The 72,089-nt window shown below is 37.2% G+C and overlaps 1 protein-coding gene, 1 non-coding gene and 1 pseudogene across 2 annotated transcripts; all 3 read right to left on the bottom strand.

Annotated features, from left to right (window-relative positions):
• Positions 1-31,254: 31,254 nt before the first annotated feature.
• Positions 31,255-35,144, bottom strand: LOC145572353 (zinc finger BED domain-containing protein RICESLEEPER 2-like). The gene is made up of 2 exons (XM_081631331.1): positions 34,864-35,144; positions 31,255-33,836 (listed from the first exon to the last, which is right to left on the bottom strand). Exon 2 carries the CDS (start codon positions 33,064-33,066, stop codon positions 32,158-32,160), a length of 909 nt encoding a protein of 302 aa, XP_081487457.1. The 5' UTR covers positions 33,067-33,836; positions 34,864-35,144; the 3' UTR covers positions 31,255-32,157.
• A 3,115-nt stretch (positions 35,145-38,259) lies between these two features.
• Positions 38,260-40,967, bottom strand: LOC145572352 (L-type lectin-domain containing receptor kinase VIII.1 pseudogene; annotated as a pseudogene).
• A 13,678-nt stretch (positions 40,968-54,645) lies between these two features.
• On the bottom strand, positions 54,646-54,751 carry LOC145573307 (small nucleolar RNA R71). The gene has a single exon (XR_014097356.1). It is a non-coding gene; the product is annotated as a small nucleolar RNA R71 (small nucleolar RNA).
• Positions 54,752-72,089: the final 17,338 nt, after the last annotated feature.

The following is a 72,089-nucleotide window of genomic DNA, read 5'->3' as shown; positions in this document are numbered from 1 at the left end:
CCTTATTCGCCGCTCAGATTTGTTTCCTAAAAACTTTGAATCTTCACAAAAAAATCCCTAATTTCTTGATTTCAATTAGCATATATTCATCTCAGCCCACTTCTTACTTTACCTCTTCAATTTTTTTTTTCAATATATTTGAAGCGTATAGCATGATGTGAATTGCAGATTGCTTTAATACTCTTCATAATTTGCCAAAAAAGTTCTCTTAATTTAGTTTTGGGGTTAATTTGTATTGTGAGTTTTGATTCATCGTTTCTATTGTTTGTTGGAGAAAATTTATCAAGATTCAGCCCAAAGATCTCGTAAGTTTTTTTTTTCCAATTTTTTTCTTTAATTATTTTGTATGTTGAGAGCTGCATGCATGATTATTACTATAATCTCCGATTATAGTTGAAGAATGGGTTGAATTAACGAATTAATTAAGTTATTGAATTGGTTAATTATATTCTAACTTTTTTATTGGTAAAGAATTGGATACCCATTAGCAATTGTTACTCAAAGTCTCGAATTATGCATATTTTTATTAAAAATTGTAACTTTTTGATAATTTTCAGATGTATACATATTCAATCAGTTGTTTAATTAAATGTTTACATATACATTGCTTTCAAACTTTAGATTCTTTTTTAAATTGAAACAAAATGCACAACTACAATTAGCCAGCAGATTTTTGACCATAATTATGCACAGGTCATCTTAGGAGAAGCTGTGGTATTTGAAGTGCAAAGAAGTGGAAAATCAGAAGCTAAACAGGAGGAGAAACGGCTTCAAGAATTTGAGGTAATGTACAAACGCACTACCTAAATATAATATCGTTCTGGATGAAAATTTCTGTTTTGTATCTTTGAATGTCTATAGTTGGCTGTGAGTTTTGAGCTTAAGCTTTAACTAAATCCATAGTTAATGAATAATTATTTGATGATTCATAATAGGCGATGGTCTGTTACCTTCTTCGGCTAAATGGGATAACTATAAAAATAGAGATGTATGCTGACTTTGGTGACACTGATTACAAAATATATCTCATATTCTTTTCTGATGTAATTAGATATATTTAATAGTTTTCTTAAAGGTGATCAATTTCTGAGAACAGAGATGTATGTAGCAGTTAGTGACTGCTTGAATTCAGAGTTTTGAGCATGTTGGTAATATGTCTTAGAAATTATGCCATCAAATGTAGTCTCCATTGGCTGCAGGAATTAAGAGAAGAACAACATATATATCCTACCCAAACCATGGGTCTTACCCCCATAGAGTCCTGATAAGTGAAAATAAAGACTAGATTCGGTTTTTTTTTTTTTAAATCACGGAATGCTTAATTACCATTTCTGTGATTATTTCTTTGAGTATAAAAGTCATTACGCTAAACAATATCTGAGAAAAGATTCAATTAACTATTAAGAATCGAATCATGTTGTTCGTATAGTCGATCTTAAGGAGTTAAGATATGGCAGATTCTTACTCATTTATATTCTACTTAACTACTTAAATTTGTTCCTGTAAACTCCAAATTTAACTGATCATAGTTTCGAGTAATGATCACAAGGAAGGTGTCTTTTTGTTTGCCTTTCATTGTTATGGATTACTGAATAAACTGGATTATTGTTGTTCTATGCTTTTGTATCATTGCTTGTAGTTTGTAGCATGAAACATATTTCGTATTTGGGGATAAGCTGCTTTTGCAAGATGTAGTTCAGGATGGACCTTGTGATGTCTTCTATCTCTTTGTTTTATTAAAATTTCTGGCATGATAAGTATTTGTTTTCCCTACAAATTTTTTTTGAAAGATGGGAATGGGAGCATAATATTAACCACAAATCAGATTACATCAGGCTCCGCCATGGACAGGACCCTTTGCGAAAGGAATTTACAAACAATTGCTCCACCTCATTTGAAGGAGTAAGTCTATCATAAGTGTGCTGCTGTAGTTACCCTTCCTTTTCACATGATGGCAAGAAAAACAATCAATATTGTCCCCCAAGCTACATATATCTTCCACCAGTAGATCAAAAACAGACCTCACAAAATACTTCAAATTAATTGCACCTGATAAATTAGTAGCATTTTCATTCTAGTTCCACCTTTTGATAACCAAGACTCAAGGCAACCTGTAACCCCAATCTAGCAGCGAGAACTTCAGCCACCTCAACTGAACTTCTGCAGACTTCCCTACGCACCACCACTATATTAGCACAACCTGCAGCATCCCTAAAAATCGCCCCTAACCCCATGCCATTCTCCTCCAACATTGCAGCGTCATAAGCTAATGTTAATATCTTCCTTTCCTTCATAAGATTCATAAGCACCATTTTGATTTTTCGAAAATCTGTTGATTCTTCGAGGAACCCTCATTTTCTAGATGTTCTTTTGTGAAGTCAAATTCTGTGTTTCTACTCATACTATCCTCTGACACTCAATTTTGAAATTCTGACATATTAAAACTGAACTACTGATTACCAGTGAACCAGTGAACCTTACATTTTGGTAATTATACTCATTAGAAGGTGGTGGTGGTGGTGGACCGGTGGTAGAGTTCCCTTATTACATTGCGTAGGAATGTAGGATGGTATTATTCATTTTTCAGAGCAACAATCCTAGTCCTAGCACAACATATTCCGTATCAGTTATCACTAGCAGGAAGCCAGAGCAAACTCTCAAATTATATTTTTTAAAATCGAGAACAAGTTTCACAAAACCCATAACTCCTACTAATTCACTTCTCCAAGTCTCACCAAACACCACTGAATTGCGAAAAACCCACGCAGCCCACACAAAAGCCACCAAAACCAGCATCTCATGTTTTTCAAATTTATCAAATGCCTAGTAAATTTGTTCAATGAGTATTTTTCTAACAACTTCAAACTCTCCCAATTTGATTCCACTACTGATGTGTATTTTTCTATGTTATCTCCCATGTCAACTTTGCATTTGAGTATTGAATTACTGTATTTGTTTTTGTTATCACTGTTTTGAATTGAAGTGTCTTCTGAGTCCCCCCCCCCCTATTTTTTTTCACTCGAACATAATTCTTTATATTATATAATATATCATCTAATGTGTGGAACTGCAGATATGGGCTGCTGTTGGCGTGCAGGTTGGGGTACAACAGAGTGATTATTGAAAGTGATGCCCAGCTTGTTGTGCGTGGTCAAGCAGCGAATGCAGGGGTTTGATCCCTTTAGTTTGCTGTTGGATGATATTTTATCTATTGCTAGTTCTTTTTTTGATTTGTCGTTTTCTCATATTGCTAGCAATGGGTTAATTACTTGTGTTGTGGAAAAAAGTGACTATTTAGTACAAAAATTCTTGTTAGCTAGGCGTATCACTGGACAATTATGTGCTTGGTTTACGTTCCTCCATGGTTAATATTTTCTGTTTAACTTCTCTAAATTTGCAATACTACTACCATACTACAGTAATTGTTCACATATGAAATTTTCTTCGCAGGTTGTTGATGATGTAGGCAGCAATGATAAAAAGTAAATGAAGAGCGTGATTTGGCTTCAAGCACTTATTATATATGTGTGGGTTTTTAATTAGTAGCTTTGATAGCGTTGTGTGTAATTAGTTTGAACATCTTTTTTAGGAAAATATCTATATATCTTTGTATTCAAATACTAAACTTGTTTAGTTGAATTGGATGTATAACGTTATTATGTTAACGGATTTATATATATATATGTGTGTGTGTGTGTTTTTTCTATATATAATTTACTTTTTTATGTAAATACATTTTCATCAATTATGATTTTATATATTATTATTATTTTGTTTATTCAAAGTTTTATGTAAGTACTTCATTAACATAATTTTATCAATTTCGTCCAAAAAAAAGGGGGGGTGACATAGTGACGCTTTTATGAATCAAAGTTATTGGTGGTATTTGAATTGGTGAAATAATATATCATCATTATGACACAAAAAAGTGTCACAATTTTTTTAATAATGACTAACAAAAGCGTCACAATTTTTTGGGTATTAATAATGGTGGGAAATTCAGCCCCAATTTGACACACAAAAGTGTCATAATTTGATAGTTATGACTCAAAAAAGTGTCATAATTTTTTAGTAAGGACACAAAAAAGTGTCATAATAATTTAGCAATGACACACAAAAGCGACATATTATACTTTCAAATTGACACAAAAAAGCGTCAAAATATTTTGGCTTCAAAAATTTTGACGCTTTTTAAAGCGTCAAAATAGAAAGTTATGACGCTTTTTAAGGTCAATATATGTACAAAAAAGTGTCAAAATGTGCCTTGTTTTTTTGTAGTGCAGCCCTCGTCAAAGCTGCGATGATGACAGGAGAGTCGGAGTCCCAACAGGAAGTCGGCATAGGCCAAGCTTGCCTAGTCAAAGGTCCCAACCGCTCGAAAGTCACGAAGAGTAGGCAAGTAGTAAAGCAACACTCGGCTACCCTTGTCAAGAGAGAAACACCATGACAGAAGAATCAAAACGAAGATGCGCACTCGCTACTCCGAGGTGGTCGCACCATCTCGAAAAGCCTCTACTAGCACAGACCGACTAATGGATCAGCTGCTCATCTGTAGCGGTCGAGACTCACCGCGGACCCGAATAAGAATGGGGCCTATTAGCTCCTTTACCTCAGAAAAGAAAAGGGTAGTATCACTACCAAGAGGAACTGCAGCTGACCGAAATTCTAATCCAGTGATGACAGAGAAGTTAAGGGGAGTGATAGTCATCTTACCCCAAGGGAAGTGGAACGTGTTGGTGGTATCCCAAAAGAACTCCACCAAAGCACGAACTAAGAAACGTCTCGACTTCAAAGAATAGAGAGCCTGAGTAGTCTGCAAAATGGAGTCAGACCACAAGACTCCCACATCGAAAGCAACTCCCCGTTATAGCAGAAGTAAGAATCGTATAACTGTGCAATAGTGTCATTGCCCGAGCCATGGCAACGAACTCCCTCGCCAGTCATCCTGAGCCGAACGCGCTCCGAGATATGAAATCGGGTTGCGAAATACAAAGTACGCCCATCCCACTCAGGGAACTCCCCGAGGCTAGAAGAATTCCCCTCGCCGGCGTGAGCTAGAACCGCGTCATCGAGAAATGCTAATTATGTAAGCAAACAGTTACATAGTACCAAAACATAGCATTTTTTTATTCAAGCAAAAATAGCATTCTCAAGCAATCAAACAATTTCTTACAATACTATGAATAGCTAGCAATAACACGAAGAACAAGTCACATTGTTCTCACGAAATCAAAGTGCCCAACAATAGCAAACCATTCATTTCTTCACCAAATTGAGTCGAACAAGTCTCAAAACACTCCAAAGGTGATATACAAGCATGAACAAGCAATTTCATGACAAGAAATTTGATAAACAAAGAAAAATAAGGAAGATAAGTTTCGGATTTTTCGAAAATCTGCAGACAAACACGCATGAAGTTCTTCTAAATTAAGAGGAGTTTGAATAAAACTTATATAGATTAGCAAACAAGGGATCGAGAGCTTTGATTTGCAATAAATTTTAGCGAATTTGGTTGAGAAATGAGCAAGAACGAGTGACTTGAAGTTTCGAGCGAAACCGAGCAAGAAATACAGCAGCCGAAATGAGGAGAAGAAGAGGTTTTATTCCGGAAAACGCGACTTAGTCGCGCCCAACAAGCCTGGCGCACCGCGATGACACGTGGCAGCTTGCGCTAGTTATTCTTTTCTCGGCGATGCAATTCCTAGGCCCCATAATGCTTATGTGGACCTTATTCAGCAAATTGGGTTCCTTGGTACGCCAGTTAGCCCCTATAAGCAAATTGACATGCTTAGTAGTCAGCTCGATTACAATCGCGTAAGTGATCGGCTTGACGACGATCATCTCACTTAGCTTAAGCGCCTAAGTATTGGCTCAGCACAAGCAGTGAAGTATTGGTTCACAAGAAAGCTCAAGAGCCAAAGTACCAGCTCATTACAAAATGCGCTGAGGTACTGGCATAGCAAGAAATCACAGCAAAAATATATCAGCGAAGCACTAGCAAACGGAGGATCAACAAGAGATGGTCTTCTACAATCTTCCCTTGGAAGATTGTCACAACAAAACTGAAGATGGCTATAAGTAGCGGTCTTCGACGATGTCCCGAAGTAGAGAGTAGATTGTCTGTAGCGGCGAGGTACTGTCATGGCGAGGTACTACCACAACTCTTGAGATGACGAGGTACAGTCACTTTCGACGATGTTCCCGAGGCACTGTGGAGGATTGTCACAAACAAATGAAGATAACAAGGCACTGTTACCTTCATATGGCGTTCACAAGGCACTATAGAAGTCGTCACCACAAATATAACAACAAAATTCGGTTACTCCAGAGACATGTGCTCGACGGTGCAAGATACGCATTTCTTAACTCTTTTATCTGTTTGACTAACGCTAGTTTGCAGGTATCGGCGTTACAAGAATAATTTAGGATCGCAAAACGTTCTGAATCATTCTCCGTCCCTATCGCTACTTTGACTTTTGTTTTTGAAACTTATGTTTCTCCAAACTCAGTAAAAGTGGGGGCTTCTGTAGACACCTGATTGTGTCCCCCCAAAACCAAACCAAGTAATGAATATCTTTCACGTCATTTGATTATCGAACAAGGTGAAATGTGAGAAGTCTTGTGATGTGGTCGTTTTAATAAAAATACTTCTTTCTGTTTTCGAAAATATTTCTTTTCTTATTCTATTTTATGGAAAATGTCCAGTCCATTTTATTTTGGTCCATGATAATGGTCCAATAATAATGTAGTTGGATTGAGCTCAAAAAGAGCTTTCCAACGATATATTATAAGCCCAATTCCAATGAATAATGAGGAAGTTATGGCCAAAATACTAAATTGGGCCTGAAATGAGTTTTATATACGGCCCAATGATCAAGTGGAGGGCCCATTAATTATCATTCCTAAGGTCATTAGGATTTATTTTAATCTTCTAGAATAATCTAGAAGGTTATTTTAAGTTCTAGTGGATTAGGATTAATAATTATATCCTTTAGAAAATAAAGAATTTTATTTTGAAATAAAACAAGTGTTTTAAAGAAGATTAAAATCTGATTTTAAAAGATAAGTATGGACTTTAATTATTCTAAGTTAAGGATTCCGTACGGATTTTAGATAACATGTTCTCCATCGCGAAACGACAAGAGCCATCGCGTCGCGATGGAGCCTGTCGCGCCGCGATGGAAGTAGTTTTACTCTGAATCGAATTCAATCAGTTTTTGATCATTTTGAGACTATTTTCTCTATAAATAGGGTCATATTTCCTCGTTTTCAATCATCAACAATCATCTAATTCTATTCTCTTCTCTCTTTTGAGCAATAACTTATTCTTTCTCCCTCTTTCTAATCTTAGCCTTTTTACAAACACAATACCGCATTCAAGAGTTCTAGGCACTCCTAGCCAAGTTCAAAGTTGCCTTTTCCCTAGACGTGAAAGGTTGATAATTTCTGAGGGCTTGGTCCCAAAACCCCATTTCAATTATTTAAATTAATTATTTGATTTAATATTATCCTTGAAGTTACTAACGTGTGTATTGTTTTGATAGAAAGAGATATGAGGCCACAAAGTAAGTTCTTTTTATTTCTATATATCTTTAGAAAGTATGTTTAGATTATTTTAATTCCTAGTATCATGTTAGGATGTCTCAATGATTCCTAGTATTATGTTTAGCGTGTTAACTAATATTTCTAATATCATGTATGTTTCTAGTATCATGCTAGGATTTGTTATTAATCTAGTTAGTATCATGCCTAGGATCTTGCTAATATTAGACTTTGATGAGATTGAGATTATTATTGTGATGATGATTGTTATTGTTATGTTTCTTGACATATATTATTGTTATTGCTTGATCACGCCCTCTCTTGCAGGATTAAAGGGAATTTGTACTTGTAATCATGCTTAATAATATAATTAATAATTTTATTTAGGCTAATGTGATTTTAATTCAAGTGATCGCCAATAATAGATTTGTTTGTGCATTAATATTCAACCAACATAGATTAAACAGGTTATGGATTAATATATTGATTGTATGTTAGTCAGAAAGCGTATATAAATATGAGAAGAATAAACTAAAGGCCTATTTTTAGGGCAGGTACATTCTCTTTTAGGTTGGATTTGAACCTTTATCCCCGAATATCCAGTCATGGTTCCGGACCACTATGGAGTTAGTGATCTCATGGATCATGAAGGGGTGTAACCTTCACCCTGTGAACGATTTACAAGTTTGTAAAACTTGTTGGTGACTCTTTAGTTTTCTTCCCTTTGGACGCCACCATGATTAAGTGCATGATCACATTAGGGCTCAAGTGTGGGATGCTTTAAATATTCCCTACACTCGCTTTGGCGTAGCCCATCACTACTCTCAATAGGTCGGTAAGTGTTGTTTAGGAATGGCAAATTTTACTCTATATTTTAGGGACCTAGGGTTTATATGTTGGTTGATTTAATTGAACTTAATTAATCAACACAACATTCGAAATCCTAAACATGCATCTAACATATTATTCATATATATGTATAATCATAAATATATATCGAAAACATAAATAAATGACACATTTGGCAACTAGCATGACCCCTTGAGTCTTCAAGGGTCTTCATTTGCAACTTCATGGCTTCGTATTCCAAGAACCTCCGTTTTTATGACATGACCAAAATGATGCAAATAATAGTATCTACGATTAGGACTAATCTAAGTATTAAGGTACAAAAATACTCAACGGTTCGCAGACCGTATTTAGATTTACAAAAATACATGGCGGAACGCAGTCCGTATTTTTTATCCTAATCGGGCCCCACTAGTTGTCATTTTTATAAAACCTGTGGGAGAATATAAATTCCATTCATCCATTCACTATTGGTGAATGGCCCATGCATTTTACAACGATAAACAAGCAACAATGCATAAACACGAGTAAACTAGTAACTATTTTAGGTGGTTAAACCAATTAGCGCGCCTAATTAAAACTAGTCAAAGTTGTTTAACCGATTATGTAATTTAGCGAGATTAAAAATTGAAGCTCCCACTAAATTCCGCATCCATCTTAATTAATCCAATTAACTAAGCCGGTAAACTCAAAATTTTGCCAAAATAAAATTTTGCAAGTGCCGCCCAAAACCAAGGCCTAGCCTCTAAAATTTTAATTAAAATTAATAATCATAATTAAAATAATTAAGATAAATAAAATGGCCAAAACGCAAAATAAACATAGCCTTAAAACCGGGGCATAAGTTCCAAGTGTGGGGTTGTGCGCATCGTGCCGCAAGCTGGAAGCACACCCCACATGCACAGCCTGCAGCTGCACCAAGCAGTGTACGCACACAGCCCGCACCAAGCAGCAGCATGTGCGCACAGCCGCAGCATGCTGCGGCTGCTTTGTGGCACACCTGCCACGCAGCTGAGTGTGGCGCGCACCAAGCGCACCCATGCCTTGGTAGCCACATGTGGGCTGCTTAGCAGCCCGGCTTGTCGTGGGTGGTGCGGCCTTGGTTTGCGTGCCACACTCTAGGGATTAATTCCGAATTTTTGCATAACTTAATTAATTAATTCTAAATTAATTTTAGAGTTAATTTAATGAGCAAAATGAAAATTATAACAGTCCAAATTAAATAAATTCATCCAAGTGCATAAAACAAAAATTATTTCCAAGAACTATTCTTTAATAAAATTGGTTCAAGTTGATGCAATAAAATGAATAAGGCTATACTCACTATTAATTTAATTATCTTAAATTAATCATGAGATTTGAAAAAAATAAAGGGGGATTGGAATTATGAACATAAAAATTTAAATAAAGATTTCAAATTTAACTTGTGAATCCTTGAAAAATTATATCTTCCAATATGAAGATAAATAAAATTTCTATCACAAGATCGAAAATTTATGATTCCAATCAACTTAATAAATGATTAAATCAAAAAGTTCAACAAAAATTCATGGAATTTAGTAACTCAAAGTTCTAACCACTTAAAACAATTAAAGATTTGATCTTTAGTACTTAGAAGCCTCAAATAATAAATTTTTCACACTTAATCCAATGGATTTGCAATTATGTGAAAATTTTACCAATCTTTCAGGCATAAATTACTACAAAGTAACCATGCTTAAAGAGGTCAAAATAAATGCAGAAACATTAACGAAAGAACCAAATACATAATCACCATAAATATGCCATTAAGATTCAAGGTTAAAAGATTTAAAAAATTTCGTCAAAAACGAAATACCCTCGAAAAGAGGCATTTCTGGTCGGATTGGTGCGCATGCTAGCCACCTTGTTATACCAAATGCCCCCAGCACTCGGTTTGCTTGGGGCATTCCGCTGCAAGGGGTATTTCAGTAAATTGTTGATTAATTAGTGATTTTACCTTCTCGTCTTTTATTCATTCGACTCGACTAGCGATGCTCGGTTTCGACTCTCCTAGCTCGATTTCCGACGTCTAAATATTTATTACTCGAGCGACTCATTAATTCCTTCCGAATTAATTCGTTGTTTCGGATTGTTAGTTGCTTGGGTTAGACCCGAAGGGTTCACTCAATATTAAGCTGTAATATTAATTATAATATTACCGATCGGAAGCGGCCTCCACCTAGGAATTCCGATCACTTGACCTTACTGAATAATTAGCTTTCTACTAACTCTGAACCCTCAATCGGAATAATACACTTGTTCGAAGGACTCCATTCCTTTCACTATTCAAGACTTTCTCCCTTGAACGGGTATCTATATATTGTTGTATTTTTTTGTAATTAAACAATACTACACAAGTTGTAATATCATGAAAAAAAACCTTTATTAAATGGATAAATAGAAAGAAATATAGCTTAGTAAAGTTTATAATTAATACCAATATAGCAAGTACAATGGATGTATAGTTTTGAACTTCCCACTTGAGCTAAATATGTAGTCTTCAAGCTAAACTTGTGCTTCACGACATAAAAAATAAACCAAAAAAAAAACAAAACAAAAAATAAAAGTTAGTAATTATTTAATACCTACATACATTGCTAATCACTAATTCAACCACTAACCTCTAATTACAAAAATTCAACCAATAATTCAACCACTAATCTCTAGCTACCAAAATTCAACCACTAATCACTAATTCAACCACTAATCACTAATTCAAACACTAATCTCTAATTCAACCAAAATTCAACCACTAATCTCTAATTACCAAAATTCAACCACTAATCTTTAATGCACTTTTCAACCACTAACTCAAGTATATTTTAATTACCAAAATTCAAGTAACAAGGTCACAAATCTCTAATTCATATCTACATACATTGCTCAAGTATATTTATTCACTAATTTATAACACATTTGCTAATCACTAATTCAACCACAATGAATTTTAAGTACCAAAATTCAACTAACTAACAACCTTACTAATATCTAATTTTTTTGGAATTTCCCATTAAAACCACCTAAAATTCACAAAAAGAAGCGTAATACACAAAAGAAACATATAATATAGACAATTTAACTACCAAAAATAAAATTGAGGTTAAATTATATTCAAACCGTCACTAACTTTAGTTTACTCATATATGCCCAATAATTGTTCAAAATGCAAATTAAAATATAGGTATAGAATTCAAAATAATTGTTAAAAATGCCTACAAAACTAAACACTAACCCTACATGGAAGAGCACCATAATTGGATGTGGAAGGAGTAGAGTGCTAGAGGGCAGAGGACGCGGAGGGTTGCTGGACAGGTGACGTAGTGGTGGAGGCAGTTGTACTCGCGCACAGTCGTCGACGCGGCTTTGCAGGTGGCGGAGTGGTGGAGGCGGCAGAACTCGCGTGCAGTGGTGGAGGGGGATGCTGGCCTGGTGTTTTCGCACATCGAATGAAGTGAAAGAAAAAGAGAAAGAAAAGGAGGTCGGTGAAGGGTCGACGACAGAGGTGGAATAAAGGAAGGCGGTGCTAGTGTTTTCAAAGGAGGGAATAAAGGAGGGAAATGAATGAAAATGGGGAACAAAGAAAGAGAAGGAAAAAGGGGGAAATGTTTAGGGCGATTTGTTTTTTAATTGCCACCGATTTGAATCGACGGCCTTTAATGAATATGGCTTCGGTTTTGTTTGAACCGATACCAATTAGCTTCAACCCAATCCCGCCCATTTTTCTCCCCATCGGTTTTTAAAAACCGGTGGGCATTACTCTGTGCCCATTTGTAAATTTCTACTAGTGTTAGTCTTCTTGTTGTAAGTGTGCATGAATAATTAAATGAAATGGAAAAAGATTTCTTATTAAGGAGTAAAAGTGTTGTATGTAGGGATCTAAAACAGTTAACCTGGTACCGAGGATACTATCACTAGTAGAAAATAATAAAAACGCACCCCCTATTTGCCACCGGTTCAGTCCAAATCGGTGGAAAAAATGGGCTGGAAAATGGGCGGAAAACAAAACCTAGAGTTAAGGAACCGGTTCAAGTCAAACCGGTGGCAAAAACATAAAGGCCACCGGTTTGAACCGGTGCCTTTGTGAACTTGGTGGCATTTTGAAAAAAAAAAGCCGCCCTTTTTTCTCCTTCCTTCCCCCTCCTTTCTTCCTTCTCTTTCATTTTGTTCAAACCCACAAAAACCCACTGTTACATTCGAGCAAACCCAGAAAAACCCGACTGCTCCTCCCCTTTTCCCTCCACCACAGTTGCCACCTTAAACGGAGGTTCAAAGACGCCGCGCCACCTCTCTTCTCCCCTGTTCGAAGACCCTGTCCTCTTCTCTGCTGTTCGAAGAAGCCGCGCCACCTAGCTTCTCTGCTGTTCGAAAACCCCCTCCACCTCTATTCTCTTCTGTTCGAAGACGCCGCACCGCCGCCCTGAAGGTCGCCGCCGCGCCACAGCACCACCTTCCACGACTGCTGCTCCATCTCTCCTTCCCTTTAAGCTACATTAAACCACAATTTGAGTGTTTGAGGTCTAATTTTTTTTCTTTATCCACAATTATTTTATCAATTATGTACTTTTATTAATTTCTTTTGCATGTTGAAGAATTGTTAAGCAAATTAAAATTTAGGTTTGAATATAATTTTACTTCAATTTTTGGTTTTTTTATTGGGAAATTGTGAAAATATTAGAAATTAGTAACCCTGTTACTCATTTAGTTTGATTTTAGTATGTTTTAATGGTTAATGTAATTTGTTTTGATGTGTAATTTTGAATAAAGTAGAGAATATTAACCTTGTTACTTAATTAGTTGAAATTTGGTATGTTATAATGGTTAGTTTTAAGTTGTTTTGATGGGTAATTTTGAATAAATTAGAGATTAGAAACCTTGGTATTAAATTAGTTGAATTTTGGAATGTTTAAATGGTTAATTTTAAGTTGTTTTGATGGGTATTTTTGATTAAATTAGAGATTAGTAACCTTGTTACTAAATTAGTTGAATTTTGAAATGTTTTAATGGTTAATTTTAAGTTGTTTTGATGGGTAATTTTGAATAAATTAGAGATTAGTAACCTTGTTAGTTTAGCAATTTTAAATAAATTAGATGAATTTTGAACAAAGTAGTGAATACATAGTTTAGCAATTGTTAGTTCGATGGATGATGTGTTTTAGCTTAGAAATAAATTAGTGAATTGACATGTTATGAGAAAGAAATAGTACATACATAATATTTAACCTAATTTTTGTTTATTGTTTTTTTTAATAGATTTGTGAATTGAAGCACGAGTTTAGCTTGAGGACTACATATTGAGCTCAAGTGGGTAGTTGTTATATTGGTATGACTTATAAACTTTACTAAGCTATATTTCTTTCTATTTATCCATTTAATAAAAGTTTATTCATGATATTGCAACTTGTGTATTGTTTAATTGCAAATAAATACAACAATATATAGAATACTTGCATCAACATATGCCTAGATACCCGTTCAAGGCTTTCTCATTAGGAGAAAGTCTTGAATAGTCCCCGGTTGGGACTATTCTTAAATGTGTACTCTCACTTAGGTGGTGAATGTATGTTTTCTTTTCGATTTTAAGGAACATCTTGGCTTACCATTTCCTCACTATGTTCTCTGGGTACATATGTGGGTAATTAATTATCTACATCGTGTACTTGGAGAACTAGGGGGAAATGCTGCCGGATTTTCCTTAAAATTGGAAAGTTGACATACATTCACTAGTGAGAGTAGACATTCAAGGATGGGTTAGGTTGGAGTGATAAGGACCCTTTAGAAACATGCATTTTAAGCATCCAGCTGACTCTCCACAGTGGAAGAACATTGATTTGAAGTTTGAGAAATTTGGTGATGAAGTCAGAAATTTAAGGATTGGGTTGTGCACGGACGGGATGAATCCATTTGGCACTCTTAGTACCCAACATAGCACATGGCCGGTACTTTTAGTGATTTATAATTTTCCTCCTTGTCTGTGCATGAAACGTAAGTATGTAATGCTTTCATTGCTAATAACGAGGCCTAGGCAACCTGGAAATGACATAGATGTTAACCTTGCGCCGCTTATTGACGACTTGAGAAAGATGTGGGACGAAGGGGTTTTCGTTTTCGATGCTCATCAGAACGAGATGCTCACATTGCGTGCAACCCTTATGTGGACCATGAATGACTTCCCTTCATATGGAAACTTGTGTGGGTACAAGGTCAAAGGGAAAAAAGCATGCCCCATATGTATTAATGACACATCAAGCGTATACCTTACTCATTCTCGCAAAGATGTCTACTTGCGGACTCAAAGGTTCCTTAGGCGTGATCACCCGTACCGTAGGCAGAAAAAGGCTTTCGATGGAACAATGGAAGAGGATATTGCGCCTAGACCATTGACTGGTGCTGAGATTTGTGCTCGAGTGAAAGGGATACGAACGATGTTTGGAAAATCAGAAAAAGCTGTGGTCTCAGCTGCTCTATTTAAGAAAGAATCAATCTTTTGGAAGCTTCCATACTGGAGAGAACATGACGTTAGGCACTGTCTTGATGTGATGCATATAGAGAAGAATGTTCGAGTGTAGGCTTGAAGAATTTGAAATTTCAGCTGAACGTGCACGCCTTTTGTAAATACAGCATGTGAGATTATTGGTGAGAACCCGACTCCTGAAACTCATGGCCAAGGACAAGATCAAAACAACACAGGTGGTGGAGGGGGGTAAAGGTACCGGCTCAAAGAAAAGGAAGGGGTCCGACGAGAAGTTTTAAGAAACCGGACGGTCCCATGGTCATGGAGTATGACAACAACGGCCAACCCGGGGGCGAATGACGTTGACAATATGCTAATCATGTTTGCATGTGTGCGCGGAAAATCCCCATTACACTTGTAATGCGGCAAGTACCTCCGGGTTTGATTCAAACCTTTTGGGATGATACAAGGGTAAGTGTGTTTTTGGCACATTTAGATAATTTAAGAAACCTTCACCTTATGGTTGTTAGTAAATATAAACTAATAATCGGTTTGTGTTTGTGCTTGCAGAGGCTGTTTTCTATTCCTAATGATGCCGAGAAGAGAAGGGTGTTTGAATCTTTATTAGCGGAAAGGTTCAGAGGCTTTAAGACCACCTTGACTAATGGATGGATCTACAAGAAGAAGAAATCAAAGAAGAAGAAAGCTGTTGAGGATGACCTTCTCCCGTGGCGAAAATGGCCGACCGTGTCAAAAGAAGACTGGGAAGAGTTCGTTAGAATGAAGACTCAAAAGAAAGACATTGTAAGTTTGTGTAAATCTGATTTCAATTGAATAATAGCTTGACTCTTTCTGTAGTAATGATACTAACATTTGTTTTTATGTAGGAACTTCGAGAGCAAAATAAAAAAAATGCAGAGAAGAAGGAGTACGTCCATCGTATGGGGGCTAAGACATTTGCTGAAAAGAGACCTGAGTGGATCAAAAAGGGTTTATACCCTAAATCGCTTCTAGTGGCATCGAAGGACCCCTTAGTTCCACGATCACTACTTTGGTGAGTCATGCTGGTGATTTCTTTTGTTCTCTCCATACGTTTGATAAGGAAACCGGAAAATGGGTCATCAAGGGTCTGGAAACCAAAAAAAATGGCAGATAAACTTGTAAGTTACCTATGAACTGTTGAATTTTAAGTCGCTTTTGCATCAAAATCACTATACAAACCATTAACTGCATTACTGACATCCTTTTTCCTTTTGCTACAGCTTGAGCACACTCATGAACTGGTGGAGGGCAAATTGGTCCCAAGTGTAGAGAATGACCCTTTCACCATGGCTTTGGGAAGGCCATACCATCCAGGACGAGTAGTAGGTTCGGGAGGGTCATTGCTAGGATGGCAAAAGGTGATGGGTCCAGAATACACGAAATCGGATAGATCTCGAGCCAGTGTTAACTCACCGGGGGAGTTGGATGCCAAGGTGGCATCAATTATGGAACAAGTACGCAACGAGTTAGTAGGTGAATTCAATGCTTGGGCGAAGCAGATGAACTTACCGAATTCAAGGTGGCAACACCGCATGAATATCCAGATTTACAAGTGATTTGTAACCCTCTACCTTAATGAATTTTGTTATATTATCTCTGGTGTAGTAAAAGACCTATTTAGATAACTTCTTTTTGTACTTGTGTAGGAAGACACGCGGTGTGCACTTCTAGCCCCGGGGCATGCAAATAGTATGCAATTGAGTTTCGTGGCGTATGGTAGTGCACAAGCGACGACCGATGCTACGGCGGGGCCACATCATTACTCGATTGGGATCACTTCTGTGGTTAAGGGGCTCGAAGACATCCCACTACCCGTACCGATAGAGGAGGTTGAGATAACAAAGCTTTGCCAAGCTATAGGTAACTTCGTTGATTGGCCATGTGCGTGGGTGAGGTTGATTAACGAGGTAATTTATTTATTTTCAATTTTTTTATTGTTAAATAACCGTTAGGCACTCTCTAACTGCACCTCTAAAAATAAAACCGCCGAAATAGCACGACTCCCCAGCCCCCATCTCTGATGTTGAGGCAGCGGTGGCCTCGGCTGTTGCTCCCTGCGCTGCTCCGGCCTCCGGAGCGGCTGCCTGGGCTGCTCCGGCCTCGGAATCAGGTGGCTGCCTGGGCTGCAGCAGCCCCGGCAGCCTGCTGCGTTGGCAGCTGCACCCCAGGCAGCCGCTGCCGGGGCTACTTCGGCCTCGGAATCAGCTGGCTGCCTGGGCTGCAGCAGCCCCGACAGCCTGTTGCGTTGGTTGCAGCAGTCCCGGCAGCGGCTGCCGGGGCTATTGAAGCCAAGCCAGCAGGCTGCCGGGGCTGCTGCAGGCTAGGCAGCAGGCTGCCGGGGGCTGCTGCTGCCTGGGATGCTGCAGCCTCGGCTGCGCCTGCCTGGGATGCTGCAGCCTCGACAACGCTTGCCTGGGCTGCTGCAGCCTCGGCGGGCGGCTGCCGGGGTGCTGTGGCCTCGACGGGGGCTGCCAGGGCGGCGGCGGCGGCTGCCCTCGCTGTTCCGGCAACGGGGGCGGCACCCTCGGCTACTCCGGCCTTGGCAGAACATGCACTTTTTTTTTCTTTAAATATTTTGAGCCATTATTTTTTTTTCTTAACTCATTCGGCGGAATGGCTTCTCACATGCCTATTTTCTTCATTTCTCAACTTATGAACTTATTCTTTCTCAAACCATATCATAATTACATATTTATATGTGAATGTGACTTGAAATGACATAAAAGAAGCTAATGTCTAAGTTTTTTGCTCCATTACATCAAAATAAAGCCATTTTGAGGCAAAATGGCTTTTCACTTGCCTATTTTTTTCTTAATTTCTCAACTTATAAACTTATTCTTTCTCAAACCATCTCAAAATTACATATTTATAAGAGATTGTGACTCAAAATGACTTAAAAGAAGCTAAGTTCTAAGTTTTTGGGTCCATTTCATCAAAATAAAGCCATTTTGAGCCGAAATGGCTTTTCACTTGCCTATTTTCTTCATTTCTCAACTTATAAACTTATTCTTTCTCAAAAAATCTCTTAATTACAAATTTATAAGTGATTGCGAGTTTAAATTACATAAAAAAAAAAAGCTAATTTCTAAGTTTTTGGGTCCATTTCATCAAAATAAAGCCATTTTGAGCCAAAATGCCTTCTCACTTTCCTATTTTCTTCATTTCTCAACTTATAAAATTATTCTTTCTAAAACCATATCATAATTACGTATTTATAAGTGAATGTGACTTGAAATGACATAAAAGAAGCTACTTTCTAAGTTTTTTGCTCCATTACATCAAAATAAAGTCATTTTAAAGCAAAATGGCTTCTCACTTGCCTATTTTCTTCAATTCTCAACTTATAAACTTATTCTTTCTCAAACCATCTCAAAATTACATATTTATAAGTGATTGTGACGTAAAATGACATAAATGAAGTTAAATCCTAAGTTTTTGGGTCCATTTCATCAAAATAAAGCCATTTTGAGCCGAAATGGCTTCTCACTTGCCTATTTTCTTCATTTCTCAACTTATAAACTTATTCTTTATCAAAACATCTCATAATTACATATTTATGAGTGATTGTGACTTGAAATTACATATAAGAAGCTAAGTTCTAAGTTTTTGGGTCCATTTCACCAAAATAAAGCCATTTTGGGCCGAAATGGCTTCTTACTTGCCTATTTTCTTCATTTCTCAACTTATAAACTTATTCTTTATCAAAACATATCATAATTACATATTTATAAGTGACTGTGACTTGAAATTACATAAAAGAAACTAAGTTCTAAGTTTTTGGGTGCATTTCATTAAAATAAAGCCATTTTAAGCCGAAATGGCTTCTCACTTGCCTATTTTCTTCATATCTCAACTTATAAACTTATTCTTTCTCAAACCATATCATAATTACATATTTATAAGTGATTGTGACTTGAAATGACATAAAAGAAGCTAAGTTCTAAGTTTTTGGGTCAATTTCATTAAAATAAAGCCATTTTAAGCCGAAATGGCTTCTCACTTGCCTATTTTCTTCATTTCTCAACTTGTAAACTTATTCTTTCTCAAAGAATCTCATAATTACATAATTATAAGCGATTGTAAGTTGAAATTACATAAAAAAAAAGCTAATTTCTAAGTTAGTAGGTCCATTTCATCAAAATAAAAAACCATTTTCAGCCAAAATAACTTATAATATGCCTATTTTCTTCATTTCTCAACTTATAAACTTATTCTTTCTCAAACTATATCAGATTTCGCATGGAGAAAAACTTCAAAGAGAAAGAGAGTGGAGAAGCCTAAAAGCATTGATCAACCTGACAAGAAGCTAAGTGAACAACGGTCCAAGAGTGAACAAGCATCGAAGTTTCACTCTTCGAAAGGTTCACCCATGTAACCTACTCCACTTGTTGAAAACATTGTTCTTCAATTACTCTCTGCTGACATGACCTTTCTTCACAACCGTGCTTTTCATTTTTTCTATCCCATGGAAGTTGCCCTTACTAAGGCAATGTTCCACTATGATGAGGATGCAGTTGCATGGATCAGCAAAGAATATGTGAAGGAATTTCTACGTGGTGCAAAGCTTAACATTTCCCTCATTCAAAAATTCATGAGGTACTTCAATGCACACATAATCTACACTTTTTTCAAGTTATTCAAATTTATGGTGATTATCCTACATGTGATTAATTATTCAATGTTCATGCACGCAGAGCACTACAGGAGCACTTAACTGAAACTGATTCTCCTTATAAAGTTGGGTAGTTATGCCCCGAACAGTTATCCACTACTAGAATCATAGGAAACCCCCGTGACGTGTTGTACTATGTTGAACAGAGTATCAGGGAATCAGTGCGTGCGAGAGACAAGTTCATATTCGCCCCATGTTATAGAGAGTAAGTCTAACCATGTCAAATTCAATCGATTTGGCCTCATTATATGTTGAATCCTAAATATTAATTTGCTTGTCTATTGTGAACTTATGTAGGGAGCATTGGAGCCTCATGGTGATTTTTAATTCCAGTAACACAATTTATCACCTTGATTCAGCTCGATCATCGGAGAAGTGGCTAATGAAGTATATATTGCGAAAGTAAATATATATAGCTACCTAGTGATGATTATTGCTAATAATAACTAATTTAGTTGTCAAATGACTAATCAAATTTGAATGTACTTTATTTACTACAGTGTTATGAAGAAGCTACATTGTCGTGCTTCTCAGGGTCCAACATGGAAGTCACCGTTGGTAATTTACATGATACTGTGATTATCTTCAAAATCTATGTTAGTAAATATTTGCTAATTTCCTTTGCATGTTTCACTGATGTGATTTGTTCGTCATATGCTAGTGCGCACAACAAGAAAATGGACTTGATTGTGCTTTGTATGTGATGAGATTCATGCTTGACATAGTGACTCATTGTACGGACAATCAACAGCTTGATGAGGTAAGTCCTAAAACTTAATGAAATGCTATTTTGATGTGATTTCTAGCCTTAGACACCTAATATTATTACCCAACATTGACATGTTATGAGAAATAAATAGGTCATTTGACATGAAAGGTAGAAAATGGGCTGAATAGAAGTCATATGGGCCATATTTGGGCCATTTTGTGTTAATATGCTCTTTTGATGTGATTTCTTTCCTTATACACCTATAAATAGATAATATTGACATGTTATGAGATCAATAAAGTTCATTTGATAAGAAATGTAGGAAATAGGCAAAGTAAAGTCATATAGGCCATATTCGAGCCATTTTGAGTAAAAAGCGTCTTAAACCTTAATAAAATGCTCTTTTGATTCAATTTTAGGGCTTAGACACATAAAACTAGGTAAAATTGACATGTTATGAGAAAGAAATAGTTCATTTGATAAGAAATGTAGGAAATTGGCTAAATAGAAGTCAAATAGGCCATATTTAGGCCATTTTGAGTAAAATGCGTCCTAAAACTTAATGAAATGCTATTTTATGTGATTTCTAGCCTTAGACACGTAATATTACCCAAAATTGACATGTTATGAGAAATAAATGGGTCATTTGATAAGAAAGGTCATATTTGATAAAATACATATTGTTTTGGCTAATTAATTAATTCTAACATAATTTTTTTGTATTTCAAGTTTTGCAAGGTACAAAAGGATGGTCCGTTGACAATCAAGAAACTTAATGAAGTTGGTGACATGTTGGCGTCTTATATCACCTTCAACATGTAAATGATTTTAATTGTAAATTTATGTTATCTTTTTAACTATATTATTATTCATTATTTACTTACTATCATTTGCATATATATATATAACACTTTTTTTTTAATTGTATTGCGTTTGGGAATATTTATATCTATACTTATATGAATTCTTGTTTTTAATATTATTTGTATCTTATTATAATATTTAATAATATTATTATTATTAGTAATTATAATAATAATATTATTAATTATTTTATTTAATATTATTGCTGGAATTACAGGTTATTATTGCTGGAATAACATGGTGTTTTTTTTAAACATTAATGCAAGAAAAAAGGAAAAAAAAATTAACTGAAAAGGCACCGGTTAACCGGTGCCAAAAAGAGCTGCCACCAAAAAAAAAATGGGCGGGAGTATTTAAGGCAACGGTTAACCGGTGGCCAAAATTATTAAAAGCACCGGTTAACCGGTGCCTAAACCTTTTATGGCACCGGTTTTGAACCGGTGGCAAAAAGTGGGGTAATTGGCACCCCCCACATTGAAACCGGTTCAAACCGGTGCCTTAGGCCGGGTTTTAACCGGTGCCCTTTGTTGTTTTTCTACTAGCGTATGTTTATGAAATAGAATTAAATAGACGGTTTACTGAACTTGGACAATTAGTTGGTAAGTGTTTGGTATTTCCAAAAGTTAAGGATTCTGTCCTTTATATATACTTCCTCCGTTTTTTTTAGTTGACACCGTTTGACTTTTACACTATTTACACAACATGGTTTGACTCGCTTTTGTGGTTTATAGATACGATAAAACATATTCATGTGGGATATTGTTTGAATCGTTTCAATGTATATTGTATTAATATCAACTTTTTATAATTTTACAATGTTGATAATTAGATATATTAATTGTTAAAATCATGCATTGGCAAGTGTGATAATAAAAAGGTGCCAACTAAAACAAACAGAGGAAGTATATTTTAGCAAAGGGAATATTTGCCAACTAAGAGAAATCGTATTTACATCAGTTTAGGAAATAAATTATGTAACACCCCCAAACCTCCCTCTACGAAAATATCAGTATAATACGTATAAATATACCGTGGAGAACTAGAGATAAACTTAGTCGCGCGTATTGCCGCTGCGTGATTACACAAGACTACTCAATCTACTAAAAAAACCAATACTTTGTAGCGGAAACTCAAATACTTTCTTTAGTAATAATAACTATAAATACTTTACTCCAGATTGGTTTGAGGAGTTTCCTAATGGTCGTATTATACATAGAGCCGATTCTAGTCTCAGATCATGTGGCTATTCTTTATGACTCGGATCCACATATCTATCTTTCGACTCGACCGTATCAACTAGAACTTTGGTGCTTGGATTTTTCGGAAGTTAAAAATATGATTACTACGGAGTGGAGGGTAACTAATGTTCGTGGTTCATACCCCTTTTGTTTTGTTCAAAAATTACGGAAAATTCAAAGCATGCTCCAACGATGGTGTCTTTAACCATAAGAAATTACGGGGCATAAATTGGAGAATTATTTCGAACGAATTGGACGTTCTTGGGAATAATATTTCCTCTATTGGTGATGCTCACTACTACCTTGAGCGTGTGAACTCCTTTATTCCAAATTGTAAAATGGAAGTTCAATATTGGAGGCAACGGGTGAAATGTGAATGGATTAAGGAAGGCGATGTTCCTTCTAAGCACCTGTTTAATATGGTGAAATGAGGAAGATGAGAAATGAGATTATCACTCTTCGAGTGGAGGATAATTTATGGGTGGAAGGACATTCTCAGGTGTAGATTATAAAGCCAAATATATTTGGTATAATGATCAACAAATATGACATAATATTTGAATCTATCGTGGGAATAGAAGAGGGAGGTCAATAAGTCAGTATACACATATTCAAGGGGAGCAGTAAACTTTATAAAGGATATAGAAAAAGGAAGACGATGACTTTTATTACAAGCACATGAATTACAATCTAAGGTAGAAATACTAGCAACATTGAGTTTATTTTTAGATATAAGTTGCCTAAAGGAATTTTTGGACGGATGTCCTAGACGATGATGCTAGTCAAGAGGAGTGGTTTTTATACTTGTATAGACCTTAGGCGATTATGCTTGAACTTCATAAACCCTTGACTTAGTTGGCCCCCGGAAGAAAGATGCCCCCGTTTTGAGATGCTTCACAAGGAAAGAATTGGATGAGAATACAACAGAGACATTATTAACTTGACATAATTAAGATATAGAGATAATATTTTTAGATATGGCAGGAACAACTAGAACATTATGGAGTTTAAGAGAGGAAGAGAGATCTATAGAACCATAATGAGTTATTTTAAGACCCGTACCGTCACCAATGACTAGCTCCTCAGTACCATCATACGGAGCATGGAGAGAGAGATTCACTACTAGAAAATAGGTAAATAGCAACGGATTGGTTCCGACGAACCCATTATTCTGTCGGAAAATTCGAAATTTCCGACGGATTTTAATTCCGTCGGATATTTCCGACGAATTCTACAAATCCGTCGGAAATTTTCGTCGGAATATATGTGCTTTCTGACGGATGTTTCCGTCGAAAATTACTTTTTCCGATGGATTTATAGTCCGTCGGAAATTTCCGACGGAAAATTCCGTCGGAATATAATTAAAAAAAAACTTAAATCTTTAGAAACCCTAATACCCATGTTCTATTTCCCCCTCTTCTCCATCAACCGCCCCTTTCTCTCTCCTATCCTTCTCCTCTTCTCCCGTTCGCACTCCTCCTTCTTCTTCCTCTCTCGTTCTCCTGCTCCTCCTCTCTCTCATTCTCTTCTTCTTTCTCTCTCGTTAACCTACTCCTTCTCTCTAACCACTAACCTCTGACATCAACAAAAACACCAGCTACACCGACATCAATAACACCATCATCGGCATCAACATCAACAACAATTATCATTTTCGCCCTTTTTCTCTCTTCTCATGCCGAAAACAAAGGTTTTAAGGTCAAATTTGACCTTAAAAACTCTAGATTTAGAGTTTTCATGGTCGAATTTGGTCTTGTAAACCTAATTTCGTGGTTTTGTGTGGTCAAATTCAGGTATGTTTCTCTTTTTTTTCTTCTTAATTTTGATTTTATTTGTCTTTTTTTCGATTTTTTTTTAAAAAATTGATGGTTGTGGGCCTTGTGGCTGTTCAAGTTCGGGTTTTGGGGGTTTTTTTGAAAATTTTGGACGTTTTTTTTATGTTTCATTTGTTTTTATTTTGGTCAGATTTTTTAATGTTTAGGTTAGGGTTCTGTTAGGTTTGGTGGTGAATTTCGGTGGTGGGTGGGGAAATTGTTGTGGTGGTGGAGAATTTAGGGTTAGGGTGGTAGGTTTGGGATAGGTGGATTAAGGCGGTGGAAATGGTGGGTTAAGGTGGTGCGTCTGGGGGGTGGGTTAGGCGTGGTTGCGGTGGGGCTGGCAGCGGTGGTGGGTGGTTTTTTTTTTCTCCCTTGAAATTTCCGATGGACTATTTTGGGCTGAAAACCTCTTCCAACGGATTGATTTCCGTCGAAATTTCCGTTGGAAAAGTGGTTCCGACGGAATTTCAGTCGGAAAAGGTCATTTTTCCTACAAACTATGCTGCGACAACCGGTTCCGACGGAAATTCCGTCGGAAACGGGTTTTCCGACGGAAAACAAGGAGTTTCCGACGGATTTTTTCCGTCGTAATTTGGCTTTTTTCTAGTAGTGATTATTGAGGTCTGAAGTAACGTGATGATAGGCTCCACTATCACGCAACCATGGTGACGTGGAGGTGAAGGCAAGAAGTTCACTAGTGTGTGCTTGCGGTTTGGAGTAAGGACGATTTTGTTGCATTGGTGGTGGAGGAGGAGGTGTGGCAATAGGGAATTGTTGTTTAAACAAGGAGCAATGGGAAACAACATGCCATTGTTCCCGGCACCACTAACATTTGCCGAGAAAGGGACGAGGTTGTTTGTTATAAGTGGTAGGTGTAGGAAGGATACCTGATCCACTGTTGCGACTATAATTGCGATTTTGATTCCCCGTGGTAGTAGCAAAGGCAGTGACAGGGAGGGATTTGTCTGCACGAGCCTGTTGTATTTCTAGCTCCTTGTTGATTAGCTTTTCATGCAGCTCTTCAAAGGAGATGGGGGTGTCCCTAACATTCACTGATTCAATGACAGAGGTGTATGAGTCATCTAAACCAAGGAGTACTCGATCAATTATATCTTCATGTTCCATCTTCTTTCCAAGGGCAGCAAGTTGATCTACACCAGCCTTGACAGATTGCATGAACTCAGTGATGGTTCGGTTGCCCTTAATGTGACCACGGCTAGGCGTGGCATATGTCTTGGCAAGAATGTCCCAAAGTTGCTAAGAGCTTCGGGCTTCGGAGACAAGAGGGTAATGGTTTTGTGAGAGGGTGCCAATTAAAGCACCTATCAGAAGCTTATCCTAACGAGTGCAAAAGGAAAAATCGGGATTGAGTTTTTCCGCACCAACAGTGATTATAGTAGGAGGAGGACAAGGGAGAGTGCCATCAACATATTGGAAGAGATCATGACCAACCAAAATGGCCTCAATTTGCATTTTCCATGAAAGGTAGTTCATAGCGGTAAGCCTGATGGCATTGTTAATGTTAAGAAAGGTGAATGGTTTTATGGGATCATTGGCATTGGGAATTTGATAGGAGGTGTTGGGGTTTGACAGAGCCATTGAAGTAGAAAATAAAAAAATTGAATTAATTTGAGTTTTAATTTGGATCAAGCGGCTGATACCATATAGAGAGTGATGGAAGAATGATGCTTTTCTCATTGAATATTCACAAAATATATAGTAGTACAAGAGTAAACTAAATACGGTAATACAAGATTACAACTTCATGAATCAAGGAGGATAATATCAAAGGAATATTTACAGCTCATGATAATGGAATTGAATTCCTTAAATCAAGGCATAGTTATAGCTCATGATTATGCCGTTAATATTGTGTTTAACTTTAGATTATCAATCACAATCCTTTACAATAACAACAATGGTAAATGAGTATTAAGATTCAAGTGAAACTCTGAACATTAAAACAAAATACTCATCATCAAACATTAAAAAAAGGAAAAATTGGCCGCAACAACACCAACTATGACAAAGGTGCGTGTAGCAACACAACCTTTTAAGGGTGCGGTTTACAGCACAAACTATGTAATTGGGTGCACATATTAGCATAAATGACACTAATGAACTAAGGTTGCATGGAAAAAAGTGGAATCTTTATTATTTTATATAATTGTTTAAACATTATTTAAACATATATGATTTTCCATCATGCGTAACTAAATTAGCCTTACCTTTTTTTTTTTTTTCATTTAAGCATTTCTTGACCTCCACCATTATATTAAGCGGATTCCTTAAAAAAAAAATTGTGCTATTATTTTCCTTTGTTCGCTTCTCCAATTACTATTTCTAATATCGATCTCACATGATTGACTTAGTTTCCTATCCCTTTCCACCTAGTTAAATACTAAATTGATAAATAAAATATAAAATAAAAAATAAAATCATTTAAATACCTTTATTCTACAAGATTTCAGGATACATAGGTAACTTTCTAAATACTAATATCAAAACCCACAAAGTGATTTCAAATACTTAATTCAAAAAATAATTTTAGAGTTGGATTTTAGGATATGTCAAATTGATTTTTTTGTTTTTGATGTACAACACTTAAATTGTGGAGGTTAAGAGAGAATTAATTTAAAGGGAAAAAATTAATTATAATGGAAGAGGAAACTAAGTCAATCATCACATGAGATGTAAAAAAAGTAATTGAAGAAACAAACGATAGAAAATAATGGCGAAAACTTTTTGAAATAATTCAATTTAATGGTTATTTAATTACATGTGATGGAAAATGGAAAATTAAGTAGAATGAAATTAATCAAAAATATTTTTAAACAAAAAGGCATTAAAAATATTTAAGATTTCACTTTTAGAAGAAATCTACATTTTGCCAATGTCATTTATGTTGTTATGTGCACCCAAGTGCATAGTTTGTGATGTTGAGTGCACCCTTGAAAGGTTGTGCTGCTACACGCACCTTTGTCATAGTTGGTGTTGTTGCGGCCAATTTTTCCTTAAAAAAAAGAAGCATTATAATATAAAAGATCTAAAATTTCATAACACAAAACGTTTCTTTATTATTGGAATGGTTAACTGCATAAATTCATCATTCAAATACCATAGATCTTGAGATATATAATTGAAATACAAGAATTAGCTCAAGAACTCAAAGATCAAACCCAAAAAATGTAGATAACAACCTCCGATCCCCCTAAAAAAATCCCAAATTCAAGAATTTCAAAATCAAATTAAAATCCCCGAAAAAACTACACTACCCCTACTGATTATGTCGAAAAACAAAACGAACAAAAAAGGGGTAAAACTTAAAGATCTAACCCAAATAAACTTAAACTTTATAGATAACAAGAAATTGAAGGGAAAAAAAACCTATTTTTTACACCACATCTAAGAACAAAAAGAAGTTAAAAAAATTAAAAAAATTAAAAAAATTAAAAAAAAATTAAAAAAAAATTGAAAAAGTGGGAAAACTTCTCACTAATCTAGCGTTCGAGAAATCAAAGAGCTTAATTTCCGTAATTTTGTTCTCTTTCTTTTGCCATTTCTCTTTCCTTTTCTTTGTTTGTAGTTGCTCGATTTGAATCGTTGCTATTTGGCTTGAAGGAAATGGTTAGGGTTTGAAGGAGGAGACAGAAAGATAGAAGGGAAATGAGCAGGGGTAGGTGAGTAGCCAGGTAAGTCAATAGGAGAGAGAAGTTAAAAAGAGAGTGGTGTAAGTAGAACGCGAAAACAAGAGACCCGTATTTAATGTTAACCGGTCTCTCTATCAAAAACAGGAGACCGGTTATCTCAATAGGCGATCTCTGGTTTATTTTTAAAAGTCATTTAAAAAAAAAAGCAAGAGACCCGTTTTCTTAAATAACAGGTCTCTCGAATAGTTTTACCCCTCCAACAAATGAAGTTAGAGACCCGTTATTAATAATAAACACTCTCTTGGACCAAAGAAACCACTTATGTAGATAACGGGTCTTTTATGTTGGGTCTCTTTGGCCAATTTTGTAGTAGTGTTTGATAGGTTGTCGTACACCTATCAAAAAATAAATTCCGAACAAAACAAACTAACAATATAGTAGGGTTGAATCCAATGAAAGATGACTATTTAATCTAACCTCTAAGAACTTGGTGAAACTAAACAAGTCACAAAATTGGGATAAAAAGATAGTCTAAATTGATATAAGAATAAAAATCAATAAAAATAAGACCTAGGGTTATGGTTCACCATATTTATAGTACTAAATCTGTCAAATATCAATAACAAATCAATCAATCAATTACATAGAGCAATTGTTAAGCCTACGGTCGGCTCTTAACGCTCTCAATTCAACATATGCAGTTCGGTCGCTAACATAATCAGAATTACTAATTGTAGGTAAGGCTCTAAAAGTAAGATCTTTCGATTCAAACTTTTATTAACAATAATTAATCAAACAATTGATCAGGTTGCAAGATTAACAATAAAACACTATCAAGTAGAGAAATCAATAATAAAAAAATCAATAACATCTATCAAGATTCATTGTATAAATATGGATTCCCAAACCCTAGTATTAAAACTACTCAAGCATGAAATCTATCTATACTATATATTAAAAGGCGTTCATAAAATTGTGTATGTGCCACGTGTTTCCTTTCTTACACCTATATAGCGCCACATCATCATTCAACAGCCTTTAGCATCTTGCCACATCATCATCCAATGATCTTAAATAAAAATGCATACAAAGAGATTTGAACCCCAAACCTCATTGAATGAAAACCAAATGCATTACCATCTTAGCTAGAATTAATTCATGCTTTATTAATCCAAATTTATATATAAATACATACCTGTATTAGAATGTAGAATAAAAACAAAAAAAAAATCCAAAATAAATTATTTGTGTCATTGTATTCTAATTTACCCATGTTAAATAAATTAATAAGTCTTTTAAACCTTCTAATATAAAAATGAAATTATTCAAAGTATCACCCAGGGCAAAGCTCGGGTCACACACTAGTTAATAATAAAATCTAGATCTAAGGAATAAAACATAATTAAAAACAAGAACTAGAAATAAAATACCTCAATGAATTGAAATAATAAACCCAAGAATCATGACCCATCACGCGCATGACAATAAACGTTTTTAAGAATGTTTTGTAATATATAAGTATAGATTAGTTATGATAACTAATATTGATTACCGTAGTAGGCTTATTTCATTAGTCATTAGTAATTATATATTAAATAATATGCTTATTAATTATTATAGAACTAGTTGTACATTATTTCAGACTACATCACCTTTTTTTTTCAACTTATCACCTAATCAATAATTAAATTGTGGTTTGGTGGCGTATTGGCCTGTTTAACAGTAGTTATTAACTCACAATGATAAGTAGTATCGTACATAAAATATTATGGGTTCCTAGTTGTTGGAAAAATACCTGTTAATTTCATGAATAATATTAGCAAATCAAGAACTTCCCTGGAACAAATTCAATCGACAAACTCGAATCAAAGACTTGTCCTCCTTCTATTGTGATGTGGTTTGGAACCCACTGACTTAGAAGCGAAATATGCCACCACTGGTACAGGTATCCCGGTGACGAACACCCCCCAAGTTTTACACAACAACCTCCATAATTCGTGTACCCGAATTCGAAGGTTTGAATTGCTCAAGAATTGTTCAGATCTCAAAAGGGTAGGTTTGTGTTTATGTGTTTAAGGTTCAAAGATAATCAATAAAAATAAGAAGACACTGGTATTTATATATGTTCCAAACCTGGAAACAAAGTAAACAAACCGACCCAGCAAAAGAAGGCGGGCTTGGTCGGGCGACGAACTGCCTGGTCGGGCGCGAGAACGCACCTAATTCCTGAAATTCACCCGATCAGGCAACGCCCGGTCGGCCGGGCGCGAGTACACCAATGAACATCAATTTAATCTGCCCGGTCGGGCGCAGCTCGCCCTACCGGGCACGAGTGAGGGTCGCAATAGTAATCAACCACGGATCTCATTGCATTACTATTTCCAACACTAGTATATGACGTAGAATTAGTGAATTACAATTGCAGAATCATATTCATGATTGTACAACGAAAGCATGTGGGCAAGTATAAATAGGTATGCTATATAAGTAGTACTGTCAAATTTCAAACCGAAACCGTTTAACTGCCCGAAACAAACCGACCCAGATGAGAACCGAACCGATTAAAAACCGTTTTTTTTAAACCGAAAACCGACCCGAACCGTATGTGAATGAACCCAAAACCGAACCGATCTGAATTACGTTACACCGAATAAGAACCGAACCCGTTAATGAACCGAACCAGTTCTAAACCGAACTAAAATCAAACCGAACCGAAAAAGAACCGAACTGTTTCTAACCCGAAACCGTTTGAACCGGGATAAAAACCGTTTACACCGAACCGTTTACAATCCGCGACCCGTTTGCACTGTATATAAATCGAATCGTATATAAACCGAACCGCTTGCAAACCGAATCGTTTATGAACCGAACCGCTTATAAACGAATCGGCTACAAACTGCTTAATATAAAGAGAATATTAAATCAAGTTAAAACGTGTTTTAAATGAAATTTAATTATGCACAAATGTTTGCTACCAATAGAGCATTATTATTTTTCCCAAATTTTTTTAATGTAATTATATGGATTAAGCAAAATAATCTTACTATTGATAATACAAAGAACCATTAAGAATTTGAAAATTTATCATAGTACAAAAATTCTTCCTGCCAAATATTAGTTTAAAATTTATCATAGTATAAAATATCTTCGTGCTAATTTATTATCATAGTATAAAATATCTTCCTGCCACTAAAAATCCTCCTGTCATAATGAATTTATTTTTTTGAGCCTATGCTAGAGCAGCAGAACTGTAAATTTAGAAGTAATTTGATTTAATCAGAATATTAAAAGCATAAAATAATTTTTGAATCATGTAATAAAAATACTCTGAAGTTCACATCAAAATATATGATTCTCATTACAATTACAACAAAACTCAAACCAATTCAACTATGACTTTTCATTAAAGTACAACAAAATTCTGATCTTTTTTATATGTACAATCTCAAGTTAATTGCTCCATAATTAACTAAAGAAACTAAACCATAGTCAGAAGTAAAAAGAGTAGCATCGCCTAGGCTTGAGGCTAAACACAACAACAGTGTAGAACATAAAAAATGCAGCAGCAACAGCAACACTTCCTCTGTTTTCAGACTGTAATGGATAAAAGACAAAGACAAAAAGCAACTCCCTATTATATTTTCAGCTAAATCACTGACTGTAAGCATTACACAAAAAGTAAACACAACTCATAATGCAATTAAACCAACGAATTTTCGACAGATTTTCATTTTATAATCAACTAAACTCAAAAAGAAAATCAATTGTAGCAGAATTCAGGAGGCAGGAAGAAAAAAGCTATTAAAAAAAAAAAACTACAACACTCCTATGCCATATGTGAGCAGATTATACTCAACAACATAATTACAACAAAAAGATTAAAGGACGTCAATACCTTCCGAATTAGATGCAAAACTTTCATCTATCACCTCTTTACCAATTTCAAGGACGTCTTCTTCAATATCACAATCATAACCACGTAACCAATTTTGTGTGGTAACCAACGCCTCAACATTCTTAGGCAAAAGCGCAATCCTATACTTGTTTAAAATACGACTACCCATGCTAAAAGAAGACTCAGAGGCTACTGATGTTATAGGAATGGCCAAAACATCCCTAGCCATAACAGCTAATGTTGGGTACACACTAATTTGAGATTCCCAATACTTGAGAACATCATAATTCTGCCCTTCATAAGATGGTTGACGAGGAGTAGACAAATAATTATCAATCTCCATCGATGGCCGATTTAATGGGCCATCATCATCAATATCCTAGAAAAGTTCAAACAAAATGCTTTTATTAAATAATAAAATTAAAACATACAATTATTATTTTTGTAAACCATAGTAAACAGAAATTAATTACCTTGAATGTGTCATCATCCAAGTCACTATTTGATTTATCGATCACAATTGGGATGGAGGGGGGAACAATCGTACTTGAATTAAAACCGGAAGACATAGAAGAATAAAAGTTATACAACTCCAAAAGAGCATCTTTAATCACCTTTGCCTTTTCAACACATGCCTCCTCAACATAAAGCACTTTCAACATCTTTGTTACTCGAATAAGCTTATAGCGAGGATCAAGAACAATAGCAATTGAAAGGATCAAACTATAGTCATCCCAATAGCCCTCAAACTTTTCAAGCATAACTTTTTCCATGGGTGCAAGTTTAGGGTCTATATGGGCTTTAGTTAATGTGTGCTCAATTTTCAAAACACTAGCAAAATACAAATTTGCAGTAGGATATTCTGAACTAGAAAATAACACAGTGATTTCATAAAATGGCTTTAGGAAATTACATATTTTTACAAGGGTATCCCATTCATCATCCGAAAGTTTGAATTCATAACCCATAAACTTATCGATAACCACTTTCAAGGCTTCCTTTGCTTCTAAAGCTTTTCGGAGCATCGTATAGGTGGCATTCCAACGAATCACAACATCAAGACGTAACTTACCATTAAACACACAGTTAACCTCAGAAAGAGCATGCTCAAATTGAGTAAGTCTAGATTCCGAAGAATCAATATATTTACAAACTTCACGCAATTTTTGAACACTACTATCAACTTCTTTCAAACCTCTTTGAACAATAATGTTCAAGACATGATCTGAACATTGAATATGAAAAAATTTACCATTACCAGGAAGAGGAGAAGTCAACATTAAATCTTTCTTCAAAAGGTTAACCATAACATCCATGGATCGAGCATTATCTATAGTAATTGCAAAAGCTTTATCCTGAAGGTTCCACTCCCCGATAAGTTTAAACACAAATTTTTCTATTTCAACACCAGTATGAGGAGGACCACAATATCTAAAATTCAGAATTTTAGACCTTAGACACCAATTTTTATCAACATAATGTGCAGTTAAAGTGAGATAACCTCAATTAATGCATGCTGTCCACAAGTCACAAGTGAAGTTAACTCTACCTTCAATTCCAGAAAAATTTTGCAACAACAAGGACTTAAACTTATCATGCTCAGCAATACAATATTTCAAAATAGTGTTTCTACACACATGCTTCACATTAGGATTCAGATTCGTAAAAACTTCCCTAAGGCCATGATGCTCCACAATACTTAAAGGATAGGAATGCAAAATTATAGCTCTAGCAAGCAATTGTAAATGACGAGTTTGATTAAACGAAGGCTGAACACCACTTTCTTTATTTGCAGGATGTTGTGGATTTTTACTCATGCATGCCTTAGTATGAGCTTTACAAGTGGAAGTACCAGCCTTATCTGGTGCTTTATATTCATTACCGCAAACATTGCATCGCGCATATCTTATCAGAGCAAGACCAACCATCTTATCAAAAAAGGTGTAGTGCCTCCAAACATCTGATGTTCGTCCATGCTTACTACCACTAGTGGTAGTGACTTGCTGTTGAGAAGAATCTTGATTCTGAACAGAGTCTTGAGAATCTATAGTTTCCTCGTCATAATTTTCATACCCTAGCTCCATTGCTGAAAAAACAGAAACAAAACAACACATTTCAGCCTTATAACAAATGTTTTTCACTGTCAATCCCAGGTAAATAATCTTTCTATGAACGCTAATTAAACTCATATAATCAAATTTCAGTAGCAACCCATTAATTTTTAACTACCAGAAAATTAAATAAGATGAACACTAATTAAACTGACATTAAACTCTTTTTTTAACTCATATAATCAAATTTCAGTAGCAACCCATTAATTTTTAACTACCAGAAAATTAAATAAGATGAACACTAATTAAACTGAAATTAAACTCTTTTTTTAACTCATATAATCAAATTTCAGCAGCAACCTATCTTGCTTTAGAGTGTTCATAAAAAAAAATGAAAACAGAAATGATAATAAATACATAAATTCTCAATCTGTATAATTGTACAATTGGCTATAATAGTCATATTAAATTAAAATTTCATATAAAATATGTTCTATATTAGAAAAACTTATTCTAACCGATTCATACATAGGTCATTTAATTTGTAACAAGATTTGTTCATTTTTGTATAAACAAAACCTTATTGCTAACAACATTTGCCTCAAATCAAAATACAGTAAGCACTTAAAAAATTTGAACTTTTTTTTTTTGTAAAAAAAATATATCGAGGCAAAACCATGATTTATAAGATATACATAGATTGATTGTGAGTTTGTGACCCCCTAATGTTGGGTTGGTCTTGGACTAGAGAGAGTTGGGTGAACATTATTCCATAGTTTGGTAATTTAAGGCCACATCTAGCCACGATAATCGGCATCCTTTGTCACTGGATAAATCATTATTATGGGCATCTCATGTTTAGATGTTTAATGACTAAATGGTAAATTCATCCACACTTCTTAATAGCTGCCATACTTAATTAGGTAGGCCATTTGATTATTATAGGGCTATTCAAGTTCTATAACTTTAGAGCTGATTAAATCAAATTCTACATCCTAGCTCAGATTCTACAACATCCTAGTAAATCAGTGGCAAGAAGTACAAGAAAGAGAGAGTTCATACCTGAATTTGGAGAGTAAAATTCAGGACGCAGCTCAGGGAGATTCTGGGCAGCAACAACACCGATGAGAGAGAGGGAGATCTGCAAAGTTCAGTATTCTGGACAACTTCAAAGTTCGGTATTCTGGGCAGCTTCAAAGTTCGTCATTCTGGCCAGCTTCAAACAATTGCAAGATTTGAGATGAGAGGGAGCGAGAACTGAGAATGAATGAGGGAGAGGGAGATCTGAGAATGAGATGAGAGAGAGTAAGAATGAGGCGCCGTGAGAATAGAGAGTGAAAGTGGTAAAGTGAGAGTGAGAGTGAAAGAGTTTCAAAAGGTATTTCATGTAAATGTAACCATTGATTTTTTAATCTATGGTTGAGAGTAGTGATCCGTGTGTGTTGTGGGAGAAAGAATCTAACCATTGATTTTTTAATCTATGGTTTAGAGTGGTGATCCGTGTATGTTTGTGTGTTGTATATTCATCTACAAAAATATTATTCCCTCAATTTCTAATTATTTTTTTGCCCCATTTGATCGGGATAAGTCTCCAAGACACGTATTAAAACATCTATATCTTTATTTTCATACACCGATACACGTAAAAATTGTAAAAACGTTATATTAATAAAATGTATAAATAGACAAATTTAAAAAGATCACTCATGAGTCTATAACTTTGTACTAATACATACGAATATTTAACTATGAGATGGTTAGATGCTATGTGTTAATGTGTACACATGATCGATTGAACTAATCAATATTACCTTGTTAATTAGTCATTAATGTTTTCTTTCATTATACAAATCAAACTACTTGTAATATCTTCATAAATTGATGAAAATATATAATGATGAACGAATCATAATTATCAATCTTGTTGACTAATCAAGTATCGAATTACCAAATTGCAAATTTCCATTTCACAAGAACTCATCAAATCATAACTATGATACTAGTATTTAAATGATTAAATAAGAAGCATATAATAACCTAGTTGTAAAACAATAATACATTAATACACTAAATTTTATAATCTACTTCGTAATAAACTAGTAAGATCAGTATGACTAAACTTGAAACAAAACATAATATGTATTTATAAAATCAATGAGAATTTGTTTATAATATGATGCCTAAATATGAAATGATTCTCGACTTTACATAAAACTTGTTAACGCAAAAGGTTAGCAAGTACTATCAAATTTCAAACCAAAACCATTTATCTGCCCGAATCCAAATGACTCTATAAACAATCGATTTTTTTTAAACCGAAAACCGACCCGAACCGTAATTTAGTAACTCGAAATGGAACCGATCTAAATAACGTTAAACCGTAGAAGAACCGAACCAATTATAAATTGAATCGAAAAAGGACCGAACCAGTTATAAACTGAACCGAAAAAGAACCGAACCAGTTATAAACTGAACCAAAAAAGAAGCGAACTGTTTCTAACCCGAAACCGTTTCCAACCTGAAACTGTTTGAACCGGGATAAAATCCGTTTACACCGCACCGTTAACAAACCACAACCCGTCTGCACCGAACCGTTCACTGCCTGGACTGTTTACAACCCAAACCGAATTAAAACCGCTCAAGAATAAATCGAAACCGGATCGAACCGATAACTATTTAAACCGAACCGAAACTGACCCGTGAGACACTTAAACCGATTTCACACCGACCCGATTTAATACCGAACCGATTTCAAACCGAACCGAACCCGAACTGTCAAACCGTTTTGACAGTGCTTATAAGGTTATAAGAATCTTCTTTCTAATGCCATGGCCTATGGGAGCATTGGTAAGGATCACATGATTCTTGCTTCATTATGGGAAAACGAATGAGGTGAAAATAAATTGATGCAACCAAAAGCTTAAGACAAACTCTAAATTACTCCAAAAGTTTTAATGTAGGTTCATTTATATTTTTACTCTCAATTACATATTAGATAGATTATTTGATCATGTTTCAAATTACTGGAATGACATGCACCACTAATAATTTATTTTTTTTACAATTTTTATTTTAGTTTTTTTTTTTTAAAATTAACCCTGATTTAATATATGAGTAGCTTTGATTTGAACAAATCTTTCTTGTTAAATTCTATTGGAGGGATTGGTCTCAATATCTTGAACAATAGATTGGGTGCACTCATCAGTCATCACCCCTACATTGACTAGTAGCTGTATAGCCATTAATCACCGTTCAATTATAAATGTCTCTAAGCGACAAAAAAATACTCATTAAAGACACTCGCACACACCAATTCAATCAATAGTGTTTGGGGGTGGGGGGGGGGGGGGGGGGGGGGGGGGGGAGGGTGTTGTGATTCAACTACTAATAAAATTTTAGGTTGCTTTGGGCACACAAACTATAGTCAAGGTGTTGAGGCAATTTTGCCTCTATCTATTTTGTCTCACAAAATTGTTTTACGAATTCAAATTGTTTTGTAAATTAAAATTGTTAACTTTATCAAAACAAAATATTATATAATATTTGTGAAATATTAAAAAAAAAAAATTCTTTTATTGCAATTACAAAAAATAAGAGGGTGTTAAATAACGCCAACAAAAATGATCAAAACCGCCAACATTTATTGTGAATTGACAACCATGCCCTTAGTAGTTCACCACTAGCTTCCCTCTTGCCATCCATCACTAACACCTTAACACCACCACCCTAATCGGCCATGGTAATTGGTTTTGGGCACCGGTTACCAGCCACGGTAACCGAAGCCCAAAACCGGCTACCATGCGTGGTAACTGGAGCCCAAAACCGATTATCACAGTTGCCGAAAATAAAAAAAAATTGCCACCTTCACGCCGGCGAGGGGAAGTGGTGGGTCGTCATAGAAGGGGATGTGGTGGATCGTTATAGAGGGTGGTGTGGTGGGTTGCCAGTCAGGGTGGTGGTGGTCGTCGCCGATCGGAAGGGATGGTGGGTTGCCGGGGAGGATAAAGGGTGGTGTAATAGTAAGGGTATGATTGTCCATTTATACTAAATGATGGCGATAGTGATCATTTTAGACGACCATGTTTAGTAATTCACAAATAAAGGTACTAATAACCGACGAAAAGATAGCCGTTAAGACACCATGAAAGACCGGTGAAAAAAGGACAATCCATTGATAAAAATCCCTAATTATTAATGATAAAAAAAAATTATAAACAAAAGCTCCTTTGAAAGAAAGCGATATAAATAAATACGCCCACCTTTTTGTCACTCAACTTTGCTAAACCTCTACTCAACTTCTAGACCCCAAATGTATGCCCTTTTTGTAATAATAAAGATAACTTGAAAGCAACCACCTTTGGACCCCACTATTTTTCTCTACAAATTTTCTCCAATTGCAACCGATAGTTTCACTAATCATCAATACTACTTTGTTAGCCATTGCCAATATTGGTTACATTATTACAATAATGAGTTAAACTATTACAACAAAACTAAGGGTCCCTTTGTACCCCAATGAAAAAAGTCCGAAACTTTGTGCGTATTACAATACTTTTTCCCTTTCTTTTGTGGGAAAAAAGATTAATTTTGACCTTAGGAGACACATTATTTGTGTATACACTTGTAATTAATCAGATGAAACAATATCACTAAGCGTCATCAAATTAAAACTAAAACCTATAATAATTATACAACAATGACAAAATTCTCACCCATATGGATAGGGTACCCAAACTATATCTTACAGGGGTGGGTTCGTTGTTGCAGGACTTGCAGCGCATGTAACAAACACGTCGGTGTGTAAATATGTTAAATATTTTATCTTTTAGACTAGCTCATCACCACCAATACCACCTTCGGCGGTTCCACCACCAGGTAGGAACAAGTTGCGCTCCGAAGAAGACGATGAAGTGGAGATAGTAAGCATAGCATTGCAATCAGAAACACTATCTTGCAAGTTCAAAAGAAGCTGAGATGTACTAAAACTCATAGAAGGTTTAGTTCTAGGGACAATTGGCACCTCTGCCTCACCAACCAACATTTGTACCACACTTCTCATTGTTGGCCTTTCCAATGGATCAGGGTGAGAACATGCTAACCCAACAAGCAAAACTCTCCTTATTTCTCCTTCATCAAATTCTCCATTCAACCTTTCATCAACTGCCTCTAGCAACCTCCCTTCTGTATGCAATCCCCACACCCATTCCACCAAATTCCCATGCCCTTTAGTCCCATTCTTATCCTTCTCTATTGGTCTCCGGCCACTCGCCACCTCAAGAGTCACCGCCCCGTAGCTAAACACATCAGTTTTATCCGTGGCTCGCCCTGTTAGAAGATACTCCGGGGCTAAATACCCCATTGTCCCCGCTGCCACGGTTGCATCCGGGGACTTGTCATGCTCCATCTGCCTAGCTAACCCGAAATCACTCAATTTTGCATTGAAAGCTTCATCTAACATTATATTACTCGTTTTGACATCCCTATGTACAACCAAATTCTCACATTCTTGATGTAAATAGGCCAAAGCTGAGGCCACCCCAAGTAAAATTTTCCTTCTATGTGGCCAAGATAATACCATTCTTGACTCAAACAATGCCTTATCTAAGCTCCCATTAGGCATTAAATCATACACTAACAATATTTCTTCCTTCTCATGACACCAACCTTGAAGTCTAACTAAATTCCTGTGCCTAAGTGATCCAATTATTGACAATTCTGATAAGAACTCGTTCTTCCCTTGCCCTCCATTGTTATTACTACATCGTTTAACTGCGACGACATGTCCTGTTTCCAGCAATATCCCTTTATACACCGTCCCAAAGGCGCCATGTCCGATAACCCGACTTGAATCGAACCCTTTAGTGGCGATTTTAAGCTCCTTGTAGCTGAATTCCTTAGGCATTTTAATGACATCCGTTGCTAAAGAACAGGAAGCTGAATTCCTAGGTAATTTCACCTTCGATTTCTTTGAGAAAAACCAGAATAATATCCCTCCAAACAAAGCTAACATAAAAGCACTTGCTGTCACAACCCCAGCAACCGCAGCCGGGTTACGCTTACAGAGCTGGTTGCCACAAGAGTTTTTATTTGTTGACACAATCGATTTCGAATGCGATGGCGGAATTGCCGGCGGAGGAGCGTGTACAGCCACCGTTGTGGTCCCACTCGGCGGCGGCAGAGCAGTGAAAGGAGGAGACGGCTGAGGCTCCGATGACGTCGATGACGACTCGAAAGAGGAGGTGAAACTCCACCAGTCAATACTGTGAGTCTCAGTGCTCCCCTGAGTTGACCCAGTGAAACCCACAAACATCTCATCATTTACAAAATTATCTAAATCAAAGCTAAACGAAAGGAGTGGTAATTTCGGTTTAACATTTGAGTATGAAATCGAAATGCTAAGAATCTGAGTTAATCCAGAATAGTCGATCCATGTATTAATTAGATCACCACTCTTTAAATCCACATTAATTGTATCTAAATTACTTACCTGAGTTGAAACCATTGAACCAAGATCCAAACCCACATGATTACTATTAATGTCCTTAAATTCAACATCCATTAATGTATCAAACTCAACCGCAACGAACCCCGTGTTCGAACCCTGGCTAAGCCCAAGAAACCCCCCGGCCGCTCCGTTTGAGTCGTTGTCCGGGGATATAATGAAGGCGAGTCCACCACCAATGGAGCTAGGGTTAAGGTTTGAAATGGCGAAAGAAAAGAAGGTTGTAAAACTCACCGGGAAGTTAGTTCCGGCTTGCCGGAACTTCACCGGGCGGGAGTAAAACACCCTCCCAGCGCCGGAGTTTGGGACGGGGAGGTCGCGGGTGAGGCGAACGCTGCCATTGTTTAAATGAGCGTCGCCGAGGAGTTTTAAGCTCGTGAGGGTTAACGTTCCGAAGTCAAACTCCGTGGTATCGCCGCCGTTAGTGGTGGTTATAACGGCGGGAACATAAATTGATAACACAATAATTGAAAATGTGATAGGAATGAAGTGAGTTAACATTGGAAATAATTATGAGATCATTAGAGAAATTGATAATAAAAATTGTTAAAAATTGTGAGAGATAGATTGAAAGATTGGTAATGTAATTGTTAAGACAAAGGAGAGAGAGTGGAGTGAGGTAAGATAGTGTGGAAATAAATAGGTAGATGGCAGAAAATGGGGGAAAGAGAGAAACGAAGAAACAAGTAAAGAGTAAAGAATGAGAGAATTGGGGGTGTGATTGTGATACTGTTGTTGAGAATCCAAAGATAGGTTGAGGATGACAGGTGGGGATCAGTCGGATTACACGTTCACTTTACCAACGGTTATTTTAGCCGCTGTTCATTCACAGACAAAATTCTCCCAACTCTCTTCGCCCCTCAAAGTTACCTTTTTTTTTTTTTTTTTTTTTCTTTCCTTTCTTTATTTGGAGCCGTCTCTTATGAATTAGATTGTGACATGATTTGCAGTTTATTAATCCATTCGTCATTTTATTTTTACCCTATAAGTATTATGAATTAAGATGTAAATGTTTAAGTTATTACTTCGCAATGAAAAAGGTTGAACTCAACAAGTAAAAGCTAAGTAGTTACAAGATTACAACAAAACCATCAATTGTTACATATGAAGAATACAACAATTTAGCGCTATATAAAAAACTAAACAAGAGATCAACTTAGGCACTTACCAACACTATTTTGCTAATGGTGTTACAAGGGTCTAATCTCTTCAGCTTAACTTCAGTTCATTTTATTTTCTAATTTCATTCTCTCATAAAATGTTCATCTCATCTATATTTAGTTTAATTCATTTCGATTATATTAAGTTCAGTTCAATAAATCAAAACAAACCCTAAGTAGCAGTACAAATTTTACCGTATCTATTTTCAGTTTTTCACATTAGAAAATCATAAAAAGACATTCTATTGTATTCAACTCCACGTCATTGGGAGCGTCAATTTTAACTGTTCTTGCATTTTATTTATTTTTAATATGTACTCTGCATTAATCTCTAAATTTTAAGGTTAATTTTATAATAAGACATTTGCGATAAACCAAGCAGATTAACTCAAAAGATACCTGCAGTTCTGTACTGTTGTTGTTGAGACAATTAAAAAAAATTAAATAAATAAATAAGAAAAAATAGAGACATTGAAGAAAGACAAAGTGGGTGGAGGAATAAATTGATGAATACAGACTACAAAAGATATAATTAGGTGGCATCTTAAATTTGAATTGCTCTTCCAATAGCCTAATGACGTTATTTCAGCAAACACATCATTTGACAAGCTAAATACTTTTTTTTTTTTAGGTGATGGCATCCAATCTATGTATAACTATACTTAAATAAGACCGCACTACAAAAAATAGTTTTACGTGTCACCTTCACAAGCAAAATTTTCCCGCTCTTATCCGCTATCCTAATTAAAGCAAATAATCACTAAATAATATAAGACCTTCTATTCCTATAAATATTAGTATAATATATGAAAAGAAATATCAATTTGTATATATACACTAAAATATTATTAATTGATCTTATATAATATTTTTTGACAAAAATAATGTAAATTTTATTGATCTTATGTAGAAAATATTTTCATTAACCTTAAAAGTATACACAATATATTTCCACTATATATCAATAAAGAATGAAATATACCTAATAAAATAATATCTTTTGACAAGATATTGAAAAAAGATAATATACAATAATAGAAGATAACAAAATATTTGCATGATCAAAAGACTTAATATGCATGCATTACATATGTGATATGAAAGGAAAATTATATAAAGATACTTTCTTGATACTCCAATATTTAATACTTTTTTTTGCCAAGTTTTCATACTCCATTAAAAATTTTGCATGGATTCTATACTTGGCAAATTCCACTATCATATAAAAATTTACGTATATATCTTATTATATATATGTATGATGGACTTTTTAAACAAGTAGAATATAATATACAAAACTTACGGTCAGAGTTACTCGGTCAGGGGTTACCTAAGGGGTTCGGTTTTGGTTTAATCGGTCAGGAGTTACTCAAGTTACTCGGTTAGGAGTTATCGAGTAACTTGAGGGGTTTGGTCAGGGATTTACTCAGTTAGGGGTTACTTAAAGGTTCAGTCAGGGGTTATTTGAGGGTTTGGTTAGGGGTTACTCAGTTAGAGGTTACTTGAGGGTTACTCAATTAGGAGTTACTTGGTTAAGGGTTATTTAAGGGGTTACTTCTCGGTCAGGAGTAACTCGAGTAACCCCTGAGTCCTGACTGAGTAAACCTTGAGCGAGTAATTTGAGTTTCCACAGCAAGTCGAGTAACCCCGACCATATGGTGTGGCCAGTCATATAGAAAAATCCACCCTTAAATTGTAGTTAATAGAATATTACAAAAAGATTATTGGCAATAAATGATTATCAAAAGATTGCAAAATATTTCATTGAATTATTACTAAGTTTGATATATATAGATTCTCATAAATATTGGGTAGGGGTAGATAATTTAGCCTATGATTTGGATTTTTTTTTGCCTTGGCCATATCAACATAATTATATATACACCTACATATTTAGAATAAATCATACATATATATATTTGGACTAATATATTCTCCATATACTTTAATAATTCTAGAATTACTACTATAAGTATTATTATGAAAGATCATGCATATAAAGTTTTAAAATATTACATTTGTTTGATAATTTCCTATAAAATATGTCATTATACTATCTAAATTATTGTAAATAGATAATTTAATAATATATTAAACAAGTAATAAGTAGTCAATTTAATTGTATAAACAGTAGTCCTTCATCATTACAAATACAAAAAGAATTACGTAAGAAAATTAGTAATAATAAGTTGACAGGTAATTGAGCGGGTAGGCGGGTTATAAACGGGTATGACATGAAATCCACCTCTTAGCTGTTACCCACGTTGAGTATGACTTATGTACTCATACCTGCCTTCTTGCCCGTCAAAGTTGGACATATATCCGCTCCATCTAGGGTAGGTGTGGTGCGGGACTAACATTTTTATACCCATTTGCCATCCCTAATTTTTAGATTATAAATTATTTAATAGATAAAATAATAGTATAGTTTAATAATATATTGTACAAGTAATAAGTAGTTGTAGACACCTAAAAATGTCTCCTGAAACCAAACCCGATGATGAACAACCTTTCGCCGCCATTATTGGGCGGATCGAGTATATAATTCAGGGAGTGCTTAAAATCCATGTTTAGTCAAACCCAGCGCACAAAATAGTCAACGGATCAGTCCTAATTTTTATTCAAAGCATAGTCCAATTCATATTTTGGCCCGAGCCTTTTAAATTCATTTCGTATTATTTATTAATTAAGCCCGATTAATAAATAATAAAACCCTAAAACCTAAAATTACCCAAGAAATCTGAAGCGGCGCCTAAAATACCACGTGCATAATCATTAAGATTTAGGTTGAAAATGAATCTGGAAGTTTTTAGGGAAAATACAAATACCGCGTCACAGCACACGCACCGTGACATGGTATCCGGCGCCGCGTTGTGGGATTTTATACTGTGTCGCGGTATTGCGCGCCGTGTCACGGTACACGTGCCGTGATGCGGTGTCCTATTAGGGTTTCTCCGCGACGCCTCTTCATTTTTAGGGTTCCGTGCATCCCCTGCTCATTTCCTTTATAAATACTACCCTCATTTCTGCAGTTCGGGGCATCAAATAATTCTCTATTCTCACTTTTATGCTCAAGCCTAAGCACTAGTCTACCCTATTTACTGACAATACTTCCCCCAAGCACTCCAAGGAGTCTGTGCTTCAGCCGAGGTTCCGTCCTTAAACCAAGGCGTGAAAGGTAAAACTGTTTGAGGGTTTGGCCCCAAATCAACGTTAATTTAATTTAATTTCCATTGTTTTTTATTAATTTCCTTGAAGTTACTAATGTGTTTATTATTTTATAGTTGCAAGCAAACAAAATCAAAGTAAGGAATCATGTTCTTTTTAATTCTATTATTTTTCTAACGATTTTTATTATGTTTGTCATATATTAATTGTTGAATTGCTTCCAATATTATTGTTGATTTTATTATATTTATGATCACCATATTTCATGTTTAAAGGGAATATGTAATTGAATATCACGCCAAATAAGATAATTTGGACAACCAGTTTAAGATCCTTTTTAATCTTGTTGTTTAATCAAGCGATCACGAATATTTTAGAATTATATGTTGCGTTAATGTTCAACCAATTTAGCATAATAATAGTTTGGAGCAAATTGAATAAGATCGCAGGAATCGCTTTTCAATATAAGAATCGAGTAGAGGCCAATACGGGCGAATGTGGTTGTTGCCTATTGTTGTCCCTTATTCGTGGTTGCCTTAAATGATCCGTGAAAGATTTACAAGTTCCTTAAAAACTTGTTCGCGGCTCCCTACTTTCCTTGTCCCTAATCGTATATGTCAATTCCCACTTCCTATATATGAGTGCCAAGCATATTCACACATGTTTAACGTAGGCGCACTTCAAACGACGCCTACAATTTGGCGACTCCACTGGGGAGGATTCTTGGTTATTTATCGATTTGGGTGATCGGTATTTAATTAAGATGAGTAGATGAGACTTGAAAGATTCTTGAATCGTATTTTTATGATTAAATTGGCATTTTTTGCATTTACATAGACGTTTTAATGTCGTAATTTAGGTGCGCCCGTAGGAAATGTTGAATAACCTGATTGCGAACGAAGAAAACAGAGGCACCAGTCAGATTTTTTGACTGCCGCGCCACGGCATGTCTACCGTGTCAAGGTGCAGAATGCCGTCACGCGGCGTTCTGTACCGTGACAAGGTGCTTTCTTCCTGAAATCTTTCCAGTTGCTTTATTTTTTTTATCACACTCAGCTTCCTTCGATTTTTCTGAAAAAGCGTATGTGTTCTACATGCATTTTAGCCCCGGGGAATTTAAGCTCTATCAAACCAAAAACGCTCCTGGCAATAAGGGTTCATCCGAGTTATTAAATTCACCCAAAATATGGAGTCGAGTTTGATTTAATCACGAACTTACGGAGCCGCCCGTTAGCATGCACCCTCAAGGGAGGCTGCCTTGCAATTGCGTCAAAACTCTTAACCATGGTACCCTATGACACCAAAAGCTTGACCCTAGTCGAACATAGATCTTGACTTTAGGTTGCGAACGGTTTTTTTTCATTGCATCATCGTGACTAAGTGCTACGTGGCTTTATTGTTGTGTGGCTAACCCAAAGTGTGTTTGTTTATTTTGGATTTTTGGACTAACGTATGATCGAGGGTTTTTATTCAACATAGTAATTAATACGGACTTTAGAATTACTTAAAATCTAGAAAAAAAATGAACCTGGAATTAATTACCGTGACAAGGGAGAAATGCCGCGACGATGTAATTAATGTCGTGACACGACAAATTATACCGTCACGCGGTGTTGTTTTCCGTGACACGACAGGAGCACCATGTCACGGTGCCCTGGTTCTTTTGCTGTCAATCCTGTTCTGGTGTTCTGTGCAGTTTGTGTGTCTCGTTTAGTGTCAAGTCTAGCTATATGGTTATAACACGCGTCCATAACCCCACTTAATCACTCACAAGTCAAGTCCACACACCTTTTTTTTTTTATTTGAGTCATACACCATGTAATTCATAATCGTACTTTAGGAAGGTCTTGTGTTGTTTTTCCTTTTTTTGTTTTAGGAGTAAGTAGGATGGTATCCTCCCATACATACTTTTTTTCTAAAAAAAAAAAAAATTCAAAAAATTTCTTGCCTTTTCCTTTTCTGGATGGGTCAAGGTTGAGTCTAGTCATTAAAAGTGCGTTTGTTTTTAATATCGCAGGACTTGGTCGAGAAGTAGGGGTAGATTGTTACGGTTCGAGTCGCTGCCTCAACAACCTCTTAAACCTAAGAGGCGTACAAGGAAACCATCGCAATCATCTCTACAAAGTCCATCTTCGTCTCCAGTTCATTTTGAATACATTCCAATGGCTTCTAAAGAGGAAGTTGACAACATCAACAAGTCCATCGCAGCACTCACGACCATGATGCAAACGCTCACTACCAAAGTCAGTGCAATGGAACAGAATAATGGCACTGTGGCTGCAATGGACAAGATCAAGGAACAAATGAGCAAGATGTCTGTGGAATTTACCTACGTGGAGCAACCTGCCACTTCTTTTGCCTTTAAGGACAAGCATCCTGAGAAGTTTTTCACTTCTGGCATCCCAAAGTTCAAGCCTTACTGATAACCCTATGTTCCACTTGAAGGCCTTTTCTGCAACCATGGCTCTCAAAGGATTAGATATAGCACTCTTCCCTACTGTGTTCCCTCTTTCCTTAGAGCATGCCTACTAACACTGGTTTTACTCTCTAGATTCCAAGCATACGACGACTTGGGAGGATGTTACATAAAGCTTCATGAACCGTTACAGGTGTAACATCTAGGCTAAGACTTCTGAACGTGAATTCTCCATTCACAAACAGAAAGAAAATGAAGGCTTCACTGCTTATCTGAGTAGGTAAAGAGAAACAGCTGCACTCTTGGTGGATCCTCCCATAGAGAAAGAGACGGTTCGCCACTTTATTCAGAATCTAACTCATAAGTACAAGCAGCATTTGAAGTTTCTACCTTTGAACACTTTCGAAGCCGTGTACGATATTGAGGACGAGTTGTTAAAGACTGCAGGTAGCAATAATAACAATAACACTTGGAAAAACAAGAAGAGAGACAATCCTTCTTCTTCGTCTTCCAAGCCAAACAATGCTACCAACAACATCAACCTTAATGATGTGTTGGCTCTTAATGCTCCTACTCAGAAATTCCAAAGGAAAAGGAGGATTTATACACCTTTGGGAATGAACTATGATACTGCTTTCAATTGCCTACATAGTCAAGGATTGATCATGCTTATTAGGCCGTTTACGGAGCCTAGACCTGAGAACAGAACTGCTAGCTATGACCCCAATGCTCATTGCAAGTTTCACCAAGCTAAGGTAAAGGTCATACTACTGAGAAATGTTGGAAGCTAAAGGATGCAATATAAGATCTGATTTATGCTAATTAGCTTCGTGTCCCTCCAGGGGCTAAGAAGCCTAATATTCAAACAGGTCCTCTTTCTGATGCGTAGGCTATCACAGGAGATGAAATATCCTTTGATTCGTCACTAGTCATCCAACATGTGGATGAACCTCTACCAGAAGTTGTTTTTGTTTCAAGTTATGAAGAAGTTAATGGAATTTGGGATAGTGACTTTGAAGATGTCTATCTCAAAGACATAGCCTGTCCACCTCTTGGCGCTGTCGACTATGAAGACAGGGAGGATGTTTGGGGGGACCTTGAGGTTAAGGTTTTCACCAGGAATGGAAGGTTACAACAACCTAGCCCACCTCCACCTCCACCGCAAGCACAACCGATAGTTGATCCCATTGATCCGTTAAGCAACGATGTAATCAAACAATTGCAAAATACTAAGGTGGAAATGAATGTATGGAAGCTTTTGGCTACCTCCCACGAGCATCGAAAGGCTGTGATGAATGCTCTGGTAAAAATAGGAGTTAATAGTGATATGACTACTCAGGGGCTAGTTAGATTTCTAACTACTGAATTACCGAGTACCAGCAATTTGATTTCGTTTTCTGACAAGGATTTTCCCCCGGAAGGGGTTTAGCACAACAAGGCCTTACACCTTATTGTGGTGTGTAGGCAGATGAATGCACTTATGAGCCTAGTCGATAATGGCTTAGCAATCAATGTATGACCGCTTCGTACAACAAAGAAGCTTGGCATAAGAGATGAAGAATTGATTCCCTCCACACAAGGGATTCATGCTTATGATAATACTCGCCGTCAAGCCGTGTGTACCATCATGTTGAACATAACTACCGGAGCCATTGAATGTCGCACCAAGTTTCAGGTAGTGGACATTAAGGATTCTTTTAATCTATTGTTAGGGAGCCCTTGGCTTCACGAGTTAAAGGCGATCCCTTCATCGCTGCACCAAAAGGTTAAAGCCATAGTTGGTGGGGTTCCAATCATCATTGATGCCTCTCCTATGCGTATCTAGGTTATTGAAACTCCCATTGTCCATGTCAATCATGATGAGGAAGATGAGGATCTTTGGGGGGTTTTCTCTAGATGACGTTCTTATGATCGAAGAAGAGGAGAAGTGTCCTCTCGACTTCGATCCTGACTCAAATTTCAATATCAATGCAATTATGAAAAAGCAAGGGCATTTCCCTAAAATGACCCTTGGACTTAAAAAGAAAATGGCAGAACTTTAGGGCTATCTTGGTGCACCTAAAAAGGACACTTTTGGCTTGGGATTCAAGCCAACAAAAGAAGATATAAAGCAAGCTTTGCTTAAAATAAGGGCTCGCAACAATGCTCGGGCCATGAAAATAGAAATGACTATGGATTCCTATCCCCTCACTCTCAATGGTCAGTACATCAAGGAAGGGGAGGACTATCCATGCTATGAATTTCCTGAGCCTTTCGTCCACCATGGGAGGCGTGATCCGGGGTTCGAAGTATTTTTGGATTGTGACTTCGTTGCTGAAGGTGATTTGTTCCCAACAGCTAGGGAACAAACTAGTCTAGGCTCTGATGATATGGGAATCAATCTTCTTTTCGGGCTCGAAAAAAATGAACTCAAACGCACGATGATGATAACTTTGCGCTCATTCAAAATGTCATGTTGAGCAAAGACTTCGACCCTCTGAATTCATAATCCCAGTTGAAGGTCTTTTGAAGGGATGTCGCAAGACGGTGAAGATCACTACGCCGAGTGAAGAAAAGCTGGAAGTCACCACTGCGAAGGTCCTATGTTTGATGAATCTGAATCGTCTTAGTCCGTGTCCGAGTTTGAGTATGTTGTTAAGCCTGTAGGATCTAAGGCCTATACTTTTTCTGCTATAGAGTCTATTTCTATAGTTCTTCCTAGTGCCGAGTCTTTTGTTGAGTCTCCCCATCTATCCTTAATAATTCTGGCGAGGTCGTAGCTGACCTTGCCCTCTTTGATGTAATGTTCGACAAATTCAATATGATGAGTACCTTTGGTTACAATGCATGTCATTCCCCTAACCCTGATCAATATTGCTTTTCTAATGATAAAAATGACAAAGAGATAATAAAAGCAATGGAAGAACACGATAATAAAACTGCAATGATTGAAGATATATAAACAATTAATATTTCCAATGATACTACTCTCAAAGAAGTTAAAATTGGATTAACACTAAGTCAAGACAAACGCAAAGAGCTAATTAACTTGCTTAGTTAATTTGTTGATGTATTTTCTTGGTCCTACCAAGACATGCCAGGTATTGACAGGGATATAGCTTACATACGATACCACTCATACCAGATATGAAGCCTGTCAAACAAAAGCTACATCGCATGAAACCGGATGTGGCTTTCAAAATCGAAGAAGAAATCAAAAAATAGCTGGCTGCAGGTTTCATCAAAGTCTCCAAGTATCCAGAATGGATAGCTAACGTGGTTCCAGTTCCAAAGAAAAATGGAAGGGTCAGAATGTGTGTTGATTATAAGGATCTCAACAAGGCAAGTCCAAAGGATGGGTTCCCTCTACCTCACATCGACGTTCTGGTCGACAACACAACAAACCATGCACTCCTCTCCTTCATGGATGGCTACTCTGGATATAATTAAGTATTGATGGCTGAGGAAGACATGGAGAAAACCACATTCATTACACAATGGGGTACATATTGCTATACCATAATGCCATTTGGGTTGAAAAACGCGGGTGCCACCTACCAAAGAGCAACAACAACATTGTTACATGATATGATGCATAAAGAAGTAGAGGTTTATGTTGATGATATAATCGTAAAATCAAAAGATCGACCAGGCCACATCATTGCACTCCGTAAGTTCTTACAATGACTTTACAAATACAACATGAGATTGAATCCAGCAAAGTGTGCATTTGGAGTTACATCAAGCAAACTTCTTGGCTATGCAATTAGTTCTCGAGGGATTGAAATAGATCCTACAAAAGTCAAGGCAATCATGTCCATGACACCACCCAAGACCGAGAAGGAAATTTGAGGTTTCATCAGGAGATTACAATACATAAGTAGGTTTATATCCAAACTCACTGTGATATGTTAACCTATATTCAAAAAGCTTACGAAGAATGTTCCAGTCACATGGGATGATGACTGCCAAAAAGCTTTCGAAAAGATCAAAGAGTATCTGGCAAATCCACTTGTGCTAGCACCAGCAAAACCTGACTTTCCTCTTCGATTCTAACTTATGGTCACAAGAGAAACGATGAGAGCAATGCTAGCACAAGAGATCGAGAGTAAAGAAAATGCAATATACTATTTGAGCAAGAAGCTTCAAGGCTATGAAACTTGGTACACACCACTTGAAAATTTGGTCACTCATACAGTGCATGTTATGTCAAAGATGGATCATCTCAAGTACTTGTTTGAGAAGGAAACTCTCAATGGCAGATTGTCAAGGTGGATAGTCAATCTTACCCAGTTTGACTTAAAATTTGTACCATAAAAGGCCACCAAATATTTTGCAGTTTTTGACTTCTTAGCAGATTTCCCACTAGAAGAAGTTGAGAAGGAAGACAAAGAGTATGATTTCCCTGACGAAGAGATCTACTCATAATTGAAGATGATAGCTAGAAGCTCTATTTTGACGGAGCTTCAAACCAAAAGGGTTGTGATGTAGGAGTTTTGCTCGTATCACCCAATGAAGAGCACATCCCAATCTCCATGAAGCTTGATTTCGATGTCACCAACAACGTCGCAAAATATGTACCATGCATCTTGGGATTGGAAACAGCTGTTGCCTTGGGAGTCAAGAAGCTGAGAATCTACGGAGACTCATCACTGATCATCAACAAGATCTCGAAGAGATGGAAAGTGAGAAGTGAAAGTCTCGCTACGTATCAAGCTCATCTAGAAACTCTCATGGAGCAACTAGATGAAGTGGAATACACGTATTTGCAAAGAGAAGAAAAATAGTTTGCCGACGCACTAGCTAAGTTGGCATCAATGGTTCGAATTCGAGAGACACAATTAGAATGCAATTGACTATAGAAAGAAGATACGAGCTGGCTTATGTTCATGCACTTAATGATGAACAAGATTGACAAGAAGAAGATGAAGAGCCATGGTACACAGACATCGTTAACTATGTGACAAAGGGAGAATACCCTCCTAACACTAATAAAAGGGCACGCCGTGCTTTGAGGTTTATGGCCTCACAGTACGTGCTCACTAAGGGAGAACTCTATAAAAGGACCGCACAAGGGCTAAACTTGGTATGCATAGCTAAGAAAGAAGCCTACAGAACCATGGAAAACCTTCATGCCAGGATATGCAGAACGCATATGAATGCTAAGATTTTAGTCCTAAAGATTCAACGACAAGGTTAATATTGGACTACCATGGAGAAAGATTGCCACAAATATGTCAAGAAATGTATGAAGTGTCATGTCTACACAAATTTGCAACACGTTCCACCTTCGCTTCTCTACACATACACTTCTCCATGGCCTTTCTCTGCTTGGGGAATTGACATCATTGGGAAGATAACACCGCCAGGATAAGGGGGAAACGAGTTCATGCTTGTAGCAATCGACTACTTCACTAAGTGGGTCGAAACTGCTTCCAATGGTAAGTGATGAGCATCATTTATGGCACTCAATAGAATATTTTTTAGTTCCTTTCTCAATATTTTATTGCTTTATTTTCTATTAATTTTCTAAGTTCTCTTTGATTTTCCATCTTAATAACTCATTTTGGTTTTTCGATTACTTTTATGAGTTTTTCATGATTTTAGTTCTTAATTTGTGATTTTAGTTTAGTTTCATTTCATTTTGGTTTCTCCCTTATTTTTACTTGTAATTTTATAGGTGAAGTTTCAAAGTTCAAGTTGCCGCGCTCTCACGGTTGCGCTCTCATTGATTTTAGGTGATGAACACGCAATTATGTGAAGATCAAGGGCTGTACTCCTCGCGAGCATCATCACAAGAGCGTCATCGATAAGGATGCACGAGAGTGTTAGGAGCGAGACTTCACGCAAGGGGCCATGAGCAAGCAAGAGGAGCCGCACGCACCGCAAGAATGCAGCAGGGGTGCGCGCGGCAGGCCCCTGTGTGCGCGTGCACGGGGCTTTTGTGCGCGCGCACCGCCGCCTTCCGTCCCCATATGTTCGTTTTACTATTTATACCCCTTGACTTTTCTTTTTTTGGGTGACAACGTTTTTACTTGTACTTGAGACATTTTTCCAGATTTAGTAGAGAGAGAAACACTAGATTACTTGATTTGTACTTCAAATTACTTCATAAAGCTTGGATTTCTTCATTAATCAATGAAAATTAGTGAGAATTTCTTCCCCTGAATTTATTTTTTGCTTGATTCTTTCCTTAATTTTTGAATGTTTGATTTTATTGTTGATCTTTGGTTTGAGAATTTGTTTGATTTGATTTTCTTTTTGATTAAGCTTGAAGTGATGATATTTGTGATTCAATTTGCTTTGTTTTTCAATTTCATTATGTCTTGTGAGTAGATTAGTAGCTAGGGAGAAAGGGAAGTATGCTTGATTGATAATGTTTGCTAGTTGATGATTTTTGGTTGATTTAATTGTTGCAATTAAATTGGTTGACATAGTTGTGCATGTGATTAGTTTGATTAGGAGTGATCAAGCTAGATGATTAATCTAGATTGCATAGAAAATTTCAATGACATGAACCCTTGATTTCAGAATTGCTTTAATTGGTTGAATTTGATTGTGATTTTCCTTGTTAGGATTCATAGTGAACCCTAGCTTGACTTATAGGAGATAGCTCTTGAATTCTATTAATTGCAACTATTTTTTGTCCTTTGTAACGTTTGAATCAATTGAGTTCTTCATCGATTGGCATGATCATTGAGCTTGCATGTGGAACCTTAATCCCTAGTGTTTATCATATTGATTTTCTTGATTGTTTAGCAGATTGAAACCTTAGTTGCACCTCAATTTACCTCTCATTCTTTAAAGTTGCTTGACCATAGGCTATATCATTCTCCCCTTCATTCCTCGTGGTTCGACTCGGACTTGTCCTAACTAGGAATAAGTTTGATTTTCTTAATTGTTTGATTGGTGGTGCTTTGGATTTCAACGACCTAGATTACCACACATCAAAATGGCGCCGTTGCCGGGGATTGACATTGGTGATTTGCTATAGTTGTTGAGTCAACTTCATTTTAGTTGAAAAATACAAAAAGATTTTTCTCTTTTTGGCTACATTTGTAGCCGTGCTACTATTTGTTTCTTTTGAGATTGCATGCGTAGAGCATTTGGTCGTTCTCTAGTGCCACTTGATCCGGAAATTGAGAGGAAAATTACAAGGATAAGAGTTGCTAGACATTCTTTGAGTTCTAGCCCTCCAAGTGAAGAAGAACCACAACAAGAAGAACAAGCAAGCATGGGAGAAAATCCGAGAGTGGCGTTGAAGGAATTGGGAATTCCGGGCGCATATAGGTTTGAAAGTGGGATTGCTCCACCTACAACACCGGCGAATGAATTCAAAATAAGGCCTGCAATGATCACTTTGATAGAGAGGCGATAATTTAGTGGGGCCAAACATGAAAGCCCGCTAAACCATCTCAAAGAGTTCGAAAAATATTGCAACACAATCAAAGTGAATGGAATTTCCCAAGATTTCATCCGCATCAAGCATTTTTCCTTTTTTCTCATAGGCCGTGCCTTGGAATGGTTAGACAAGGAAGTCAAACAAAATTCTTTAAGGACATGAGACGAAGTGACAAAGGAATTTCTATCCCGTTTCTATCCACAAAAGAAAACGGCGGAGGCTAGAGCTTTGATTCTAGGTTTCAAGCAAAAGCCTAGTGAAAGCCTCTATGAAGCATGGGAGAGATACAAGGAGTATCAAAGAGAGTGTCCTCACCACGGAATTCCTACCTACCAAATTATTCAAATCTTCTATGGTGGCCTAAGTCCTCAAGGAAAATCATGTCTTGATGGAGGAGCCGGAGGTCCCATTATGAATAGAACGGAGGAGGAAGTGGTAGACATCATTAAAGATGTAGTGAGGTACTATAGAGATTGGCAAGATGGTGAAATGGAATCAACTAGAAAGAGTAGCTCTTCGGTGTATTTGGTTGATCATCTTAATGCCATAAACAACTTGTCCTCACAAATGACAAACTTGGGATAGGAAATGTCCGCTATCAAGACAAAGTTGGAAAGTGCTACCTCCCACGTTTCGAATCTCCCTCCCAATTTAAGGGGAGAGGTATGTCTTCTAACTCTCAACCTCCTCCCTGCTCTAATAACTTGCCTAGTGGTGGCTTGTTTTGTGATGTATGTGGTTCGTATGATCATGATGCTTCTAATTGCCCTAATGCATGTATAGATGTTTGTGATGATCAAAATGGGAATGTGAATGAACATGTGAATTATGTGTCAAATAATAATGATTTAAGGTTTGAAAATCAAAGAGGTCAATGGAATAGGAATTACAACAACCATGGCAATTTTGACAACTATAACCAAGGTGGTGGTTATAGGAACCAAGGGAACCAAAACTCCCGAGGTAACTATAACAACCAAGGTTATAGTGGCTAAAATCAAAACCAAAATTATGGTAATTATAAACAAGGTTGTGGTAACCATAATCAAGGTTATGGTCAAAATCAAAATAGGGGTAATTGGAACAATCAAAATAGGGGAAATTTTCAAAACAATGCTCAAAGGGGTCCCCACCCGGTTTTTCTCCAAAGACCCAAAGTGATAATTCCTATGCTCAACCCTCTTATTCTTCTTCTAGGACTAACTTGGAAGAAATTATTGAAAACCAAACCAAGTTGTTGAACACTTACATGGCAGTGATTGATAAGAAGTTTAATAAAATGATGGCCCATAATAAGATGCTTGAAAACCAAATTTCTCAACTCGTCAATTCTTTGAAAGACCAAGCAAGCCCTTATTCTTTACCCTCTCAAGGCCTAGACCCTAAGAGACTCATTAATTCCATAGTTACAAGGAGTGGTAAGGTGCTTGAGGAGAGTTTGCCTAGCAAGAGTAAGGGTAAGGAGGGTGCCAAGGAGGTTTTAGTTGAGGATGAGGAAGATGGTGCATCTTTGAGTGAAGTAGTGGTAGAGCCACCTAAGGAGGTGAAAGAAGAGAGAGAAGTTGTGAAACCCAAGCTTCCATATCCATAAAGATTCATGAGACACAAGTTGGATGAACAATTTGGAAGATTTATTGAGATGCTCAAACAACTTCATCTTTCTCTACCATTTACTGATGTTGTCACCCAAATGCCAAATTATGTAAAATTCGTGAAAGACATTTTGAGTGGAAGGAGGACTTGTGATGTTGTGGAGACGGTGAACTTGATCGAGAATTGTAGTGCAATCATAATGAACAAGATGCCACCCAAGCTAAAATACCCCGGAAACTTTTCCATCCCTTGTGTTATCCATAAGATGAAAATCGATAATGCCCTATGTGACCTAGGAGCTAGTGTTAGCCTTATGCCATATTTGGTTTATCAAAGACTTGAACTAGGGGAGCTCTTGTCTACCAACATTACCTTGCAATTGGCCGATAGATGAATCAAGTTTCCAAAGGGTAAGGTAGAAGATGTTCCTTTGAGGGTTGGAAAATTTGTTATTCCGGTTGACTATGTGGTTCTTGAAATGGATGAAAATGCTAGCATTCTTATCATACTTGGTAGACCTTTTCTTGCTAACTCGGGTGCCATGATTGATGTCAAGAGTTCTAAAATTTCACTTAAGATAAGAGATGAGGTAATTGAATTTGACTTGAATGAAAGCATGAAGTATCCAAGTTCTTCCTTGGAGAATTGTATGATGATTGACTCTCTTGATCATGTTGTGTCTTCTATGCATGAGCAATTGCTCACCTCTAATGATGCTCTTGAGAATGTCTTGTTGAACAAGGAAAAGATAGATGTTCCTAGCAAAGAGATGGCTTTGTATGAAGATTTGCTAAATGGAAGCATTGAAGACGTTGATGAGCAAATATGCATGAGCATCACCAGCCAAGAAGCATCGCAAATGGCTACAATAAAGGAAGGTAAAGGTGTTCCCATGGTTGAGATCAAACCTCTTCTATCACACCTTAGGTACGAATTCTTAGGCCCTAAATCAACTTTTCCCGTTATTGTTAGTTCCTCCTTGAGTGAGAGCCAAGCTCAAGTGTTGTGTGGTGTGTTGAGAAAACACCAAGGTACTTTGGGCTATACCATTGATGACCTCAAGGGTATAAGTCCCGCTTTATGCATGCACCACATCACTCTTGAGGATAACGCCTCACCTAGCATGGAAAGACAATGAAAATTTCACCCTCAAATGGGGGAAGTAGTCAAGAAGGATATCACTAAGCTATTGGATGCGAGAATCATATTCCTCATGTCTAGCTCAAGGTGGGTTTCCCCGGTCCACGTAGTCCTAAAGAAAGGAGGTATGACCGTTGTGGAGAATGAGAAAGGTGAGCTCATTCCTTACACGGACGGTCTCAGATTGGACGATGTGTATAGATTATCGACGTCTAAACACATCCACCAAAAAGGATCATTTCCCCTTCCCTTCATTGATCAAATGCTTGAAAGACTAACAAGAAATAAGTATTATTGTTTTCTTGATGGGTATTCCGGTTTCTTTCAAATTCCTATTCACTCGAATAACCAAGAGAAAACAACTTTTACTTGCCCATATGGAACCTTTGCTTATAGGAGAATGCCATTTGGGCTTTGCAACGCCCCCGCCACCTTCCAATGGTGTATGATGAGCATATTTGGAGATATGTTGGAAGAGGAAATGGAAGTGTTTATGGATGATTTTTCGGTGGTAGGTGTTTCATTTGAATCTTGCCTTGAGAACCTTGAAAAGTGTTTGGCTCGATGTGAGAAAGTGAATGTAGTCTTGAATTGGGAGAAATGTCACTTTATGGTTGAGGAAGACATTGTCCTCGGTCATAAGATCTCCCGCAAAAGAAATAGAGGTTGACCAAGCGAAGATTGGAGTCATTGAAAAGCTACCACCTCCAATCAATGTGAAAGGTGTGAGATCTTTCTTGGGACATGCCGGGTTTTATAGGAGATTCATCAAGGATTTCTCTCTAATTGCTAATCCCCTCAATGATCTTCTTCAAAAGGATATTGAGTTTGTGTTTGATGATAGATGCTTGGAAGCATTCAACAAATTGAAGAAAACTTTGACTTCCACCGCCATAGTCCAAGCCCTAGATAGGATTTACCTTTTGAGTTGATGTACGATGCTAGCGACACGGCTATTGGAGGTGTATTGGGTCAAAGGGTTGATAAGAAGCTCCATGTCATCTATTATATGTCAAAAACCCTAAATGGAGCTTAACGAAATTACACGACAACGGAAAAGGAGTTTTTAGCAATTGTGCATGCTTTTGAAAAATTCCGTTGTTATTTATTGGGTTCTAAGACCATTATATTCACGGATCATGCGGCTCTCAAATATCTCTTTGCTAAGAAGGAATCAAATCCTAGATTGCTCTGGTGGGTGCTTGAACTTCAAACCTTTAATATTGAGGTTAGAGACAAGAAAGGAGCGAAAAATGTTGTTGCGGATCATCTCTCTCTCCTAGAGGACTTTCAAGTCCAAGATAATGGTTCTCTTATCGAAGATAGAATGTTTGACGACTTCTTATACGCTATCGATGTGAATGAGCTCCCTTGGTTTGCCGATTTTGTTAATTTTCTAGCATGTGGGGAGTTTCCACCTTTATTTTCTAAGAATCAAAGAAAGAAGCTCAAGAGAGAAGCTCGACACTATTTGTGGGATGATCCAATTTTGTATAAGCGAGGAGTTAACGGTTTTCTTCGTTGTTGCATCCTAAAAGAAGAAGTGTTGAATGTCTTAAAGGTGTGCCACTCGGATCCTAGAGGTGGTTACATGGGAGTTTCCAAAACCACTTCAAAGATTCTCCAAAGTGGTTTATAGTGGCCGCATCTTTTTATACTTGGGGTTTCATCAAGTCTTGTGATAGGTGCCAAAGGACCAAAAACATTTCAAAGAGGAATGAGATGCCTCAACAACCCATCCTCGAGTTGGAAGTTTTCGATGTATGGGGCATTGATTTCATGGGATCATTCCTTTCTTCTATTTGAAACTAATACATTCTTGTGGCGGTTGATTATCTTTCTAAATGGGTTGAGGCCATTGCCTCCCCAACAAATGACAACAAGGTGGTGATGACGCTATTAAAAAAGATCCTCATCTCGAGATTTGGTGTGCCCAAGGCGGTGATAAGTGACAATGGATCGTATTTTGTACACAATGCCTTCAAGAGATGTTGAAAAATCATGGCGTTCATCAAAGTTTTGGTCTTCCCTACCATCCTCAAACTAGTGGGCAAGTTGAGGCGTCTAATCGTCAAATAAAGTTGATCCTTGAGAAGATGGTTGTTAGGAATAGGAAAGATTGGGCGGACAAGCTTGATGATGCTTTACGAGCATATTGAACGGCTTTTAAGACTCCCATAGGCACCACTCCATACCGTCTTATCTATGGAAAATCATGCCATCTTCCGGTGGAGCTTGAACATCGCGCTCTTTGGGCAATCAAGAAAATCAACTTTGATTTAGCAAGTGCGGGAGGGCAAAGGTGGTTGGATCTTCATGAATTAGAGGAACTTAGGCTTAATGCTTATGTTTGTGCAAGCACCTACAAAGCTCGATCTAAGGAAGCTCATGACAAGCTTATCGAGAAAAAGGAGTTTTGTGTAGGTGATAAAGTTCTTCTTTATGATTCTAAGATGAAGTTGTTCCCCGGAAAGCTCATGTCAAGGTGGAGTGGTCCTTATTAGGTTCAAGGTGTCGTTCCAAATGGTGTCGTTGAAGTTTCTATGTTGGATTCATCATCTTCTTTCAAGGTCAATGGCCATCAGCTCAAGAAGTACTTTGATGGTGCTTTCGTTGGCGTAGTTCATAAAATGATTCTTCGCAAACCACCATGATAGGTGGAGAACGTCGAGCTATGACGTTAAACCCTTTCTTTTAATTTTTTGTTCTTTTATTTCTTTTATATTTTTGGGAAACTTTCTTATTTCTCTTTGTTTTCTTGATATTAGGTACCTTGGGATTAATTGGATTTACATTACCGACAATTTTGGTATCATTTGAAGGTTTCAAGTAGTTGGAATTGAGTTATAAGTGTAGATGAGATTGTGTACAAGGGCGCTCTCATGGCTGCGCTCTCGTAGATTTTAATCATGAACAAGTGCTTTTTGATAAATTTTGTGATTTTTGGTTTGTTCTTCTCGTGGGCATCACACGAGCTTGACTCTCGAGAGCGTCGATGAGAGCACCGCACCTCCCTTGCGCGCACCCCCTTGACGCATGGTTGTGCACGCACACAAGGGGGTATGCGTGTGCGCACAGCCATGGAAGCCCCTTGACCCTCTTTTGTCTGAACACAACAACCCCCCCTCTCATTTCACCTTCTCTCTCCCCGACTTCACTCCTTCTCTTTTCCTTCATCTCATTTCACTTTTATTTTTGAATTTGCTTCTCTTTTAATCATTTTATACATCTTACAACAAATTTCAACAAAAAAAATACCAATTTAAATCCACGAAAATTAAGATTTCGAATTTTTGGTTCTTAATTTTTGAAATTTTGGGGTTTTTAATTTTGGGCTTGGAACTTGCAATTTGGTGTTCTAATTAGCTTATTTCCTCAATTCTTCCATTTTCAAGTGTTTTATAGCATTATTGAGGTATGATTTCTCCATTTCTATTCATCTTCTTCCTCACTTTGAAGCTTGAAACCCATGATTAGGCTTTAATGGTAGAACTCCATTGTTAGTTCTTTTTGCTTGAATTTTGTGTCGTATGATGTTATTTGATGATAATTCGAAGCTTTTTCATGATGAAATTGTTTAACTTGCTTGAATTCTTGACATCACCATTGTTGGTCATCTTTCTCTCTCATGGGTATTGTTCATGGTAGCTTTGTTTCTTTGCTTATTCAATGTTTTGGTTACTTTTGCTTATGATGATTCATGAATTTGTGCTTTCATGATAAACGTTTTCCATTGAATTGATGATTAGTTGCTTCTTAATTCTCATTGAATGTTTCTATGTTGCTATTATAGTCATGGAATTAGTTATTTGTGACAATTTCTTGATTCATTTATTTTGGGGTTATCTTTGTGCTTAAATTTCTTGAGCAATTCTCTATGATAATTTGGTGATAATATTACTTCTTGTGCACGTGTGTTTGAACCAAATTCATGATGAATTGCTTATGCTTGACCTTTTTTCTTGTAGATGGCTCCTATTCGTCGCAAGAAAAGGGCTGGCACAAGCACAACCAAATCTCGGCATGTTGTCATTCCTCCTCCCGAGGTGGTTCAAACTTATGGCATTGAATTTTCAAAGGAACTCCATTGGGATAGCTTCATTCAATTGACAAAGAGGAAGCTATAGTCCACTCGTTTTTATGATCAAGCAACAATGGCAGTGCTAGGAATTTATAAAGATGTTCGACTTCTTGCTAAGAATTTGGGGCTTTTGGAATTCTTAGATCTAAATGCGCCCGCCTATGCTCGGTTAACATTCGAATTTCTTTCGTCCCTTGAGGTAATAAGAGAAAATAGTGGTGATTCTTCGAGGACATTGACGTTCCAACTATTCAACAATGATCATCGAATCTCGGAGTCTCAACTTGGTGCTTATTTTCGATTTCCTACCGCCGTGGATGAAGATCACCTTATGTACCCGACTAATGGAAAGATAAGTGATGACCATAAATATGACGAGCTAAGATGGTGGCGACACATCTCCAATGAAGGAAAGTATGAGCCTCAAACTTCGAAAGCCACATCCATTATTCATCCGGCCATGCGATATTTCAATCGCATCCTCACTTATGCTCTTTACTCGAAAGATTCTTTGGGTGCTATATCTCGAGAGGAGTTGTGTTGGCTATGGATGGCCGACCATGATCAAGGAGAACTTGAGATAGTCGAATTCACTTAACACTTGATAAATCTCTTTGTTGACATTAGAGACGGTGTTTCGCTTTCGGGTAGCATTTAACTCGGGGGCATGGTCTCTATTCTTGCTCTTTGCTTAGATGACTCCTACAAGACCTTGCTTTGTGAACTTCCACCCATTGTTGATCCTTATGAGAAGACTCCTTGGCACTACCTCAATATCTATGCCCTTGTCAATAAAAAATTTCTTGAGCGCACAAAGAGGCCGAATCTTTTCATTTGGAAGGTTTCTCGTGTTAAGGATTGGTTTGTGATTCCAATCAAGGAGGCCACCGATCGAAGGACAAAGACGAACACTCTTACTTGGAGACCCCCGGAATGCAAGATTGCTCCTTCTCTTCGGCGTAAGTAAAATCATTCGCGAGCCAATTCTGATGATGCACCTTTCGCGAATTTTCAAGCTTTGGCCCCGGTTGAGCGGGGTGGTACACCTATCCCTTCTTCTACTTCTTCCTCTTCACTTGAGTTGTCTACTTTGCATGCCAAGATTGATTCTATTGCTAATGTTTTGTCTTCTATGCCTTTGGGGCAAGATTTTGTTCTTGGTTATGATTTTCATGCTCGTTAAGTGTATGATTTGCATGTTAGGAGGGGGGAAATCGAACCGTACTTGAACTACCCGTACCTCCCAGTCCAACAAGGACCTATCCCTCAATGGGAACTCTATGACCTCTCCCGAGGGCCTTCTCTTTGTTACCCTTATTGCGAAGGTCCTAATGTTCCCTCTAGTGCTATTATTGGCACCACCCCGGCCACTTATGATTATAAGTGGCCCGGTGGATGCGATTTTACTTATGACCCTTCGAACCCTTTGTACTTTCCAAACCCTCAGAGATTTGGTAGGTGGGGCTGATTGGGCGAGCCAATCTTAGATGATTGGTCTCACCTTTTCGAGGTAGATAGAGCTAGGAGGGAGTGTAGGTTGAGGGGCAAGGCTCCCATGGAGGTTGGTGATTACGCTAGCTCTAGTCAAGTTGTTTTGGAGACCGGTGAGGGGAGTACCCATTCTACCCCTTACCATAGTGCCCGAGTGATTCCATCTTGTCTACCTCCCTTACTTATTTGCTTTTTATGATGTTTTCTTTGTGCCTATTTACTATTAGGTTTTGAGTTTGGGGGGGGGGGGGTAGTTCATTTCAAGCTTGGAGGTATTATATGTTTAATATTGTTGTGCTTCATTTTTTCCCCTTTGCTTTAATGGTTCACTCTTGGTCTCTTCTCTATGATAGTGTTGATAGTTGTTGTCTCATGCTTCTCTGTTGTTTTACGTGGTTGATGTTGTCTTCTTGATGATGGATTATCTGCTTTGCTTCCTGGTTCGTTTGGTTGTTGTGTATTATGCTTTCTGCATTTGATGATTTTCCTACTGTCCCGCATTCCCGAATCCCCTGTGTCCGATTCCTTTTATTTAGTTTAATTGTCTTTCTTTTATTTCCTCATGAAGTTACTAACATTCTTTTGTGTAGAAATTTCTCCTTCTTTTTCTTTATCTCTCACTTTATAGGTCCTTGATTGGAGCATTCGACGCATGGAATTTGGTAACGAATTTCTTGTGATCGTGCTTGTTCTTTCTTATTGAGATCATTTGGTGAGACCTTTCTATTTTCCTTCTTTTACTTTTCCTTTTGTGTGAATAGTTTAGGCTTAGATTAGGAAGAGTTGAACGGTTCGAGGTTGCTTGCTATTAACACCTTAGTGTGTTTGGGGTCATTAGCGCTTTAGCCGAATGACCATTTGTTTGTCAATTGGGATATTATGTGTTGAGCTTGCTTCCTTGTGTTTTTCTTTTCTTTTTTCATTTCCTTCTTTTACTTCTTTTTCTTTTTTCTTTTCCTTTTCTTTATCTTCTATTTTCCTTTTGTTTTGCCTATTGTTTTTGTTTTCTCCTTTTCCTTTTCCCTTTTCTTTTTCTCTTTATAATTGCTTTTTGATAATTGTTATTTTTTAAATATGAATTAAAAAAAACATGAAAGACAAAAATGAAAAAGAGGATTTTCATTTTGAAGCAAAGCTCTAGTTTCTTCTTGTTTTTGCCTTTGCTTTGGACTTAGTACCATTTGGAATTGCATTTTTAGATATTATCCTTCCTAAATGGCAATGGTTCGCATGGTTTGAGAGTATCCTCGATTGATCCTAACATAGCGCATGCTAAGGTAGCCCGGTTAAGAACTTTAGAGGATGTTTGAACCCTTAGTCCACGGGAAAGTGGTAAGATGGAATTGCTCCCTATGGGTGGATTTGAAGTCCTTTAGTTGGTTTTTGCTATTTTTAAACATCCCTTGTCAGGTTCATTTTGTTCTAGCCTTCATCATTCTTGTTGTGTGGCAATTTGGATCCTCAACTATGCATATCTTGATATTTGCGTTGTCTTTTAGCTCCTAAGACCGTGATTGAGCATCTTTAGGGAAGGATATATGCACCTATTCTCATATTCTTTGTTTTTTTTAAGTCACATATTTGATTTTCTATTTTCCATATACCTTCTTGCTAACCATGTTGAGCTTCCTATTTCTCGCTCTTGTTTATACCACAATACAAGCCTTATGACCTATGTTTACGGACCCTCTTAGTTAGTGAAGCATTGGCTTGTGAGGTTTGAGTTTTGTTTTGATTTATATGTACATGAGCAATTTAAATGATGGTTTTCTTTGTGACATTGAAAGTTGGGATGTATTGTATTTACAAGAAAGTTTCAAATGCAAGTAGTGTTCTATGGAAATCAAATGTTGTTTCATGATAAAAAAGAAATGAAGATCATTGAAAGAAAAAGCCGTCCATAATTAAAAAAGGCAAGGACATGAAATAAGTGCAAATTTTGTGCATTATTCAATGAAAAATGAAAAAAAAATTGAATAATGAAAAAAAAAGAGAGAAAAACCAAAAATCTCAAAATGTTTCTGGTTGGTTTCGTTTCCTTCCCTATTCTACACATTGAGGATAATGCTTTGTTCAAGCTTGGTGGGGAACGTTACTCCGTTCTTGTATATTTTGTGTAGTAGTGTTGAATAAGCTTGGGGGAGATGACATTAATCGGTATTTTTGTTTGTCATTTGGTGACCTCTTGAGTGTGTTTTTGAGAGTTGGCTGCTATTTTGCTTCACTTAGGATTTGCCACCAAATTTTCAAAATTTTCCCTCCTTCACCTTCAACCACGTCATTACAACCATAATAAAAGACCCATGTACTTTAGAGATGTTAGGTCATTTACTCGGTGGAGGGAGATGTCGGGATAACCCTATAATTCCTCAAAATGAATCTTTTTCCGGTTACTTCGAGGAATCACGAGGCGCTAGCTAAGGGGTAATTTGAAGCTTATGGGGAGAACGAGGACCGTCTTGGAGGGGACTAGGGGGAGGATGAAGTCTCTAGTTCTCTATGCTTAGCATGCATTATGTTCCTATCAACTTTGGATATCTTGGAACGTGCTTACCCTTGTTTATTTAGAAAGCTTGGTATCTACTTGTGTTTTGTCTACTTGGAAAGGTTCATTGTGAAAGAATTTTTCTTCCTTTTGGTTTTAACTTTCTCTTTTCTACTTTATATGCTTTGCCTCGTTTTAATTTGAGAGTTATGGGTTAATCTCTTAAGAAACCCTTACGAGAGCATCACTCGTCCTTTAGAGCGACCTAGGGGTTTAAATGGCTTGTCTTTGGTTGCTAAAATTGACCGTGATTCCTACGAAAGTGAGTTAGTGTATATTCTCATCCTCTTTAGTTTTCCCGTTTCTTTCTTTGCTTGAATAATGTCATCATTTTCTCTTTGTTTGACTTTGTCTTGCTCGAGGACGAGCAAAATTTTAGCTTGGGGGAATTTGATGAGCGTTATTTATGGCGCTCAATAAAATAGTTTTTAGTTCCTTTCTCTATATTTTCTTGCTTTATTTTCTATTAATTTTCTAAGTTCTCTTTGATTTTCCATCTAAATAACTCATTTTGGTTTTTCGATTACTTTTATGAGTTTTTCATGATTTTAGTTCTTAATTTGTTATTTTAGTTTAGTTTCATTTCATTTTGTTTTCTCCCTTATTTTTACTTGTAATTTTATAGGTGAAATTTCAAAGTTTAAGTTGCCGCGCTCTCACGGTTGCACTCTCATTGATTTTAGGTGATGAACACGCAATTATGTGAAGATCAAGGGCTGCCCTCCTCGCGAGCATCATCACGAGAGCGTCGTCGATAGGGATGCACGAGAGCACTAGGAGCGAGACTTCACGCAAAGGGCCACGAGCTAGCAAGAGGAGTAGCGCGAGCCGCAAGAGTCCAGTAGGGGTGCGCGCGCGTAGGCCCCCTTGTGCGTGCGCGTAGGCCCCTGTGTGCGCGCGCACGGGGCTTTTGTGCGCGCGCACCGCCGCCTTTCGTCCCCATATGTTCGTTTTACTATTTATACCCCTTGAATTTTCTTATTTTGGGTGACGACGTTTTTACTTGTACTTGAGACATTTTTCCAGATTTAGTAGAGAGAGAAACACTAGATTACTTGATTTGTACTTCAAATTACTTCATTAAGCTTGGATTTCTTCATTAATCAATGAAAATTAGTGAGAATTTCTTCCCTTGAATTTATTTTTTGCTTGATTCTTTCCTTAATTCTTGAATGTTTGTTTTGATTGTTGATCTTTGGTTTGAGAATTTGTTAGATTTGATTTTCTTTTTGATTAAGCTTGAAGTGATGATATTTGTGATTCAATTTGCTTTGTTTTTCAATTTCATTATGTCTTGTGAGTAGATTAGTAGCTAGGGAGAAGGGGAAGCATGCTTGATTGATAATGTTTGCTAGTTGATGATTCTTGGTTGATTTAATTATTGCAATTAAATTGGTTGATATAGTTGTGCATGTGATTAGTTTGATTAGGAGTGATCAACCTAGATGATTAATCTAGATTGCATAGAAAATTTCAATGACATGAACCCTTGATTTCAGAATTGCTTTAATTGGTTGAATTCGATTGTGATTTTCCTTGTTAGTCATTCATAGTGAACCCTAGCTTGACTTATAGGAGATAGCTCTTGAATTCTATTAATTGCAACTATTGTTTATCCTTTGCAACGTTTGAATCATTGAGTTCTTCATCGATTGGCATGATCATTGACCTTGCATGTGGAACCTTAATCCCTAGTGTTTATCATATTGATTTTCTTGATTGTTTAGCTGATTGAAACCTTAGTTGCACCTCAATTAACCTCTCATTCTTTGAAGTAGCTTGACCATAGGCTATAGCATTCTCCCCTTCATTCCTCGTGGTTCGACTCGGACTTGTCCTATACTAGGAATAAGTTTGATTTTCTTAATTGTTTGATTGGTGGTGCTTTAGATTTCAACGACCTAGATTACCACACATCAGTAAGCTCACAGGAAAACATGTAGCTTAGTTCATTGAGAAAAATATTATATGCTGCTATGGTGTGACTCATGAAATGATAAGTGATAATGGGACGCATTTCCAAGCCGAATGCGCAGAATTATCATAGAAATATCACATCAAACATCACAGATCATCACCTTACACGCCACAAACCTATGGTGCGGTGGAATCGACCAACAAGAATGTAAAGATCATCATTGAAAAAATGACGGAAAACTATAAAGATTGGCCAAGCAAGCTACATTTTTCTCTTTGGAGTTATCGAACTTCTGTTCGTACATCAACTGGGGCCACCCGCTTCTCTTTAGTTTATGGAGTTGAAGCCGTACAACCAATCGAGTTAGAGATCCCTTCTCAACGGATTGCGTTAGGAAGCCAACTAGATGAAGTCGATTGGATTAGAGCAAGATACGATTAACTAGTCTTACTAGATGAAAAAACGCTTGGTAGCTTGGCATCATGTCCAAACTTACCAATAGCGTATGGCACGACACTTCAATTATAAAGTTAAGACTAGGAACATCAAAGAAGGCGATCTGGTACTTAAAGCACTTCTCAAAATGTGCTAGATCCAAGAGGAAAATTTAGACCACACTGGTCAGGTCCATACATTGTCAAAGCTATCCTATCCGGTGGAGCAGCACAATTAATAGACATGGATGGCAATGGTTTCCATAATTTAACCAACTTGGATCAACTTAAGAAATTTTATGCTTAATTACATGGGTTCAAGACCCGATAGAGCTATGTTTTTCCTTATTCCTTTTTAAGGATATGTAAGCAACCCCTCAATGGGGCCCGACCACTTTAAAAATAAAAATCCCTTCTTCGTCAACCAAAATTAGCATACAAGGTAGCAGAATGTGAAAAATTAAGAAAAATCGCACAGCACTGAGTACTGCGTCACAGTAGAACACACCGCGACGCGACACCATCACCGTGTCACGGCATTCTACACCATGACGAGGCAAAATACGCCATGACGCGGCAGATATGGCATGACTCGGCAGTCAGATTTTACTGAATTTTGTAATTTTTGTTTATTTTCGTTGTTTTGTGATTATTTTGTTCGACGATTATTATTCTTCCATTGCTTCCGACTTCTTGACTCGGATAAATAAAAAATAAAATATATGAAAGTCATTATAAGTTTTAATTAAGGCAAAAATATATATGCTATTATTAATGAAATAAATGTCACTACAACTATTGGCATCATATGCCTTATTTAAAATTAAAACTTAAATCATAAAAGGAAAGCAATATTGGTCTAATCCATTTTCGCCTTAGAAACTTGTTTCTTCTTTTCAACTAGGTTGGCCTTTACCATTAGCATGTCCTTTGTAGCTCGAACCGTCACACCTCTAGTAGAACTTTCACCCCTTTCACGTCTTTCAAATTTCTTAGGTGGGTTCTCCTTATACACCATTTTGTCTTTACCCTTTCCTTTTACCCAACTCTTCTTCCTAGGCATGACTTGTATGCACTAGATAATGGTGGAGCAGGTTGATTACTCGCAGAAACGGTCCACATAGGCCTCCACCACGGCATGATGACTTTCCGGTCAAGTTTTGATTTATCAAGGCCACACAGAGTTTCTCCAAGGGAAGTAGGCATAGGGGATCTTCCAGATTCAACATGTTCAAGAACAGAAGCATGTCCTACTCTACCGTTTGCAAATAAAAGCTTGCTAAACATGCGAAAATATAAGCCCTTCTACGATCCATTTCTTTACCACACACAATTTTATTTAAATCCGTGTCTGTCAGATTTAGAAGATGCTCAAAATCCTGGTAATAGTATTTACACAGAGTAGGCATTGAAATGAGAACTCTAGTAGTGAAACCAAAGATAGCACCAAATTCCTCCGGCAGAGGACATATTTCATCATAATCGAATTTGAAAGAATGGGTTTTTGGACTCCAATAATCTAAGGCTACTCTCACAAAATCATGTTTAATTGCTACGTGCCTTAATGCTAATAAACCTTTGACATGGAATAATTCTTGCTCTCTTTTCCTTGCATTGGTCAAGGAATATGACTAGTCACGCAATGTATTATCAAAATTTTGAGACATTATTATTAAAATATGAAATTCTAGCTATTTTATGTTTCGTAATTATGCATATCACCAGTTAACTGGTCGTAATTTATAGCCAAACGAGTCCAATGACGCGAAAACCTATCATGTTGCACGCGCAAAGAGCACCGCTGCACACTATACGCACCGTGACATGGTAAAAGACACCATGTCATGTAACCTGGCACCGTGGCACGGCATGCCGTACCGTGACACAGCACATGCCATGTGTCATGGTGTTCCCACAGCACCAATTTTTATCCTTGACCAATTTTTTTCCGGATATTCTTTTGTTTCCCTTACCGTCTCTCGTTCAAACTCTGTTTTCGAGTGTTTTATTCCTATTAAAATTCTCCCTTTATTTTTATAATTTTATTTCTTATTTTTGGGGAAGTTGTAAAACTTGTTCTATTTTGTTTTCTTTTTCTTTTTATTTCTGGGAAAGTTGTAAAACTTGTCCCATTTTGTTTTTATTTATTTTGGGCAAGCTGTAAAAGTTGTCCCATTTTATTTTTATTTCGGGAAAGTTGTAAACCTTGGTCCATTTTTATTTTGGGGAAGTTGTAAAACTTTTTTTTCGTTTTTTTTTCTTTTTGGGAGAAGGTCGGTAACCTCCGCTTAAGAAAAATTACGGATTTGTTTTTTTCCGCGTCGTTAACACACAATCAGTCTCAAGTATACACTAACACACACACTGACTAAATAAATAAAGTGTCAAATGCATAAAATGTGAACAAAAAATACAAAGCGAGTCATGATACATAAATAGTGTCAAGTGTCATCAACAAGAACATAATAAAAACCCTCGGTCAATAATCCCCTGAACTAGAAAAGCTAGGCTCGTGGCCCTCCTGCGGCTGCTGATAAGGAAACGGAGCGCTAAAGAGTCCCTTCATCATCCGAGTATGTGGGGTAGGCCCTGACCAATCGATGAACTGCACAGGCTGAGGCACTGACAGCTAAGGCATCCTCCCTGACACAGGAACCGAGTGCAAACCTTAGTCTACTGGGGAAATGACTGGTCTAAGCACAGGCTCCGGCTGCTGATAGTACGGCTGAGGCTATTGAAAGTACGGCTGAGGTTGAGGCTATGGAAGTACGGTGGAGACTGCTGCTAATGCGGCGGCGGCTACTGCCACTAAGTCTGAGAATGCTGTCAGAACACTAGAGATCGTCGGCGATGCCTAGACTCTCCCTCTTCCGAGCCTCCATGACTCGGATGCGAACGAGATCTCCGCTGCTCTTAAAAGACAATAAATAAGAAAATAATCAGTGGTGCAAGAAAAGAGGAAAAATACAAACATGAAGAAGTGAAATGCAAACATACCTCACAATCTCTATCGGGACTACTCCTACAACTCTCTCCGCACCCCAGCTTAATGATACAATAATTTAAAGCATCAATAAGCTTCATCAAGCCCATCGCATCCGAATGCGTGACCTGAAAGGAAAAAACACATTAAGTAACAAGTGACACTAAGAAGAGATAAAGCTGCATTTGATAGCTTGCCTTCTCCAACTCCTGGGGAACAGACTCCAAAGCCTGTCTGAAACCCTCCGGTGCGTCGGCAATATGCTCCTCGACCATACCGATCGACCCCGGGTAATGGATGGACTTGGATGGGATCTAAAGTCTCCCCCTCCGACGAGCAGTAGCCTAAAATATGATCGAGTAATCAAGTTATTCGACGGTTTAAACAAGGACTACAACAAAAAATATTTCTGAAAGACAAACCTGAGGGAGACGTGGTGGTGGAGCCAAGCGAGGAAGAACCTCCTGAGAATAATCGGCGTCCATATGCATAAGCTCCCACAAGGAAATCTGGGAGGGATCTCCTCTACTCGCAAGCAACTCCAATGAACGCGAGTCAAACATCGAAGCATGTGGTGGCAATGGCACCACAAAACGGTCAATGTTATGCTGACGAGCTACTCGCTCCCCCAAATACCAAATGGGGAGCAATGTACCAAATAAGACAGCTCGATGTGTCGAGAGATCGAAAGCCTCCAGAAGATCATCGAGGTTAGCCCAAGGACGGTACTTAATCTCGATCGGAACTTGAAAAGAAGAAAAGAACAGGGTAAACGCCAATTAGAGATATCAAAACAAAGAAAATGAACTAAAGAATCGACCCTTACACTAACAGTGGAGGTACCGCGACGCAATAGACCTCGGAGGCTCGGCATAAACTCTATGCGAGAATCACCTTGTTGGCGTCAGCTCGCGCCGATAGGGAAACCACGAACCACTCCTCGATACGCTGAGGAGCAAACCATGGAAAGTACTCGTAGAACCACAGCTATAACTAGAGCATTTTATGAGTTCATGAGTCAAAGAAATAAAATCAAAGCATGAGAAAAAGAATCATCACCTCTACAACTCTCTCGGGACCGTAAATGGTAATAGGGGTCTGGTCATTTAACTGCCGACAGCCGTGAAGCAATGACCAGAGTAAATCAGCGTATCCCAAACTAGCCCAGCTAAAGGAGCCGATCTCAGCAACGGCTAAAGACGACAAGTAATGGAGAAGCACGCGTGAAATCTACTCGTGAGAAAGAGTCCCGGAGATAAGAATCAAAACAAAGATCCGCACTCGCTGCTTGGGAGTCGTCTCTGCTATATCTAAGCCACGGGTAAGGACAGACGCCAACTCCGCCCGCCCACTCCGAGAACCACCTCGCGGCACAACCGAACCTAGCAAATCCAATACATGACTCGAACTCCAAGTAAGATCGACGCGTTGAGTAGTGAAGCGCAGGCAGTTAATCATGCTGAAGTCAAGAAAGGT

The sequence above is a fragment of the Chenopodium album genome, chromosome 12 (genome assembly GCF_948465745.1).
Source record: "Chenopodium album chromosome 12, dcCheAlbu1.1, whole genome shotgun sequence".
Classification (NCBI taxonomy): Eukaryota; Viridiplantae; Streptophyta; class Magnoliopsida; order Caryophyllales; family Amaranthaceae; genus Chenopodium; species Chenopodium album.
This window is presented reverse-complemented; position numbering and strand designations above follow the sequence as displayed.

Bases quoted from the DNA above. Each gene is read 5' to 3' on its own strand.
- LOC145572353 (XM_081631331.1), bottom strand. From the start codon at position 33,066: ATGGATGTTATGGTTAACCTTTTGAAGAAAGATTTAATGTTGACTTCT.